This window comes from Nelumbo lutea, chromosome 3 (genome assembly GCF_056320005.1).
Source record: "Nelumbo lutea isolate HS-2025 chromosome 3, American lotus-T2T, whole genome shotgun sequence".
NCBI lineage: Eukaryota > Viridiplantae > Streptophyta > Magnoliopsida > Proteales > Nelumbonaceae > Nelumbo > Nelumbo lutea.
The window spans coordinates 49,917,083-49,989,171 of NC_142686.1; the positions used below are offsets into that span (position 1 = coordinate 49,917,083).

General features: G+C 36.7%; 3 protein-coding genes and 1 pseudogene across 9 annotated transcripts; 1 reads left to right on the forward strand and 3 right to left on the reverse strand.

The window, feature by feature from the left end:
- Positions 1-315: 315 nt before the first annotated feature.
- Positions 316-2,315, reverse strand: LOC148864878 (cytochrome P450 85A-like; annotated as a pseudogene). Its single transcript, XR_016109581.1, has 3 exons — positions 1,990-2,315; positions 1,015-1,334; positions 316-658 (listed from the first exon to the last, which is right to left on the reverse strand). The product of XR_016109581.1 is annotated as a cytochrome P450 85A-like (transcript).
- A 680-nt stretch (positions 2,316-2,995) lies between these two features.
- LOC148864879 (uncharacterized) lies at positions 2,996-20,594 on the forward strand. 4 transcript variants are annotated; one of them, XM_088978940.1, is made up of 8 exons: positions 2,996-3,724; positions 3,887-3,947; positions 4,477-4,736; positions 11,957-12,158; positions 16,336-16,464; positions 16,625-16,725; positions 16,830-16,927; positions 20,237-20,594. In XM_088978940.1, the coding sequence occupies exons 1-8, from the start codon at positions 3,353-3,355 to the stop codon at positions 20,301-20,303; spliced, it is 1,290 nt and encodes a 429-aa protein (XP_088835066.1). In that variant the 5' UTR covers positions 2,996-3,352; the 3' UTR covers positions 20,304-20,594. The 4 variants fall into 4 exon arrangements, with proteins under 4 accessions (XP_088835066.1, XP_088835068.1, XP_088835070.1 ...); XM_088978942.1 differs by having other exon boundaries at positions 16,336-16,425; XM_088978944.1 differs by lacking the exon at positions 20,237-20,594 and adding an exon at positions 17,274-17,428 and having other exon boundaries at positions 16,336-16,425.
- A 2,419-nt stretch (positions 20,595-23,013) lies between these two features.
- Positions 23,014-26,806, reverse strand: LOC148864880 (small ribosomal subunit protein uS19). Of its 2 annotated transcripts, none has more exons than XM_088975565.1 (4): positions 26,673-26,806; positions 26,439-26,584; positions 26,289-26,346; positions 23,014-23,516 (listed from the first exon to the last, which is right to left on the reverse strand). In XM_088975565.1, the coding sequence occupies exons 1-4, from the start codon at positions 26,673-26,675 to the stop codon at positions 23,268-23,270; spliced, it is 456 nt and encodes a 151-aa protein (XP_088831691.1). In that variant the 5' UTR covers positions 26,676-26,806; the 3' UTR covers positions 23,014-23,267. The 2 variants fall into 2 exon arrangements, with proteins under 2 accessions (XP_088831691.1, XP_088831690.1); XM_088975564.1 differs by having other exon boundaries at positions 26,439-26,587; positions 26,673-26,758.
- A 7,971-nt stretch (positions 26,807-34,777) lies between these two features.
- Positions 34,778-44,785, reverse strand: LOC148864881 (calmodulin calcium-dependent NAD kinase-like). Of its 2 annotated transcripts, XM_088980880.1 has the most exons (8): positions 44,646-44,785; positions 44,379-44,564; positions 43,878-44,101; positions 43,661-43,722; positions 41,279-41,482; positions 39,007-39,136; positions 38,128-38,583; positions 34,778-35,307 (listed from the first exon to the last, which is right to left on the reverse strand). In XM_088980880.1, exons 1-8 carry the CDS (start codon positions 44,653-44,655, stop codon positions 35,062-35,064), a joined length of 1,518 nt encoding a protein of 505 aa, XP_088837006.1. In that variant the 5' UTR covers positions 44,656-44,785; the 3' UTR covers positions 34,778-35,061. The 2 variants fall into 2 exon arrangements, with proteins under 2 accessions (XP_088837006.1, XP_088837007.1); XM_088980881.1 differs by lacking the exon at positions 41,279-41,482.
- Positions 44,786-72,089: the final 27,304 nt, after the last annotated feature.

Below are 72,089 nucleotides of genomic sequence, written 5' to 3' on the forward strand. Positions count from 1 at the left end.
TCTGTGACAAAGATCCCTTGTACTTTGTTTTGCGACAAAGACCACCCCTGTACTATGACCATGAGACAAAGACCTCCTTCCCTTAGCCTTATGTCTAAAAAGGCCATTACAATATTTTTTAATTTCCATGCCACCCTTGTAATAACTATTTGGACATTTGAGAGAAAAATACTGTTCATCTTTTCCGACCTCACGATAAACGAATACCAACAATGGTAATCTCTTCTACCTCAAATTCCTCTCTCTCTCTCTCTCGCTCTCTTCTTCCCCTTCTCCTTTCTCTCCTCCCCTTTCTTCTTCCCGGTTTCCTCTGTTCTATCTGTAACCCGAATACAGGATTGTAATTAGCTGGTCAATAATCTCTTCATTATTGAGTTTGTATCTTGAGTCTTCTCCTCTCAATAGGCCATCAAGCATGTCATGGTGGATAGATGAAGAGGCCATCAAGTAAGTGAAAATGTTCACCAAAACAAAAACAAAATCAAGAATCATGTTTTCAATAACATACCTGGAATCTACATCTGTAATTTGTCCCTAGTAGATTGATTGGCAGTGAAAGGGTCCCTAGAACCAGCTTATAGAACTCTGGCTTGAAGGCTTCAGCTATCAAACTGGATTCGGTGCCAGCAATCTGATTGAGTGATGACAACAGAGCCGTCTGCACAAGAGAACAGAATACTGTAAATTAAAACTGGAAATGATCAACTAATGGGATTTTCCTCTTTTTTGTTGTTTTTTCTAATTTTCTTGGAAATATGCAAGTTTTTATTCTACCCGATGACTCCGTGAATGATCTATTGATTCTGCGAAGCTTAAAAAGTAAATTTATATTAAAAAGCTAACATATTTCTCTCTTTTTGCTTCTCTTCTCCTGCTATTTAACCACAAGGCCTTTACGGTTGTTCGCTGGGTCTTACAGTTTATTTAATTGAAGTGCAGACAGAAACAACAAAGAAATTTAGGTACGGTTAGTTGATAATGTGGTTCGTTTCTGGGTCAGAGTTGTCAACTAACCTCTTTCATTTTCTCTTGGATATCGATAGTTTTTCCATCCCAGTTACTGAGGTGGGATCTCATAAACTTATCCATCTTTGGAAGAAGCTGCTCTCTGATCATGACAGGGCTTATGAGGCTAAGCAGGACTCCTCTCATAGACTTGTGTAGTGGACCATGAACAGCAGCAATGTTGCATTTCCCCAGAATATCCAACATGAACTGGGGGTAACTGGGAATAAGACCTTTTCCTTCGTTCAACAGTATATACCTGTTGAGCTCTGGATCCATGGAAATTATCGTAGGGCAGCCCAATATGTGAGTTGAATAAGCTTCCATACCTGTTTTGTGGACGAGGGAAAGGAAAACTTTTACATATTAATGAAAAATGTAGAATTACAGAAGGAAGCTGTAAGAATGATAAGTGACTCCGAGTGGTAATTCAAATCTAAATCAGCAAGAAGACCCAAGATTAAAACTGTTTCATAGAAAGAAAACCCAAGACATAAAAGCTTTTTCATGCTTAAAATCTTCGTAGCCATTTTTTTTAATCAAGAAATAAACCACTTTCTTGGAAGAACCAAGAGGTATTTCTCATTAACGGTATTCTATTCGTGGGAGGTTTGCTAGACTAGAAAGCCAGAAGACCAACTTATATCAGTAAAAAGGAGGTTCCCTTTTTGCATGTAAACTAACTTGGAATGAGAGCTAAAAAATAGATTAAACAGGATATACGTTTTTGTAATGGTAAGCACCAATGCGTCTGAACCAATATAGCCAGAAAAGAGAAAAGAAGAAACCATCCCTCAAACAGGGAAAAACTGGTGATCTTAACCATCAAAAACAAGCCAGATAAGGAGAAAGATCAAAAAAGAGCGGGAAAGACATGGTCGTGAATGAGTCAATATTTCATAAATGGATTAAAATGGGTAATTAGAATCGAGAGAAGAAGAAAAGAAGAAGCACCAGCCATAACAAAAACCAGGGAAAACAGACCTTGCTCTCTGGTTTCTCATGAAGCTTAGTCCTTGCTTCAAAAACACTGTAGTCTCTCCATCCACAGGCCACCCCATTGTCCCCAGAGGCAGCCCCTTCTTCTTGTATCTCACCTCATTCCATCTCAACAGGGTAGTGCGGATACAGAGTCCCAAAACCACCCCAAAAACCATCACCAAAACCGCCATTGGTGCTCCCAAGAAGCTCAAAACACTCACTACACAGTTCTAAGAGACGTAAATGAAATGGGTATGCTCTGATGCTCAGTTGCTCACGTTCAAGTCAGTCAGTTACGTGAAGTTACATATAGAAGGAAAGCGGGAATAATAAGAAAGGGGAAGGGGAAGAAGATAGATCGGGGGAGAGAGAGGGAAAGAGAGGGAGAGAAAGAGAGAGAAAAATGTGAAGGAATCTGAGGTAAAGGGATTACCATCACCGCTGTTCGTGTGTCATGAGGTTAGGGAAGATGAACACTGCTTTTCTCTCAATTGTATGGGATAGGTTAACGGAAGGGGGCTTTTGTCTCACGGTCATTATTATAAGAGGGTCTTTCTCACAAAACTTACAGGGGGTCTTTGTCACTAATCCCATAGTACAGGGGGAGCCTTTGTAAGTTACTCAAATTTTTATTATTACAAATTGTTTTCAAAAAATGTTAAGTATTTTCGTTTTACTTAACAAAAAATAAAAAAATTAGAATGTGGAAAAAACAAAAACAGTCTAACTTAGTTCAGCCCAGATCTAGGCTCGACCAACCCCCAACTTATCTTAAGGGTGGGAAGTATGACCCGACTCAGCCCATTCTTTGTGCGAGCTGTGCCGTGCCAACCCAACATGACCTGAAAAAAGTAAAATAAGCCGGGACCCCCTGGCTATAATATTCGGGCAGGTTGGCACGACCTATCATGTGCCAGCTTCGTGCCATACCGTGCCCGCAAACGGACCTCAAAACTCAAACCTGGCACGACGGTGGATATAGGCAAGGCCTGGCATGCATGGGCAGATTGCTACAGTGACCAGTCTGTGACTGGCCCGGCCTACTTTATAGCCTTACCCAACCAACCCTATTTTTTCGGTTCGGGTTGGGCTTGGAATGGGCTCAGGCTCAGCTCAGTGCAAACCTAAGCTATAACTGTGTAAGCTCTGGCCCAGGTTTGATTAATCGTCCCTCATTTTCTTCTCTTCCTGTTCAAAATTAGAGCACTCCTGAGTCCTGACTCCTCCACCTTCAAATTGTCTCGGTCTCGGCATAGAAGCCAGGCAGCAGAAAGCTGGTAGTAGCGGCAAGAACAGCAACAAAATCGTCAAGACTCAAAAGCTTTGATTTTTAATTAAAGACTCGAAGAACAAAACCCTAGTTTCCATGGCGTCGAAGAAGAAAGCATCCGAAGGTATTGCCCTGTTGTCGATGTACAACGACGAAGACGAAGACATGGAGGATCTGGATGAAGACGCCGAGGAAGACGAGGAGACCAGAGAGGACATGGTCGCTTCTGTTTCTTCTCCTCAAACTTCAGCCACTCCTCCCCTCCCCAATGACGATTTCACCCCGAAAAGCGATAGGGTTGCACCTTTGACGCCGCAGCAACCCCAAACATCACTTCCACCCTCACCGTTGAATCAATTGCCGCCTTTACAGCCTTCCCCTCATTTGGAAGGTCAGAGGACAAGAAAAGGGACTCTAGCCATCGTCGATTATGCTCACGATGAAACAGCAATGTCTCCCGAAGCTGAGGTACTTCCTGCCTTTTTTTTTTCTGTCCTTTCCTATGTCAATATATCTTTTAGCACGACAACTTTCCTAACTCAGAACTTGCTCAAAGTTAATTTTCTTAATTCAGAATTTATTCATTGATAGTTTCTCACTGTATTTCCGACTTCGGTTGTCTGGTTGCAGGAAGGAGAAATAGTAAGTTCTGGTCGTGTCACGTTAACTGCAGAACTTCAAACTGCAAATGGTATAGTTATATTTGGACACGTGAACATGCGTTTTATGGAAAATTGGTTTCAATAATTACGTGTTCTCCATTTGTATAGTTTTTCATCTTCATATGCAATTATGTATATGATAGAGTATATTCTCTTTGCGGAAGAATTGGAAAAGTGCCAAATGTTATAGTAGTTTCTGGTAAATAATGGTTTAAGTTTCAAAACTGTTATCTCCATATCTTCAATACTTTCAACCTTCATTAATGAATCATGAAAGGATACTTGTTTTGTCATGTTTGGAATAATGGCACCATTCAAAGACATAGTAGTGATAATGGATTTCTAGAAGGTGCTTTTGGATGCAAATGCAATTTTTTAATAGGGGTGCATGTCGGGTTGCCTGATATGAAGAATTTCAGCTACATCAGGCTTGGCTTAGGGTTCGGGCCCATTGAAAATTTAACAAATTCCCAACTCAAGTTGCAACCTTGTTTTTTTCCTGATCTATTGGACTTTTAACCTATTTTCCTTCATTTTTGAATTTATTTGCATTTTCAGGTGAATTTCAAGAAAAATCGCCTCCAGGAATGGTTCAAATTTTAACACCAGGCACTCAATCAACTCCTCCTCAAATATCAGAACAGCCAGAGCTTTTACAGCTAAATAATAGTGCCATGATGAATTCTATTAGAATGGAGACCGAAGCTACAGGGGTCAAGGATGTTGTTATGGTTTCTGTAGAAATACAGGAAGATGATGATCCATTGGACAAGTTTCTTCCACCTCCTCCAAAAACCAAGTGCTCTGAGGAGCTGCAAGTAAGTATATCTTGCTAGAAATAGATATTTTGAATTGCAGTGTTTCTTTTTCCTTTTTTTTTTTTTTTGATGAGTCAGATTTCAACAAGGGGAAGACCCTAGCTGAATGTATCTCTACATGGTTACTAAGACAAATAAAACCCCTTGATTATCCATGTAAACAATTATAATCTATGCATCAAAAGAAGAATAGAAAAACCACTCTCCAAAGTTTCTTGTGAAATAGTTGTGGTTTAGTCTTGTAAAATCCTTTAAAGTCAATGACCAACTAACAAAAGTTCTATTGATCTTTTATTTTGAAAGGTAACAAAAAAAGATTCAGTAAAAAGAAAGAAGAATACAAAAGAAAGGTGATAAGAAATCACCCAAAAGAGGAAGGACTACACATCTACACCTAAACCAAAAAACAACAGGACCCGGGCTTGGGCTTGGCTTTTGTCAAAATTCTAATGGGCCAGGCCCCAAGCTTGAGCTAATGCTATGTAAACTCAAGCCTGAAGCCTGGCTAGTGAACAGGTCTACTTGCAACCAAAATACCACCCCAAAAACCCCCACCGCAAAATAATCACAAACCTCAAGCTCCACTGAACTGAAGGACCAAATACTTCAACTGCTCTTAATCCTCCCCCTCAAACAACTCCTATCCATCATCATCTTCACTCCCAATTTCTCCTTCCCCTGTTACATTTTTCTTCATTCGTTTTTCCTTTCTACTCCTCTCAAACTCTTTAAATGCTTTTCTGGCAAAATCATCGCCACCCCAAAAGAACATCCCAAGGCTTTTACCCACCTAAACATCTCTAACTATTTTCTCAAGGTTCATGGGTTGAGCCAGCCCTTTGAGTTCCTGACATAAACTCCTCTTCTGTTGTAAACATTCTTGTGGGACCTGCTCCAATGACCCTAAGTTTTAGTCTCAAGAACACCTTTGTCAAATGAACTAAATGAAGCTTACTTGAGTTACGAGGTTTCTTAGTATCCATCTCCTCACTTGCTGCTTTGTCTTTTTCTTCCACATTCCTCTTGCTCCCTACCTCCACCTAGTCTACCAACCACCACTTCCTTAATTAAAAAGTTTTCAATAGGAGAAAACATGTCTTGGAGATCACCCCTATCTCCAGCAACTTTGACTATTTCCCCTTTGATGACACCACCAATAACTTCGAAATTCTCACACTTCACCACCTCCCCATCTTCCAACACTTCTCTCCTCCGATCTAGGCTCCACTCCATCAACTTTCTCCTTTGAGTCGGAAAAGAGCTTTGTGGCCAGAGAAGGAGCATCGACTCAAATGCCAAGACGTGGAAAGCATTTAAGCGAAGCATCCCTTTAGACCTCCTTGATATCAATAGACTTCTTCTCATCAAACCAAGTAATCTTCTTCTTTCCTGATTTGTCGAACTTGAAAACCACCCAAATCCAGCCCTCCACCTCTTTTCTTCGAAGATTAAGCAACCTAGACCTGTTCGGCACCCCAAACCTTTTGTGCTTAAGACGTTTAAAATTGTAATCAAGTGTTGGTTTTAGTGTTTTCGAGGCGCAAGGACCATTTTGTGCTTGAGGCACAAGGTGCAAGGTGAAGTATTCAGAGGAATACCAGCTTCAAAACTCTTCAAGCGCATGGTATTCAAAGGAATACCATCTTGATAAAACCACCTAGCAATACGTATGCATACTTGCTCTCTCCCTTATTTATTATATGTATCACTAATAGTGGTTTGCTTCATCTTTCTTTGCTCTCTTCTCAGATTCACAATTTCTTTGGACTAGTAGGAAAGAATTTCTCCAAAGGCCCCTTTTGCCTTTTTATGGGGGGCTGTTTAGACTTTGAACCACATCTTGAACCTGAAGTAGAGTTTACATTTCCACCAACACTGGAAATGCGATTACCACCAAGCATTTGCACCTTGTCCCCCATTTCATCTCCATCTTCAATTATATTTTCAGAATCTTCAAATATGGAATTCTGCCCCCTATCTCCAACCATGTCTTTTTTCCATTGACTTTTTTCTCTGCAGATACACTAATATCTCTACCTCCTTCGGGCATTTACTACAGACTTTCCATTTGTCAATTTGCCACAAAATTTGCAAGTGATAGAATTTGTGTTCTTTGGATCTTGTAAATAGCAATATTTCCATCCAGTGTCTTTCTTATTGCTTTCTCGAGTGTTGTCTGACTCGTCTCCCATCTCTTTACTCTACTTTGCAAGAGCTAAGAAGTCTAATGTAACTCTTTGAAGTTTGAAGGTCAAGGTCTATAAGAAAAAAGAAAATAAATTAGTTATCATTCTAAAATTCTAAATTAAAAAAAATAAAAATATGCGATTAATATTGGTTATTATTATTCAATAACCAACTTGCAGCTATAAATAATCAACTTTACATAGAACTGCAAACGAGGTAGCAGATGCATTAGCTAAATAGGGGGTAAATATGCAAAGTATTTTCTAGGCATACTTGTAAACAGTGTTACTGATGGGTATTGGAATTTTCCAAGAGTTGTAATTTAAAAATTTTAATTAGTGAAACCCTTTTGTCGTTAACAAAATCAAATTTAAATAAAAAATTCATAATAGGTTTAGAAATAAAATAAACTATCTATTATGATGTTATCCATATTCCATATCCTATATTAGACTCAAATACCAGCAGCTCTAACACAAGAAGAATGGAAAGAGAAGGTGAAGAAAGGAGCTTTGTTCGTGCAAACAGGTGGAGAGAGAAGATTAGAGCGGAGGCAAAGACATTCGTACTGGAGGAAATCCTCACCAGAAGAGGAGTCGTATTGAAGTTCAATGTGCTCTCAAAGGTGATGATCTTGTTGAGGGGCAAAGCTATCTTGTGGTTCAAAGGTTTTCTGAAAGGAGCTATCCATTCACAGCGGAAGGTGAACTAGCAAGTCTCATACAAAGAAGGTGATACCATTTACTGGGCGGAAGTACTGGAAAACAAAAATGGAGCCTATGTGTCACTGGCTGAATTCTTTAGCCATGGAAAGAAAAAGCTGGTTTGCATCCCAGAAGGCAAGCTAATTAGGGGATGAAACTAGTGGCGGAAGCTCTATAACCTCTTTTAGTATTACCAGAGGACCTGAGCAAAACTAATGGAAAGTTAGGGGAAAGAGAGGAAATCTCAGGTAAGCGCTTAGAAGAGAAGACATCAGAGGAACAAGCATCAGGCTCCAAGATGGGCACAAACAACTGTTAACGACTCCATAGAGTTGATTTGGTTCTCATCTGCAGAACAAAAGTTGTCCCTTGAAGGTGTTAAAGAGATTGGGAACAGAGGTATGTAATCATAGTAAACAAAGAGACACCAAACTGGAATAAAATCGTGGAGGATGTTTCTGTGAAGCTAAACTTATCTGAACCATCTATATTAAGTCCTTTTGGAGTGGGTAAGGCTTTGCTGGATGTGGGAAATAAGGTTTTGGAGACCTTACAGTTGACACCAGTGAGGGTGTAGCATTAATTAATTGGTGGTGCCCCCTTTCAAATGAGTTGGTGTTTTTTGATGGAGCCCTTACTATTAAACTGTGTGGCTTGCTGTTCCTTCTCTGGATGGAAGCTACCTTTCACAGGGTCACAGTGGTGATGGGAGGCTTCTTAGAACTTTCAACTCTAAAGATTTGTCTGCAGCGAAATTTAAGTAATTGGAGTACGGCGGGAAGCGGTTCCAAGGGTGCTGCATCTACTAACAGAGGGTTGTTGGTACAAGGTTTGGGTTGTTTTGGGAGAAGAAGAGGTGCTCTGGGGAGGGAGAAGCAAGGAGGAGGACGAAGTTGACGTGGAAGGGCTGGTGATGTGTGGCGCTAAAGAGAAATTTGGTTGGTGTCAGATGGTGGAAAGTGGGTCAAAGCCTAAGACTTTAAGTTTTTGAAAAAGGAAGTAAGCTGGACATTGAAAAAGCTTATGACCATTTAAATTGGAAGTGTCTGGATTTTGTGCTAGAAAAAATGAATTTTGGTAAAAAATGGAGAAATTGGATTAAAGCGTGCATTTCTTCCCCCAAATTTTCTGTTTTGGTAAATGGGCAATCTGTATGTTTTTTATTTTTGAGAGCACTAGAGGGTTAAGACAGGGTGATCCTCTCTCTCCCCTTTTGTTCATCTACCTTATGGAAGTCCGTATCCAGTTTGCTAGAAGGGCAGCTGAGGCCGGGCTCTGGGAAGGTTTTGCAATTGCTCTGGGAGAGGAAAAAGTTAACATTCTCTAGTTTGCATATGTCACTCTTTATTTTCTTGAGCCGATCTTGATTAGTTAGAGGTGTTACTTGGAGTTCTTTGTTGGTTTGAAGTGGTCTTAGGCCTAAAGGTGAACTTGGGCAAGAGTTTGATCATTCCTGTGGGACAAATTGCCAATTTGGAGGACTGTGCTAAAGTCTTGGCTTGTAGAGTGGATTCCCTCCCTGTAAAGTATTTGGGTCTCCCTCTGGGGGCAAAGTGTACGTCTGCCACTTTGTGGGACCCTGTGATTGAAAGATTGGAGAGGAAACTCTCTTCTTGGAAAGCTAAATATCTCTCAATGGGGGGTAGGGCGACACTTATAAAGCCCACTCTGTCTAACGTTCCCACTTATTTCCTTTCCCTCATCCCAGTCCTAGCTAAATAGGGATGCAAATGGATCGGATTGGATTTGAATCATGGTATATCCGAATCTGAAGTGATACCATGGAGAGTAGATCCGATCTGATCGCATCACACAAACATGGATTTGAATTCGAATCTGATGAGGAAGTCAGATATTTAGATTTGATCTGATCCGATTTAATTTTTAAAAAATTAATAAATTATTAAAAGAAAAGTAAAATATAACAATTTTAAATTTTAAATAAAGAAAAGCAAAAAATGCAAGTATCTTTTCAACTATTCTGATCATATATATACATATTTTTTATAAAAAATAAATAATATAACAAATTTACAAAAACGCAATATAAATAATATATTTATAAATAAATAAATAACATATATATATATATATATATATATATATATATGTATATATATCAGATTGGATAGGAGGGTGATCCGAATTCGATCCAATTTCTGATCGGATCCTATTATCTGATCCAAAATGGGGGATGTCCAAATCCGACAAAATGGGATTGGACTTCAGACTGTATGATCTGATCCATTTGCACCCCTACAGCTAAAATTGCCAAAAAAGCTAGAATGCTTACAAAGAAACTTCCTATGGAAAGGGTGGGAAGAAGAAAAGAAAATCCATCTCATTAAGTGGGAGCAAGTCTGTCTTTCTATTGAAGAAGGAGGTCTGGGAATCAGAAAATTAAAATTGTTTAATACAGCCTTCCTTGGTAAGTGGATTTGGAGGTTTGGTACTGAAAGGAACTCATAGTGGAGAAACCTAATTGCGGCCAAGTTTGGGGTGATTTGGGGTGGTTGGTGCTCTCAAGATCCCCTTCCAAATTGGGGCTGTTCTATTTGGAAAGGAATCATGAAATGTTTTCCCTGTTTTTCTGAAGGGGTGGGGTTTAAGATAGGCAAAGGTGACAGGTTAAAGTTTTGGAAAGATCCTTGGTGTATGGGCAGTACCTTGGCTGAAGCTTTCCCTTTCCTCTTCCAGTGGGCTTCTGATCAAGATGTCTCAGTGGCTGATTCTTATGTCTATTTTGAAAATTAAGTAGTCTGGGTCCCTCAGTTTAGAAGAATTTTGTTTGACTGGGAGTTTGGCGAAGTGTCCTGTTACAGAGGCAAGAAATTGACATCAGCAAGGAGGATGAGTGGTATTGGAAGTGGAATGGTGATGGGTGTTTCTCAGTGAGATTTGGAAAAAGTGAACTTTCCAAATCTGGAGATGGGTGTTTCTCAAAACTGAGCAGATCTGGTCTTTCAGATTTCCCTAGTAAGCAGATTTGGAATCCTACCCTTCCCTCAAAAGTGAACTTTCTGATTTGGGTTATGACTTTAGATAAGTGCCTCACTAGAACAAATCTGGAGAGAAGGGTACTGTATCTCTTGGATCTGTCTTGTGGCCTTTGTGGACTAGTGCCTGAAACAACTGACCACTTGAGTATACACTGTTGTTACTTCCAAGGTGTGGGATCATTTTCTCAATGCAGTTGGGATCAGTTGGGTTATGCCGACTGCCGAGCTCAGTCAAAGACTTAATGTGCTGCTGGAAAGCCCAAGGTCTGAAGAAAAAAGGAAAGATTGTCTGGAAGTCTGTTCCTGCAGCTTTACTCTGGTCTATCTGGACTGAAAGAAACAATAGAACCTTCTGTAACAAAGTGAAGAGTTCAGAAGACTTTAATCCATTATGCTGTTAGCAGACTGATATCTTGGGTATCTGTAAATTCTGAGTTCAAAAACCAGAATGTGTCTGAGTTGTTAAGATCCCATTCCCTTTGGAATTTGTAATCTGATCTGCTTTCCTGGCCAATCTCAGTGTGGCTAGGGAGCTGTTGTACTGTTTGCTTGTTGTTTTCTAATAAAATTTATCTTACCTTTCACAAAAAACAAAAAAAAGTGTACCTGGTGCTTACTATTGGAGAATTTTCTATTCTAAGGCAGGCTGTCAATAACAACTGTGACTTTTGCAACCTTTATTTCAACTCTGTGCCAACTTTTTGTTGGGTGATCAGGAAATTGCCATGAAATCCATGTTCATGCTAGCACTTCTTTTCTTTTTATAGGGAGGAGGGGTGGGGGAAGGTAATGATGTTCAATGCTGGTTTAGTTGCTCAAAGTGGGAAATGGTTCTAGAATTGCATTTTGGAAAAATGGTTGGATTGGCATTGGAAACTTTGTGGTTTATGCCTGTTTCTCTAGTAGATTTGCTGTATATAAGGGGCTGTTGGTTTATTGCATTATAGGTATTTTATGCATGTGCAACAAGGAAAGCATTTTTCCATCCATTTCTTCATAGCAGGTGAATTAGATATGGATGGAGTCTGTTTGTTATGTTCCATATTACAAGTTGGTTGGATTAAGGGAGATTTTGACAGTTTTTATTACTTGTCCACCAGTCTGTCTGGAGTGAGTGCCAGGATCTGTTGGTTTATCCTTTGTTTGCTACCTGTTATCTCCAGTGATCCTAGTAGGTACATATTATGGAAGTAATGCAAAGATACTGTTTATTGCAACCATTACATCCTTGTGTTTTTTTTGGACTTACCTACTCTGTATCTAGATGTCTAAACCTTTTCAGCTTTAGCGGTTGCTTTAAATCTTCCTGCTTTTCTATTAATGGTTGCAGGAAAAAATAAACAGATTTCTTGCATATAAGAGAGCTGGGAAAAGCTTTAATGCAGAAGTTCGCAATAGGAAGGACTATCGTAACCCTGACTTCTTGCTGCATGCAGTGAGATATCAAGATATAGATCAGATAGGGTCTTGCTTCAGTAAAGATGTGTTTGACCCTCATGGATATGAGAAAAGTGACTACTATGATGAAATAGGTTGTTAGCAATTCCTTCTACATTTTTCATTTCTATATCCTGTATGCATTCTGTTATATTGTCCACTTTTTGACTTTATGTTACCTTTGTCAAATAAAGTGCAAATTGTCAAATGTAAATTCATCAACAGCAGCCTCATCTTACCCAGGGTGCCAGTTTTATGCTTTTACCATTTGAAATCAAGAGCTGATAACATGTTACATATGTCAAGCTAGCTAAATTATAAGAGCAGGTATTTTATTGTTCTAGACAATATTGTGGAAACTATATGTTATTGGAAATATACAGTATATGGGTACAAGGTGTATTTCACAAGTTCATACTTTTATTTATCATTTCAGAGATTCATAATTCTTTCTCTTCACTATATTTTGGTCTCAACTTCTGAAAGATTCCCAAATGTTAGAGAGCAATGTCTTTTTTTATTGGACATGCACACCCACAAACATCATTCTCAGCCTTGACACAGATGCAAAGAAGAAATAAAAGCAGAAAAAAAATCCAAATTTTTAGAGATATCTTATCTGGGCCCACCAGAATCAGTGGGGTCCACTAATCTGGATGCCTAAGGGACTTGTGTATGTTTCCTTGCAGCAGTTTCCTTGGATAGAAATCTTTGATTTTTGGAGGTTTGTTTATGTCTTTTTTCTTTGATAGCATTTTGTTGCTAGTAGAGGGAGAGGTTCCCTCAATATTACATGGTAAGTAGAAGAGGAGATAATATAAGCCCCTAGAGAGTAAAAGAAGGATCAAAGATAATACAATCCCATCTATTCTTCAATAGTTTGAAATTGAAACATTCAAGTTGCCTTAAACAACACCTATGGATCATGAGACACTCAACCTTCCCAATGATAGCCTCCACAGAGTAAGAATTTGGACTCAGAAATCCTCTTATTTCACTCTTGCCAAATGGACCAATACAATGTGAAAGGAAGAAGCCTCCAAAGAACCACTCTGTTGAGATCATCACTCCTCCAGACCACAATGGGCTAGGTTTGCTGGAAGAACACATTGCTGGTGGAATGGCTTTAAGAAGTGAGACCACACCTTAAGGGACAGGTTAAAATGGAGCAACATAGGACCAACCAGTTCCCCAAACACATTGCACAAGCAACCAATTCCTTGTACTCGTTTTTGGAGATTTGTAGATATTAAAAAAGAGGATCTAGTGTATAATTCCCTTGCCTTTTTTTTTTTTTTTTTGATCAATAACAACTTCAGCAATTTTATCAAAATATAATAGGAATAGTTACATCAAGGAAGACAAACACTCTTATCTTCCAAAGACAACTTAAGTCCTCAAAGAAAGAAAGGAAAAAAGAAGCAAATTAGTTACAACTTAGCCCAAAACATTACATCCCTTTCTATCCCTTGTTTATCTAGCCCATCAGCTATAGAGTTAGCTGATCTTTTAACCAAACTCAGCCTGATTTTCATTTCCTGCACGAGCCACTTGAACTTTTTTTCTCATCGCTGTACTTCTATAATCCACAGCTGTCTTTCCTCAGCCACCCTATGACCACCTCCAAGTCCCCTTCAATTATGAGTTTTCTGACGTCTCTTTCCTTAGCTTTCTGAACACCTCCCATAACTGCCAAGATCTCAGCTCTAAGAGAGTCCCCCACTCCAATTGGACCTGAGAACATGGCTGAAATGACCCCATTTTCATCCCTAAAAACGCCCCCAATCCCTGACTGTCCAGGATTCCCCCTACAACTCCCATCAAAGTTCAGTTTTAGGAATCCAGCAGGTGGGGGTGTCCAAGACACCTTCACAACTGATTTGGACTTCATACAGCTTGCAATCTCACCCCACTTCCTTAACATGTCATCCACCATGTAGTCCGTGAATAACTCTAGAGATTTCAGCCACTGTACAGCCCTGATATGGATCGCAGCCCTCAATTCTTCATCCTCTCTCTCCTTATCCGAAAAGATTCTAAGATTTCTTTCTTCCCATAAGGATCAACATACTGCAGCCCTCAGTCCTCTCCACATTGTCCTTCCCCTTTTCACGTGCCACCTGAACAAAGGAGAAAATAGGCTTTGCAAATTTGATGGAGTGTTCCACCTACACCCAAAGAGAGAAAAAGCCCATTCCCAAATTGACTTTGCAAATTGGCACAACACCAATGAGTGAAAACTAGTCTCCCCATCCGCTTTGCATGGAACACACCAATGAGGTGATAAGTATGTATTGGGTCTCTTCTTTTGAAGCAAGTCACCAGTATTGAATCTTTCTAGATAGGCTTCCCAACAAAAACTACCAACCCTAGGAGGGATTGGTCTACACCAAACCTCAAACCGGGAAAGGAGAGGTAGCGAGACTGGTGGACTGACATAAGACTTTGAAAAAGGAAGCACAGGAAAAAGAGCCCATGGGAGTCAGGGTCCAAGTTCTAGAGTCCACCTTTGAGGGGTCAATGAAGACATTATCAAGGAGGTCAAGAAGGCTCAAGACACTGTGGAAGTCAGAGTCCCTCACAACCCTCCTCAATCCCAGGTTCCACCCAAACTCAGAACTGGAGGATGGAGGGGTGATGAAAAAAGAAATTGGCTTATTTTTAAACTCAGAGAGGGTATATAGGGGGGGAAACAGGTCCTTAAGAGGAACATTTCCCACCCAAGTTTGTCCCCAGAATTTTATGCAAGTGCCAGAGTTCAAATCATACTTGACCAGTGGGGAAAAGACTGGAAGCAAATCATGAATGGCTTTCCAAGGTGAGTTGCTTGTGGTCCTTGCTCTGATTCCAACATCCCATCCATTTTGCTCCATCCCATGTATGCTTGCCACTCTTCTAGCCCATAGCTTCTCCTGCTCCAAAGGAAACCTCCACAACCACTTTCCCAAGAGGGCCAAGTTCCTTTTCTCAATATTCCCAAGCCCCAAACCTCCACAAGCTTTGCTCCTGGTCACCATTTTCAAGCTAACTCTATGGTTCCTCTTCTCCTCTCCTGGCTCCCGAAGGAAATCTCTCATTAATCTCTCCAACCTATTGGAAACCTTTATTGGAATTTTGAACAATAAAAGGAAATAGATAGGTAAGTTTGCAAGCATGGCCTTGATCAGTGTGGTCCTTCAACCAAGGGAGAGATAATTCTTTTTCCAAGAAGCAAGCCTTTTTTCAAACCTCTCCACCACCGGGCTCCAAAAACTCTCTCTTGGGATTGTCACCTAGGGGCAAACCTAAGTAACTCAATGGCCTACCTGAGACTTCACACCCAATCACTTCTGCATTCTCCCTAACCTCTCCGTCCTCCATATTCACACCCACAACACAACTTTTCCCGAAGTTCACTTTTAAGTTTGACATTTGCTCAAAAAGTTGATTCACTAACTTCAGATTCCTGATGAACCTCACATTACCTCCTTTACATTCCCTTGCCTTTTCTTAGGAGAAAGAAGTGGGAGCTACAGACTTGCTATTATTTCTAATCTTGTTTTTTTAGTGTGTGTGTGTGTGTGTGTGTGAGGATCTAGATCATTCCCTTGCCTTTTCTCAGGAGAAGGAAGTGAGAGCTACTGACTTGCTATTATTTCTAGTCTTGTTTTTTTAGTGTGCGTGTGTGTGTGTGTGTAAGTTAGGATTTAAATTAGGCTTATTTTTGAAGTTATTTTAGCTTGTCTGGGAGTATTTCTGTAAGCAATAGGGATTTCTTCTAAGTCTATAAAAAGTGCAGTCCTATTTAAAAAACAGTATAGTGAAAGGATTGAATAAATAATGTATTTGGGAAGTTGTTTCTTCTCTCAATATATCCACTTTATCCCTTCTCTATTTCTTTGTTCTTGCTGTTGTTTTATTTTTATTATAGCATATTATCCTCTGCTTACTTCTCTCTAGTCTACTCTTTACTCATCTTACTCATTTCTGCACTTAAAGATTTATCCCACCTACAATACATATATCCCAACCCTAAAATTACCTTCTCCAGGATGACAGTCCATTTGTCCCACCTACAGTACATTTATTTATTTTTTTATCAGCTGGGTATGGCATATCCTACTAGTCTTGTATTATTAAAGTGTCTCTTGATTGCATTCCTGGTATCTGACAGGAACAATTGGAGCAAAATCACAATGGTAGCTTCAAATTATTGCATTCGGCATGCATGGCTTTTGCACAAATATGTCAGAAAAATAATTCCACCTGACCATTCTCCTGTTTTGTAAACAGAGGCTGATATGAAACGTGAAATGGAGAGGAAGGAACAAGAGAGGAAGAAGAGTCCAAAGGGTGATTTTATTGCTGGAGGCACACTACCTGGTACAGTTGCTGCAGCACAAAAGATCAGCATTATTCCAGGTTTAGACCCCCCCCCCCCCCAAAGGGAAAAATCTGCAGAGTGGATGCAAATTGGTTTCCTAAGTTTTTTCTTCCTCCCTCAAGCCGATGATGTTTATCTGTTGTATTAATTATTAAATGGGTATGTTTTCCCTTAGAAAATAATAACCATCATTTTCAGGTGTTTCAACTGTTCCGGCTAGTGGATTGCACTCGCTTCCACCAGCTTCAGATGGCATGACAAAAGATGGCAGGCAGAATAAGAAATCAAAGTGGGATAAGGTGTTTACCTATGTGGAAGAAAAGTAACACATGAGTTTTTTCCCCTGTAAGATAAAATGGAAATAAATACCTCATAACATTCTAATATGTTTACCTGGTTCTAGGTTGATGGTGATAGAAGACCAGATTCTGTGTCCACAGTTGGGGCACATGCAGCACTGTTATCTGCTGCTAACGTGGGTGCTGGATATACTGCTTTTGCGTAAGTTTCTTTACTTTTGCAATGTCATTTCTGCACTCTCTTTACTTATATGAATTTCTTCATGTACATGGTTCAAGATCTAGGTCAGTTCTGACTGAATGAGTTGGTTGATCCCTTAAATCCTAAATTATGAAGTTCTTAGGGATATGGTTGGTTTATGGGTTTCTAAATTGTGGAATATAATTGCTGTTGCTTTAATAGCTTTGTGGTTAGGCATCTCTGTTTTGTTAGTATTCAGTTTCACCAACCTTCTTAGTTTAGTATTACTAGTATCTTTTTTATGTGCTGCTAGATGAGCACTATATTGCAGATGCACATCAATCAGCTGATAATTTGGTTTCTGCAGGTGAAACCTCTACTGGGCCCAACTAGCAATACACATAGAACATTTTGTTTGTTCCACTCTTATCTCTGTATATGTACACTACATACTAAGAAATGCTTATTGCAATGAAATGAGTGTTTAAAGAATCTTCCATTGAAATGCAATTTATGACTGATGACCCAAAACTGCAAGTCTGCAACCTCTGATATGTTGGATGATTTGGTAGTGAATTGCCTGAAAAATGGTCCAAAATAGATCTTTTAAGTATCAAAGAAACCCAAGAAATGTCTATCCCAACAGATTTTGCCTTTTGGATGGTTCATGACAAGAAATTTAGAAGTGTTCTTGCAAGCATACCTATGTACAATCTATCCCTAATATATAGGCATCATTACTGAGAAATTGAAAACATTCGACAAGATATTCCTGTGGGATGGAGGTGTGATATGATTTTCATTGGTGAGGTGGGCCAGGTGGCATTGGGAATGCAGACCAAAGAAACCAGGACCTTGGAGGTCAAAGATATGCCTGTAAAAGACCTTTTTATACATGATCTCGAGGGTGTCTTTCCCTCCTTTTCATTGACTGAAATACATTTACACTTGCTTATCAAAAAAAGAAAAGAAAAGATAAAAGGTTGGCTAAAAAGAGGCTATTGACTCGTGGGAACATAGACACATTTAGGGAGATCAATAGGCTTTGGAGCTGAGAACAAGTTACAAATGGACACCTAACAGCATTGTGGGTGGTCTAGTAAAAGAAGGGATAAATACAGATCAGTTCTTTTGGGGTTTAAATCCCCTATGGCTGTGAATGAATTGGGGAGAATCAAACAACTCAATTTTATAGGGTCTGGGTCTACATTATGTGCCCCAATTATAATTGGGTTGGGACTTGGACCTGGTTTTGGTTGTTCCGAACTGACTAAGACCCAAACTGACTACATGCGTAATTATATATGTATATTAGTATATTACAAAGATACCCCCAGTCTAAGCTCTCTTATTGGGGGATTCTGTTCCTAATGAAATACAACCTAGGGATTCAGGACCAGGTAATGATAAGAATGGTTCAGATCAGGAGGAAGTTTGGAGCTGCAGGACAGTGGTGACAATCAAATTGTTGATCAAGAGAGGTTGAGAGAAAATTTGGACGGAAGTGGTTGAGTTGGAAATGTGAGTAAGTAAAATTATGGGGCTTTTCTTCTTGGGTTGGAAGAGTTTGCAAGAAAAGCTTTCACGGAATTGGAGAAGGGAAGGGAAGGGATGATAAGGTCTGTGAATAAGGAGTTTGAGGGAGAGGGGAGGGGAAAGGGGATGCATATTTTAAAAATTTTCTTTTTTTATGATTCTGGTTTGTTTTCTTGTTTTGTTTTCTCTCTTTTGTTTTGGGTGACCTCTCATCACATGGTGATGTATATTGTCCTGTTTTTAATAAAATTTCTTTTTTATTTATCTTAAAAAAATATATCATTATTCAAGCCTCATTGGTTAGACCCGATAGGCCCAATTACAGACCCTATAAGGTCTAGATTGGTACTGGGTCTGCATGTTTCCTTATATTTGGTACTGGATCCACCCTGTCCCAGACCAGACCCAACTCATTGACAACTCTAAATTCCCCAAGTGGGTAACTTGTAAAAGAAATTAGAAGTGGCCGCTTAGCTGACGGTAGCTACCCAGTTGGAGTGCTTTGCACGCAATTTATGTACTGTTCCTTTATCCTGATATTAATAAAACTTTAGTGTTATACTTCAAAATAAAAGATATTGATTGGCTAAGGGAATGATTAGAAAGAGAGAAATAGGAGAATTTTTTAAAACAAGAAGAGAGAAGAGTTTGTTCTGACATTTTCTCTTTTATATTTGATTGGTTAATGGTGCATTCAGACTTTGGAGGCATAGGTAGAGTAGTGTTCAGTTTGGGATTTTGATATGCTCTTCATGCCATGTTTGAGAATGAAAAGAATTTTCATAGTGTTACTAACAAAGTGGAGGAAAGCATATAACCAAGAGTTAACAGTCTAAGCATCCATTTAACAACAGTTGGGGGATGCAATGTGAAGAATAAATTGTTATGACTAACTCAATGCATTAGTAATTAGTCATATTTACATGCAAAGCTGAAGGCTTATTGAAACATCTCAAGCTATAGATTACATTGTTCAGGCAAAGACAACAGGGCCATGACAAATAGGATATCGAGTGTGCATTAGGAGGGCACAAGCAGCCTTGATTTGGATATAACTCAAAATCCTACATTTGTGTAGATGTAAGGACCACATCTTGTTGGTTATCGTCCAGCAGTTGTATGAGATTCTGCAAATTATTATTATTATTCTTTTGATTTCTTTTTGAAGGGCTACACAACGGTGGGGGGGTAGCCCATCCCCCAACCTATACCCAACCCAGGTGCAGGCGGGATTCGATCCCAAGTCTCCACTATGACCAAGTAGGAGACCTTACTAACCCACTGGTTGGCACCTTGCATTTTCTGCCAGTTATCCTTCCTAGTGTTGTCAACATTTTATGTTAGTGAAAACCCAAATCAGCAGGCTATGAATTTTGTCATTTAATTGCACTTAAGAGATCGTGAAACTGGCATTGGTGGAAATAAAAAGTGGATGTCTTACACATTAACTTTTTACATTTGATCCATTCGGATTGCTCAGCTTTTTCAATTGGTTGATGAACTTGTTATTAACTACCTAAAGTCAGGTTGAGCAGAAAACCAAGAAAGCGGGCTATTAGTTTAGCATGAACCACTATGGTATTTTCACCCAAAAAAAAATAGATTCACTATTATCATGCGTATGACAAAATAACTCTATGGTAAAGCATGAAACTAGCCTTTCTAAAGATAAAAAGGGGAAGTCTCACAAGAATTATTTCATTTGATCTTTTCTTGGTTGATGAACTGGTTAACTACCTAGATGATGGTTGTGACTGGATGTGTGTGTAATCCGGTGTCCTATTTCATTGGCAGGCAACAAAGGCGAAAAGAGGCGGAGGAGAAAAGATCTAGTGAACGGAAATTGGAAAGAAGATCATGAATAGAACTTCCTAAACCATTTATAGTTCAAATTTTTGCAGATTCCAGTACATATTCTGAGAAATGCGTGTACAAGCAACACAATTGAGATAGAATAATGACAACTCAGAACTCTGTAACATTGTAGACAAACGGACAAAGCTCTATACATGGGTGTCAATTGGACTGGATTTGGTCTAATCCGATCCAGTCCCAATGAATATCTTGGATCATTTTGGACTGGTCTAATTCAATTTCTGGACCGTTCCAATCTGTTCAAATTTGTTTTGATATAGATTGGTTTCAACCCAAACCCAGTCCATTAGTACATTCTTATCTTGTATCAATGGATCAGATGTTGGCTTAATTCAATCTAAGGTTCAAAGTATTGGCCCATATTGGTCGATATGTATCGTATTGGACCTTTCTGTTACGTATGAGGGTATATTGGGGTTTTGATTGGTTAAGGGGGTCAATGGTCCTTAAATTGGCCCCTTTAAACTAAATTTGAAAAAAAAAACAAAAAAAAAATACCAATAATGCCCGATATGCCTCTACCGGCATATTGGACGTATCAATATTTTGAACCTTGATTCAATTCAATAAATTCAATATAAATTTATTACGAATGGATCGGGTCCAATCCAATATAATAAATATTTTGGACCGGATTGATCTAATCAATATATCTTGTTGGCCCATAAACTGGTCCATCGACACTGTTAGTTATATATGGCCACTTTATAAATGAAAATAAATGAGTTGCATCACTTCTCTATTTCATGCGTTACTAAAATCTGAAGGCTCAAGTTTTTCACCCAAAAAAAGAAAAAGTTAACCCTGAAGTGGCTTAGACTCTACGTCCCGACTTGTAAACCAACAAAAATGTACTTGGATGGGGATGTATGTGTGCTCGTGCGGGAGAGATGAATTTAGGGCTTTTTGAGGTTGGCCCCACACAAACATCCTATAAGCTCTATGTCTGGTGAAAAATTCAGTGCCCGAATTGACCATCCGTCAGTCATTTGAAGGGCTGCTTGCGTCTACCTCTTAAGCAGCTGAATCAGCTTAATTAAATCTTCAGTTCAACTCTCTCAAACGGGGCCGTGCATTTAATTGTATTAAATGGTAGGACATTGTTCTGCTTATAAATGGTCCATTTCCTGGGTTCACTCTTGCATTTAAGGCATAAATGGAGGGGGGGAATTGGTCAATGGCAACATTCCCATATATCAAATGGATATATCAGGCAAGTGATATACCCTATCATTTAGGTGGATAAATAATTGTTAAGGAAAAAGTTAACACTTGCCAATAAACGAAAAAATTGACAATATTATGAAACAGAATTGCTCCTTTTTAATAATTGCATTTTAGGTAAATGGTTAAAAAATTTAACTAATTATCATTTTTCATTAAAAAACAAGTAAATGCATTTTTTATTAGGTAAGCATGGTTTTTGAACCCCTATTGATTTGGATGGTCGGACCATTCGGCCCAAGAACTGTTCAGGCAATCGGTTCTATTTTACACCAAACTCAGTCTCTGATAAAAAACCATTGAATCAATCAATGATCCATTGACTTGGGTGGTCAAACCATTGACCCTAAGAGCAAAAAAAAACCGAAAAATCAAACCAACTGGTTCGATTTGAATAAACCTTGTACAAAAACCGACGATTAACCGAATTGGCATGGGTGAACCTTGTGCAATAATTACATTAAAAAACCAAATTTCGATTTGGTTTCAGTTCAGATTTAAAAAAAAACAATCAAGTCAGTTCGATTAAAAAAAAAAACCCATGGTTCGGTTAGCCAAACTGCGAGCACCCTAATTGACCCGCTCAACAATTTTTTGACCGTTTTTTACTTTTAATTATTTATTTATTTTAATTTTTTTATTATTAGCATCCGTTTGAACTGAACAATCAAACTATCAACCGGAAAACTGGTGGTCAAAACGATTCCGTTTCCAAGTCATTTTTTAAAACCATGCATGTAAGTAAATTAATGGAATTAATTTTGAACTTAAGCCAAATAACTTATTTGTAATTACATACTCATCATTTTGATGTTGAGGTCTCTGAGTGTTCAGAGCAACGCCAGAAATGAATGCTTCGTAACACTCAAATGAATAAAATCCAAGGTCATCTGATGAGAAGTGAATTTTGTTCATGTCTAAAAAATAAGTTAAGGCTCATTTCGTCTTAACTTTTTATTTCATACAACTTTTATTTCGTCTTAAATTGTAATCATATAATTTTTTACTTTCCAATAATGCCTCCAAACAAACAAATAACATTCTCTTAATGTAATATTACATTTTCAAATGCGAGACTTCTGAGCAAACGCACAGACCCTTAAACTAGTTGGATCACTTTTTCGCTTTTGGTTTTTCATTTTTCTCGGCAAGACAGAAACGGCGTAGAAAACGTTCGATCGAAGTTTTTTTTGTATAATGGAAGAAAGGATCTAAAAAAGGCGAGGGGTAGAGCTGGCCCCACATCCAAAAAATTGATCGAATTTTAGTCAAACACCCCAAGCTCACAAATTCACAGTTTCATACACAATTAATTGCAGGATCAGGACCGGATTTCACCACCTAAAATGTGCAGAATTACCAGCAATTTTTTCCTTGTAGAGATGCAATGTAGTTGTTTCTTTTTTCTTTAAATGGCTGTTTTTTTGTCACGTTTGATTTGGGGTAGGCGAGGCTACCTAAAAGCAGAAACATTTCCTCAACAAGAACTTTCCTATTGCTGATAAAAAAAATCATAGTTCAGTTTCATACTTTCATTAAGCAAAGCTTCGAAATATATATCCAAGTGGAGATTGAACCACCAAAAAAACAAACAGTAGTTGAACTAAGAGTAGGAATTCGAAAAAGAAATAACTAAAAAACCAAAATTTAATTGATAAGCAGCAACATTGCACCAGAACCACTCTTGCCATAACAATTCCCCGGGTATCCAGTTTGAACGAAGATCTCACTTGAGAGGAATGAACCTTGACGAATGGGTAGCACCAATACCTGGCCTACCATGTTTAACTGGCTTGTAAGAGATAGAGAACTCGGCCAGGTAATGACCAATCATTTCGGGCTTGATTTCGACCTGGTTGAAGGTTTTTCCATTATAAACCCCAATGATGCTTCCAATCATTTCTGGTACTATGATCATGTTCCGAAGATGAGTTCTAACTGGCTCTGGCTTCTCACCAGGTGGAGCCTCCCGTTTCTGTTTCAAGTCAGCAACGTATAACAAATTATAAGAGTATGACATGTATATCCTTTCTTTTTCCATTAGGAATGGATTACATAATACCAAATTCAGGTCAATCCCAAACAGTATAAAATATACTTGGCAAAATTTGACCTACCATGAAGTTGCTAGATTGGTATCAGTCAGTATCAAAAAAAAGAAAATGTTCCATTGTAACTTTCTAGTGATTCAAGAACTATTTGTTCGAACACATGGTATAACAGGAAGAATGACACAAGACCACATAATTTCGGTATGAATACATCAAATGGTAGACATGAAATAGAAAATTAAAGGCCAGACCATTGAATCACTAACTAGTAAATCAATACTCATGATGAGATCGCCCTGGAGGACTGAGCATTAATAGATCTATCACAATGCCACTTTAAACCTTTATTTGTTTGTTTGCATCTTTAATTGTTTGCAATAACATAGAGCATGATCAGATGATGATATATAAAATAGATGAAATGAATAAAATAAAATTAGGCAGCGGAGTTCATTTTTCTTCCAATTGTTGGTCTGTTGGCAAGGAGTTTCCACAAAGAAGCCGATACTCAAGGTCACTTTTTTAGGTGATTCCCAAACTTAGCCTATCCAGTCTAACTTTAATTTGTTTGCAAAATAAGCTTGTAAACTAATGTTCAATATCATTCCTTTTTCTGCAAAATAACCAGTCAGCACCCAGGCACCAACTAGTAATTACACACAACAAGAAATGCCAAAACGAACAGTCATTGCTGCACTGCATTGACTACACTACGCATTATCTTTTTTTTGGCACACTATTATCTAGATTGAATTTTCTAGTAGGAGATTTCAGGCATTTAGATACCTCAATCCTCTTGGACACAAGTAATTGTGCTGGGTGTGGATCCACTAGAAAACCTCCCAAAATATTTCCAAGCTCATTTCAAAAAAAAGTGGATACCATGCTGAATAAACTCATAGTTTGATTTTGGAGGTGTCTGCAAAGACAGTAACGAACTCCACTAGCGTGAAGGTCAGTAGAAAATGTGGGACAGTCCCATCTCCAGAGTGATCAAGATCTTATTTCAGTGTTTTTTTTCCTTCACAGCTTTTCTGAGTTTAGGCTTATAGAATTTTTTATCTTGATCATTTTATCAAAACTGGAGTCTCGGATGTGAAGTTGGAAGAGTACACCAAATTACTACAAATAAGGTATGATGTTCACAAGTAAAGAGACATAAAGAACATTAGATTTCCTATTTTGATGCCCCAACCTTGTGTAAGTTCTTTGTATGTATTAGATACACTCTAATCTGCCCAACCAAACAGTTGGAATCAGAATGGACCATTCTGATTCCAATTCCAGACCCCTATTCCCGTGAACCAAACCAGCCATTAGTAGATTCTTCCTCAAAGCATCTGGCCCACCAAAGAAAACTTCCAACTTCCATAGGACTAATTACCCCCCTACCCTATATCTTTCCTCAACACAGTAGAAAAAAAATGAGGTAAAACCCTCAAAAGTCATCTAGCAAAACTTTGCAGTTCAAGCTTCCAAGATCCATAAGAACTTCCAGAAATTACAATTCTGAAAGTTCAGACCATACCACCTGCCCCTCCATTGCTCATTAATGAAACATCATCTTGAAATGTATAGTATGTAGAGATTTAGGAAAACCTCACATGCATGAACACTACAAGATTATGACGATAACTCTAATAAAATTTCAAATCTGTCAAGATCTCTACCCAACAAGAAACCAATAATGATCTGGAAATTCCCTCTTCATTCCTTCTAGTGCTATATTTGATGAGTTTGCAAGGCATGAACCAGCCAACCCAAGGCCATCAATTTCTACTAACACATCAAGCTTCATCTTGTACAATTTATTGTAAGAGTTATCTTCAAAACAGTGGTACCCATTCTACATCTTTTAAAAGACCACGAGTAAGTTCAAAAATTTAAAAACCATGACAAGGCAACAGGCAAAAATCTCTCCAATTGACAAACAATAATTGATGCAAATCCAAGCCCAAAAGAATGTCAACCAAAATATACACAATTTTAGAAAGCCAAGAAATTTGATCATTTATACTTCAGTAAGTATTATGATATTTCTGAGTGACATCATCGTTCTTTCAGCCAATAGACTTGGTTCAATAAAAGAGAGGTACTGATATGATATTAAAATCACTCACAGAATAAAAGCATCCCATCTGACCAAGCCACATTTGAAATTTCATAAAGCCCATAAATAAAACAACACTGTAGGAAGGAAGCTAAATTTTATTCAGCCCCGAACTCCCAAGGATTTACGTCTCTGTAGAAGTTTAACTTGTGACAACCAAGCTAGGCACCCCCAATGGTTCTCTAGGGTAGTATGTATTGAATGAACTACAAACTGAGATCTATGAGGGGTGGGGTGAGGAATAAAGGATTTATTCTAACTTAATGCTGGAAATGGCTAATCAGAGGGGCATGTTTGTAAACAAACCTACAACTCTGATCAGCATAAAATTTTCATACAATGGAAATGACTGGAAAGAGCTGTCAAATTCATACGCATTGTTATTTCAAGCAAGTAGGTAATCTAGCTCGTAGTATTCAAGCAAAACAACGTAAATCACATCGCTGGATCATGATATACATTTATACCACCTAAAACACTTCTAACATCGAACAAAATCCAGGAAGGATTGTTTTCAATTAATTGACACTCGGAATTATGCAAAATGAGTGGAGATTAGGAGTGATAATAAATTAAAAAAACTTACCGCCTTACGCAGTTTCTTGATCAAAGCCATCGGCTTCCTCTTCAGACCTCGTTGAAACCTGCCAAGAGAACCAAACGAGGCGCATAAATGAGCCATGGAAAACCAATTCACAAAACAAATGAAGGGCATAATACAGATATGTAGACTTGCCTTCTGCGAGCCCTAGCATGGAAGAGCTTCACAAGTTCATCAGTTGACATGTCGAGCAAAGCATCCAAATCGACCCCTCGGAAGCTGAACTTCTTAAAAGTTCTCTTCTTCGGCTGCCCTGGAGCAACATCTATTTCGGGATCCGCCTGCTAAAACGAATGCAAAATGGCTTAGTGTTAACGTTAGATTGTGTGTGAAAGTGAGAAGTGGAAATAGAATCAACCTTGAACTTACCATGACTGAAGATGAAGAACCAAAAAAAACCCTAAAACCCTAAGCAGCAAATTCTCTCCCTCCGTCACGGCTAGGGTTGGAGTAAGACATGAGCTCGAATATATATAGTGACTCGGACCGGATGGAAGATCGTGATGTTACATTTTTATTTTGCTAAACGGATCCTATTGGTTCCTAATATAACATAAAAGTCCTCCAAACATTTCGTGAATGTTAGAAAAATCCTTGGTTAGGGGTGAGAGCATAAGTCGAGTGAAGTTAGTTTTATGGTAGAACTTGGAACCAACCTCCAAGTTTTTCGGGAATTTGTTGTTTCTTTATTTCTCCCTTTAAAAAAAGAAAAAAAAAGCATGTTCTTTAAAAATTTAATTTTCAATTATTAATTATCATTATATGTTTCAAAAGGTATAATTTAAATTTAAATTTTATAAATATTACTTTTAATATTACTTATTATACACAGGGAAGCCTATACTAACCTTGCATACATTTCCTGTCTTTCCCTTTCTTTCCCCGCCTTTTCCTTCAAATCAAACATAACCTTAGTAATTCAATGGTTAAGAAAAGTTCACATTCTCAAAAGTATTTTGGGTCTATTTCAAGGCAAGTCCGATTCCAAGGCAAGTTCCACCAAGTCTAATCAGGGTTAGTTCAGATAGGATAAATCCCTACCCTATAACAGAATAAGTAGGATTGGATTCAAGGTAAGGGTTGAATATCAACCCATCCATATTAATTATTAACCCACCAACCCACCATGACCAATCATCAATCCTTATTAAAAGGTCATAACCCACCCAAGGTTCTAAGTATTGATACGATACGAATTTTGGTGATACACCCCGTATGGGGCATTATCATATTGATACTTTGAACCATGAACCCATCCTAACCCTGACCCACCCATATTGACCCTTAACCACCCTCACCCGTATTAATCACTTACCCTCACCTATAAATACAAAAATGGGTCGAGATGGCTTGTATACCCAAAATAATAAATTTTGAGAGAAAAATCTCTCTCAAGGATGCCACGTGAAAGAACTGGGCTGGATCAACCCGTATACTCGAAAAAAAAAATATTTTTGAGAAAATCATCTCTTACGACTACCACATGACAGAAACAGGTTGGGTTGACTTGTATATCCGAAAAAAAAAAACATTTTTGAGAGAACCATCTCTCTCAAAACTACCACGTGACAAAAACGAGTCAAGTCAACCCGTATACCTAAAAATGCAAAAATTGTAGATAAATGCAAAAAATACCAAAAAAATGCAGAAAATTAAAAAACAAAAAATACCAGAAAATTTTCAAAAAATGTAAAAAGAATACCTAAAAATTACATAAAATTCAAAAAATTTGCAGAAAAAATAGAAAACATGTAAAAAATTCCAAAAAAATGTAGGAAATGCATGAAAAACACTAGAAAAATGCAAAAAGTATGTAGAAAAGCACAAAAAATTGCAAAACAATGCATAAAAATATCAAAAAAATATAGAGAATGTAGAAAAATATCAAAAAATTGAAAAAGATGCAGAAAGTACCAAAAAATTACAAGAATGTAAAAAATAGAAAATGCAAAAAAAAATGCTTAACTTTTATAAAAGTGTTTTCGTAAAAGTACTTTTACAAAAATACTTTCACAAAAGTGATTTCATAAAAAGTAATTTTGTAAAAGTGTTGTTATAAAAGTGCTTTTATGCTTTCGTAACAGTCCTTTTCATAAAATTACTTTATAAAATTGCTTTTTGTAAAAGTGCTTTTCGTGTAAAATTGCATGTAAACATGAAAGTTAATAAAATCTATTTTATTTCACTTTTAATCACAAAATGAGACGTGGCATAGTGGTTTGGAAATGTAATGAGATGTGAATATGTTTGGAGACTTGAGTTTGAGTCACTTCATTAAATAGATTTTTGGCTCTTGAACTTTGTAAAAAAAAAAGCTACCTTAGACCCTAAAAATTGAAAAAGCCATTTTCGGCCTCGAACTATGATAGAAAGGCGACACTAAGGTAATGTTTGGCATTGATGATGATTCTTCCTTAATGTTTTTTCAAAAAACACTTCAAAAAATAGTGATCTTTGAAATCAATGTTTTTTTTTTCAAAAATCGGTAAAATTTATTATTTGGTATCATTTTTGCCATATAAGCTGTTTTTTGAGAAATCGTCTTTGAGTTAGTTTGGTGCTGATTTTTAAGGGCCGATTAGTTTTGTATTAGAGTTATTATTCAATGCCATGTCTTCATTATATTTTATTCATTGTCTAAAAGAACCCTCCATGACATCTCTGGCATTTCCATCATAGTTTGAGAGTGAAAATGGTCATTTTCAATCTTTAGGGTCTATAGTGTTTTTTTTTTAACAAAATTCAAAGATTGTTAGAACTAAAAAAAAAAAAAAAAATCCCTATTTAAATATACCCTATGAAGCAATGACCATGAGGTTAATGTTTGGACTGTTTGTACACGATATCATGTCACATGACAATTAAATTCTTTTAATTAAAACCCTAATTTGCTCTTTATGGTCAAAAGTACCCATTTGCTAATTTTTTAAAACATGCCATTGATCATCCTTTATTGTGTATCCATTGTGTTTATGCATCGGAAATTGGAAAAAAAAAATAGTATGGGCATGATGTGTGATGCAACAATTGTTTATTGTGCTTTATTTGTCTCTATTAAAATTAAATCTCTTAGGTTTTAATTGTGTCCATTAAAATCCATCATAAATCTATAATAAAGATCATTCTTAAAACTCATTTTCTCTCTTTGTAACATTTTTATTCTTCCCCCACTAAGTCCATCTTTTATTCTTAAATCTCTTTTAACCCCCTTTGGTTCTTTCTAATAAAATAAAGGGCAGACATGTAATAGATGGGTTTCGTCAAGGGCCAAAGTCTCAAGACCAGCCCTATGGACCCTATCTTAAACCTAAACTGATATTAAAACCCAAATATGGCCCCAACTTGGGTTGGGAGTTTGACAACTTTTTCATGAGCCCTGAACCCTGATGCAAGCCTTGTAGTCGAAAATTTTCGAATTGGGTGAGCCTGTCTTGTAGCATTGAAACAAAATCTAACCAAAATTCTATTTAACCCAATACGTTACATAGGTTTATTTGCTAATAACCAAAGATAAAAAAAGTACAAAATGTTTGTACCTGATGAACCTACCAAACAAGAATAAAGTATAATTGCCCATGTAAAATCGATTTGTTAATGAAATAGAATCACAACACACACAACACCACAATATCAAACACCCACCTAACCCATTGAACTCATAACCACTTCCATGTCATAAGTATATATATGTCTGTAATGAAGGTTGTCTCAAACTGTTGAAGGAAGTGGAGAATTGGAGATCATTTCACCAGGATTGTGAAGATGTCGGAGCAGCTGGGATGAGATGAAATGAAAAGATTGCTTCTTAAGGCAAAGTAGCATTTGGAGAGTGGATTGAAGGCGAAGGAATGCGAATTGTTGAGGAGGAACTTCAGTGATACCTAGATGCTACTAATTCAGATTAATCTAGGAACATATCAATGTGGGAATCAAGTCTGATAATGGACTTCTATGTTGTTTTGGAGCACCTAGGATACCGTGTTGGTCGCCACTGTAGGTGAAAATTAAAACTTGTGTTGGGATTGAACATAGGGTCACCAAGGAAGACATGATGAAGTGGAGTTCAGATCTGCACCCCACTAGGGGGCGTCCCACAACTTCCCACGGCATGTATTCGCTGTGTATTGGGAACATCTCCCGTTCACCAATGAAGTGATTCCATGTGAAATATGAAGGTACAACTTCTTAGAGGTCATATTCATGTAAATAAATTTTAGGGCCATTTGTGAGGGCTTCTGCATGATTGAACTGCTTCAAAGAAACTACGTAGGGAGCTTTACGGGAAAGTTGATTTTTTGGGGGCTTATGTAGGCTTATTTTCAGATTTCCCGTTTTTATACTGAATATCAAAGTTTTTAAAACCAACTTAGACAACGAACTCGTCAGAGGTCCGGTTCCTGGGTCGTTCGAATGGATGGCCCGTTTTGACAAAAAAGAAAAAATAAAAAAATAAAAAACAGTCAAAACTGCTGAACGGTTTGATCGGTCAACCGCCTGGGTCAGTAGTTTGTTGACCAAATCAACGTTTTTAGTAAAAAACTGATATTGGGAAAAATTGGAACTGATCATCGAATTGATTCCCGGTTTTTCCAATCTGACTGTCCAGTCCAGTCCAGTTTTGAAAACCATGCTGAATATTACTTAAATTACTTTTTGGGCTTCTGACAAGCTCATGTAGCGTTTAGAAGTCGTTGAGTGAAAGCCCTCCCAAACAGACACTATATTTCAGTCGGCTTTCAGACCATGAAATGCATTCCCTTTCTTTGTATTGATGGTTTGAGGGAGCTAAATTGTAGTTGCACCAAAACTAACCTTAATGAGTACAAAACCTGAACAAACTTGACCTTGGAATCGCATATATAGGACACTAAAGAAAAGCCTTTGAACTTTTGTCCAGAACAAAGAAAAATCTATGCTATCTGAGCAATTGAATGCTGGTGGAATCTAATGTGTTTAAATTCTTATTGAACTAGTTACCTTTCTTTAATCCCTTGAATTAGTGACTTGAAAGTTGAAAGGCCCCAAAATTAGGGGTGTTCATGAAAAATCGAAAAACTGAATCGAACCGGATAATGTGGTTAATCGAACCGATTGATTTAGTATTTTTGAAAAACCGAAGGACTGGTTTGGTTTTCGGTTATCCTACAAAAAAATCGGTGGTTGATCGAATCGACCGGTATATATTTTTATGTATATTTTATATATATTTTTAATATATGTCACATATTTTCTATATATTATATGTAAATATATATTCATTATATATATACATATATTATATTTATAATAATCTATTTATAAATATATTATATATATTATCTATTTTTATAATATTTATAATATATTATATATCATTTATTATTTATAATATAATATTATACTTATATTTATATAATATATATTATAAATATAAAAAACCAAAAAACTGAAGAACCGAACTGGTCAAAAACCGAAACTGGTGGACCGGTTAACTGGTGGTACTGGTTCGATCTTGGTTTGGAGAAATGAAAAAACCGGTGGTATTGGTTTGGTTTACAAAAATTGCCCATGGTTAACCGAACCGTGGACGCCCTTACCTAAAACAACTCAAAACAGAGCTTTTTGTGTCAATGAAACAAGTAAGGAGATGATTAAATGGGTATAGAATCTAATATCTTATTTAAATCAAAGCAGAGATGACCTACTCCGATGATATGTCCTTTAGGCTGTGTTAGGTTGCAATGTAAACACAAATATGTACATTGCATATTTACCCTTTTTTCGGTTCATGAATGCAAACATGGCTCACATTTTAAACTGTTTTTGCACTTATCTTCTTTGTTTGAAATCGGTGCAAAGTGTGGGCCCATCATACTCCGACTATCTTATGCTCCAATGCCTTAACTTTGGTCAAAAAGTTAATTGTCAAAAGAACACAAAATTGTATAAAAAAGTAGGTACAACGATGCTATCTTTTCAGAGTACAAAAAGTGTCAGAAAATACATTTTTGATCTGATAATCATTACATTTTTACATATCAAACAAACGCTCACAGACACGAATTGGGATACATAGTGTTTGTATTACAAACAAATGGAGCCTTAACATATTTGGTCAAGGTATATTTAAGTAATTCCCTTTTTGCACTTGTCATGTTTGTTTGAAATCGGTGCAAAGTGTGGGCCCATCATACTCCAACTATCTTATGCTCCAATGCCTTAACTTTGGTCAAAAAGTTAATTATCAAAAGAATAGAAAATTGTATCCAAAAAATAAGTACAACAATGCTCTCTTTTCAGAGTACAAAAAGTATCAAAAAATACATTTTTATCTGATAATCATTATTTTTTACATATCAAACAAACGCTTGCAAACACGAACCGAGATACATAAATACCCCGGTTCAGTGTCTGTATCACAAACAAACGGAGCCTTAACATATTTGGTCAAGGTATATTTAAGTAATTCCTTTTTTTTTTTTAACTTAAAATGATCAGTGTAGAAGAAATATCTATTAAAATCACTTTTTCAAGATTAAGTTATTTTAAAGGATTTTATTGTGCAGCAAGACTATGGTTACTGGCTATAAACTTGGGTGGGCCCAAGAACTGAGTTTGCATGGTCGTGAGTTTTTGGGCTGTGGGCTGGGCTTAGGCTTGTGTGGGACTTGAGTACGTACCTTGATCCCGACCTGCTAATCCATGCATGAGTGTAATGTTTTAAAGTTGCATTCTTAAAAAAGTATAACTATTTATGAACACTTTCAATTTTGATTGAGGGAATGTGGAGCAAAATCTTTGAAAAATTTTAACTACAATGGGAACTTGCATGCACCCAGTCACCCACTAATTTCTCTTTATATTCAACCTTTGCCTGACTACTTGTAACTTGGGTTTCAGATAAAGTAAGTTTTTTTCTGCTTTATTTTTTACTTTGTTTTTGCACTCTTTAACAAAGAAAGAAACATATTTTCTTTTTCTTTCATTTTCTTTTTTCATATTTATTTTATTTAATTAATCATTTATCTAGTTGGTTTGTAACAACATAATTCTAAAAGCTAATTTTATTTGCAATAACGGAGAAAGTATGTAAAGAAACAATCTTTTCTTTTTTTTTTTTGTTCTTAATTGATAGAATATTTAAATAAAACAAAATTACTAGACTTTAAGACTTAATGAGCATAATTTTAGAATAAGGAAAATTAGTGCAAAGGTTTCCTCATAAATAGAAGCAAGCTGTTGCAAGTTGAAGGGGCTAGTAGGGCTATGGATACAAAGACCAAAATGGGAATGGGTTAAAATAAAATGATATAAGCACTCATAATTTAATAATAGATGTCTTTAAATAGAATGGAATGGTAAAACAGGATTCATGTAGCTGATCCCATATAGTTGGGTCAAGGGTTGGATGATGATGATGATATTAGTTGGCATCGGGAATTAAAATCATACCTTTTTGGTATATACGTGATAAATTAATCCCTATTTTCATATATCATTGAATTATAAATTCTTGTTTTTCTTTTAGGCTTTTGTTTGTTTGCAATGTGAATTTCATTTGCATCGGTGTATATGTATGTGATTACAATATATAAATTGAGTGCAAATTCTGGTTTATTTTAGCTTCAAATTTGACTTTGTCTTATTTGTTTGTAAAGTAAAATGGTATCGTCTGGAGGTAGGAGGAGGATTATTTGTTTAGGAGTGAGGTTGAAAGCAATATGATTTAGGAGGAAGGTGGTGCAATAAGAGAGAGAGAGAGAGAGAGAGAGAGAGAGAGAGAGAGAGAGAGAGAGAGAGAGGTGGTGCAAATTTTATATCAGTTTTTGGGATGCAAAAATTTTGCACTGACAATGAGTGCAAATGAGACAAAAAATAGAAAATTCATATGAGGTAAGAATGCAAATCATAGCTACAAACATATGGATGCAAAGCTGAACCAGGTACAAAATTTGTATTCAGTTCAGATTTGAGCTGAAAACGAAAACGAAAACGAATGGAGCCTTAAACGTGAGCTTGTCTTATGATGTTGGTCCCAAACCCAAGCCCAGATAAAGGAGGAGGGTACGTTAGATTGGAACCTGGTACAAAAACTTTTGTATGGATCTTGATGAATTTATTGCATTATACTATTGGGTGCCCTGCCGTGCAATCGTTGGCACAGCTTGGAGAAACAAGCTAAACTAACACTGAAAAATCTCCAAATTGAAGGTGAAGAGGTACAATCTCACTCTGAAAAACACTGAATTAATTCTTACAGCTTGTTTGGAAACGGTGCAAATATGTAGAGTGTAAAACGGTTCATGTAAATTGTAAAATTGGATTAGTTTTGCACTGACAAGCTTACCTTCTTACCAAACAGACTTTTAGCTGTAATGGATTCAAACGTGAATTCTAATAAAACATATGTTTGTTTGTTTGTTTGTTTGTCTTTTTTTATCAAAAGCCGATTTGAATGCAAATTTACTTCTTTTTTATTGACGTATTTTTACATCTTATTATCAATATAAATATGCATTAATATGTCATTTGTCAATATATAAATGTAATGTTGTCAAAGACAGACAAAAGTGAACTAGAGTACAAATTTACCCTAAATCGGGATTTACATTCCATTTGCATGATTTTCAAACGCAATCTGCAGAAGCATTGGCATGATTTACTGAGCTTTACAAGAACAAAATTCACATTCAAGCTGAAGCAAGTGCTCACTCCCTCACACAACTTTGTCTTGGGACATGGATCATGATGAGTCTGACGATGCCCCATTTATTTCTTCTTAAGCCTGCTCTTCGGCATTCTTGATGGCAATCTTTAGTTCCTCCTGAATGCTTCTTCTTGTGGGTGACAGAACAATGTCTTTCCAAACAGAACCAGCTGCTTCACTACTAGTTGGGTCTTGTTGTTTATTATAAACTTCATATATAGACTCTGCGTTTTCGTTCAGCATGCTTACTGCCTTCAAACAGCGGATATCTTGTGGATCAACCAGCAAACAGTTGTCTCCATCTTTCCATCCTATCAACTGAACCCACCTCAGTTTTATCAGTCTCTCAGTCAATACTGTAAATTCGAATAACTTTCATTTTTGCAACTAATAATAGCATTTACAGAATTCCTTGTTCTTAACAGTAGAAAAGGGGGGGGGGGGGGGAAGGAAAGGGTTCATTGGTCATGGCCCCTAGTGATGTAAGCCTGTAAAGTGGGCCATGCCACGTGCGGTTTCACTTTGGCATGACCCAGTCACTGTAGCAACTGGGCCAAGCCACGGCCCAGCCCATACCCCGGGCTGTCTTGGGCTTGGGTTTTGAGGCCCATGGGTTGACACGATTTGATACAAAAAAGTGGGCCATGCTGGAACGGGCCCATAACCTGATAGGTCGTGGCACACATAGCAGCCTGACATGACTTATATATGTATAAATTTTTATGGGAAAATTACTTAAAACTATCCCCTAGGGTTTAGTTAATTGACTAACTTTATCCCTGATGTTTGACTATCGTCTTAAAGTATTCTTATTGTTTTTGATAATTGACTTACTCTATACTTGTTAACTTGTGTTAGTGTTCGGTCAAAATCTGTACACACTGACTCCACATGATGTATAAATATTTTCAAAACTCAATATTACCCTCCATTCTCTTCAACCCACCAAATGAGAGGCAACTCGTTTCAGTCTGACTTCGATCTCGAAAACAGGGCCCCTCTTAAACTCGATAATGGATAGGCAGGGGTCTACATCCAATTCCACTCTCTCCTCTTCTTCTTAGATGGTGTCACATGTGATCAGGACTTATTTGCATTGTCCGATCTCAGTTTCAGGAATTGCCTGCTTAATTGGCACCGGTGTTCAGGTGCCTAGAAACCCAAAAATACATGTAACTGGCACATGTGACTAAGGGTGTCAATGGATCAGTTTTGGATTGGACCCCGTCTAGTCCAAAATCAATTTGGACAGATTGGACAGACCAACAAGACATATTGAATTGAACCAAATTTATATTGGATTGGGTTGGATTAAGTCAATATCTGGTCCATTGAGGTAAGATAAGAATATATGTATCAATGGACCAGGTTTGGGTTAAAGCCAATCTAAATCAAAATGAATTTGAACAGAATAGTTGGTCCAAACATTAAATTGGATCGGTCCAAATTAGTTCAAAACATTCATTGGATTGGATTAGACCTGGTCCATTCATAATGGACTCACATTAGACTGGATCGGATTGGACCAAATCCAATCCAATTGACACCCTTACATGTGACCACTTTCATTTGCCCTCACCCAAAAAGACTCACTTAAAACAGATAGAGAATACCGCAAGACCGGCAATCATCTGAAAACTTAGTGATATAAGTTTGCAAACCACTAGAGGTCAATGAGATGAATGACTAGAAGAAGAATCGTTTTTTTTGAATTGGGTTCTCTTCCATATTCAACATAGTTTCAGGTAAGAAATTTACAGCATTATGGATGAAGAGACAAGGCAACAAAATCCAAAATCACATTGTTAAAAGACGATGGGATCTTATTCCAAAATCACCATTGGAATAAGATCCCATCGCCTTTGCCTAATTCTACATAGTTATATCTGTACAGCAGAACAAACAAAAGATATTATTCAATATTGGGCTGCCCTTATTCAAATCAAAACTGTGGTATGATGATTTAGAAGAAAGGGATGTTGCATAGTGGATAGGGGAAATTTTTTCAGCAGTTGGGTTTATTTCGAAAATTTGAGAAATAGTGGAGGGCAAATTCAACATTTTATTTTTTCCATTATGATTTAATGATGATGACAATTATCAGAAACAGTAGTAATACTTTAAGACAAAACTAAAATAGTAGGGGTATAGTTAGTCAAATTCCTAAACTTTAGGGATAGTTTAAGAAATTTGCCCAATTTTTATTTTCAATTTATTATATTATTTTATTCCAATTGTATTATATTTTTTAATTTCATTTTATTATTTCATATATAAATAAATGTACACATCAAAATTCATATATAATAAGTAGTAATACTTTAAGACAAAACTAAAATAGTAGGGGTATAGTTAGTCAAATTCCTAAACTTTAGGGATAGTTTAAGAAATTTGCCCAATTTTTATTTTCAATTTATTATATTATTTTATTCCAATTGTATTATATTTTTTAATTTCATTTTATTATTTCATATATAAATAAATGTACACATCAAAATTCATATATAATAAAATTTTAATATTCTTTTTCAGTTTTTTTATCTATTTTTTAAATTTGTTTAACTTTTTCATTTTTTTTTTTTTAATTCATGCCTCTCATCGCCCTGTCCAGCCCGGCCCCTGCATTAACTCACCTGGGTTCGTGTCATGGGCCATATCGGCCTAACCTTTGAAGAGTTTCAGGCTATATATATATTAGCAAGTTTTAAAATCCAAAATTTGAATAGCCAAATCACATAATGGGTTAGGTATCAGGTATCAGATTTTCAGAGTCCTTTAACAGACATAGCCTATGGTATGAGTGAGAAAAGAAGAGAGGAATGAAAAATATACCTCTAATAATAATCTCAACCCTGATCAACCCAAATGGTTTAAGACATTGTTCAAGATTAACCTAAGGGGGCTGATATGGGCACAGCTCATTTGGTAAGCGACCCACATCCCTAGTGAAAAGACAATAAAAACCATTATTTGGTAATAAATAAAGGTAAAATAATGGGAGCATTTTTGTTATTTTTTGCCGAATTAAGATGTGTCCCTCTATAAAAATGGTGGGATGTGCCCAAATCACTACCCTTAAACTTAAACTAATCCATTTGTAGAAGAATGAAATTAAGGATGGAAAGGAAGGTATTTTACCTTGGGTGGGCCTCCTGTAGAATTGGTGCAATATAACCTGGCATTATCAACTAGCATACAGTATCTTTCAAATGCCTCAGCAAACAGCTTGTGGGACTTCAACTGTGACTTCACCCTCACAGCTCTCTTTGTCATAATAGCTCTCCTGATGCCTCTCATAACGGCCAAGTATGCATCACACACCACTCCCACCAGCTCTATTCTGTATGGTTTCCTTGCCTGTTTCTGCTCCTCTTCCTCTTCCTCTTGCCAGTAGTTTTCAGACACAGTCCCGTCCTCGGCAACCTTGTATCCGACCCCCATTCGGTAGCGCCGGAGGTGGACGTTCCTAGCCATGGCGATTGTCTGCTGCACAAAGGGTTCCCAGGAGAGAGTGCCGTCCATGATGACATCCCGCCCTTCGTTCAGGGCTGTTACTAACAGGGATGATGCAGCATCCGTGGATGATTGGTGCACCTGTTACCAAGTAAATGCTTAGAGAGAGAGAGATAGATAGATAAATAAAAGAGGGAGAGAGAGAGAGAGGGATTGGCAACGGGGGCGTCCTATCCTCACCACCAATGGGCACAGGATTTCCCCCATGGGGATCTCCACTCTCCGCCATTTTTTTTGAGATATCAAATTTTTATTTTTTTAAAATAAAATAGTTACTATCATATAAAAATAAGCTTAATTATATTCAAACATATTTTTAAAATTATTTACAATCTCCACGGGTGAGGATCAGGGACCCCATGGGGCAGCCTCCATGCCCTGTTTCCACCAATGGAGATAGAAATTTCTCCATTCCCATTTCTGCCTCTGTAAATAAGAAATCATCCCCATCCCCACAAAGATTGAAGAAATGGAGAAAATTGACATGCTAGAGAGAGTGATCACCAGCTCTGCAGTTTGGAGCATGTCATGGTGGTGGCCTTTAGAGCTGAGGGCTCGGTAGATGACGTCAGACTCCTTGAAAGCATCTGCCTCAACTACCACTACATTCTCCGCTGCCTCTGTCCAGAAAGCTCTGCGTGAACTCATTTGTTTTTTCAGGTTAAGCAAATTCAACTCAATCCAATTCACTCTTGCTCTTGAATCAATTGAGAAATGATTCATTTTTCTACTACAATTACTAATTTATTTCTCACTTTTGGAATTTAATTTTCAGATACAACCAAACATCACAAATCAACAAGAGAAATTATTTTATATGCTAATAACTTCTTTTTCCATCATTTTTAATTTCATGCCCTTGAATGAAGTCTGTGTTACTTTGTATAAAATCTGGACATTTCAAACAAGTGGAATTTAAAAAAGGGAAAAGATAGAGATTCTGTGAGTCCCAAAGTTCCATCATTCACAAGCTGAGAGTCTAACACACTACAAGGTTTTGTTCAGCTCCAAAAGTTTGAGTTGGGATGATCATGGACCGGGCCGGCCTGGGTTTTTATGGGCTAATACAACTTTCAAGGCGAGATTCAATTTTACTCGTGGAGCATAAATTATGGCATTCAATTTTAATGGGGAGATGGGATCTATCGAAAATAAAATAAAAATAAAAATGGTGCATGATTTTCGCTTTCAAGAAATCTCATCTCTACAATGGTCATGTTGAAGAATGTTAGTGCCTTGAGCCATAACATCCATGAGCTAATCCCTTGCAGGTCAGTGGAACAACCAACCATATAAGCTTTCATCATCATCATCATCATTTAATGTTCCTTTTAGTCGGCCACTTGTCTTTTTAAGCCTTTCAACTTAAGACAGATTGCTTCTATAAATGAGAAGCTTCAATGGTGTAAAAACAAAATATAATTAGTTCCTGTTTGATTCACAGGAATAGGGATTTGGAATCGGAATTGGAATAGGTCCCAATTGTTTGGTTGAGTGGAATCAGAATCACATTCCCATTCCTGCTGGAATGGCATTCCCCATTTGAGAGAATGGCCATTACTTGCCTCTCCCTTGGGAATGACATCTCATTCCTGCTGATTTTAGGGTCCGTTTGATTCACAGGCGAAATCAAAATCTTTTGAAATTGGAATCGGAATGGCCTATTCCCATAATCTGTTTGGTTAAGACAGGAATAAGAAAGGGAATTAGAATCAACAGGAATGGGAGGGGCAGGGAATGGCCATTCCCTTAAATGGGGGGAGTGCCATTCCAGTAGGAATGGGAATGAGATTCCAATTCCACCCAACCAAACAGTTGGAATTGGAATTGCCAATTCCAATTTTGATTCCAGACCCCTATTCCTGTGAACCAAATAAGGCCTCAATTCCTATTTCCATTCCAGCCAAACAAACTATGGGAATAGACCATTCTAATTCTGATTTTAAAGGATTTCAATTCCAATTCTGGTTCTGGCTGTAAGCCAAACAGACCCTTAGTGTTTTTTGAGAGAGTAGTGGTGTTCACATTAAATGTCAAACCAGCCAAACCGGCCCGACCCAACCCAACTTGGTTAGTTTTTCAAAATTACTGGTCGGTTTTGATTTGTATTAGAAAATAAACCAACAATTCGGTTCGTTTTTGGTTCTCATGTATGAAAATGAAACCAAACCGAACCAAAACAATCCTATATTTTTAAGTAATTATTAATTAGTCCCTACCCTATATGTTAAATGTTGATATATTTTATTTGTGTTTTGTTTGAACTTTGAAAAAATGGTTATTTATGATAAAAACTAAAATATAAAACCAATACAAATATAATACAATGGTACAGTTTTTAATTCAGTTTTGTATAAATTTAAATATATATTGACAAAAAAAATCAATTTTGTATAAAAAATTAATCAATTTAAATATATATTTTGGTTTTGCATAAAAACTAAAAAGAAATAAACTTAAATATAAATAGATATTTTAATTTAAAATATATATAAAAACCGACTAAACCGATAAACCAACCCAAACTGATCCTTCGATTTTGCTTCAGGGTCAGTCGGTCTGGATTTAATCAATAAGTAAATCGACTAGGTCGGGTCGGTTGAAAAAGACCCAACCCGACCCGTGAACACCCTTATGAGAGAGGAATAACCTATTTTAGGCTTTCTGGAGTTTTACTTGTATAAAAATCCTCCCAAACAGACACTTAATTGTTAAATTATGAGCTTAATTGATTGGTGTTTTTCTTTGTTTAAATAATAATGAATCGAGTTTTTACTGTTTGAGTATGTCCTTGAGGACGGTGCTCTTGCCAGCGCCCATGCCACCACCCATCAGAAGAAGTACCGGACTCCTCTCACCGTGGGCCGCCGGAACCATCACGTCTGGATGCGAGTTTCCGATTGCTTTCATCTCGTCCACCAGCGTAGCGAACACTCTCGTTACCTTCAAGTCCTTAGTCACTCTATCAAATCTCTGTTTTCTATTCAACACCCAACACCAACATCATTTTTGTTAATCTTTTCAAATAAACCATGACATGAGTAAATGGCAAAAACAATGTCTGACTACGAGGGGATGTTTGGTACTCTGCTTATTTCCATTTGAAATTTATCTTAAACCAACTAGTATTTTAATCTCCATACCCCCATCAAGGGTTTAAAAATTGGATTGGAAATAGAACTGTTTTGAGGACCGATTCTTGGGTCAAATGGCCTAATCATTCGGTTCAAATAGATGATCAGTTCTGATTTAAAAATAAAAAATTAAAACAATCATTAAAATAAGAAAATAGTAAAAAAATCATTGTTTGGGTCAACAGTTTAACCACCCAAATCAACAGACAGCTGACCAAATCAACAATTTTTGGCCCAAATCCAATTTTAAGGTGAAATGGAACTGACTGTCTGACTGATTCCTAGGTCAACCAGTCTGACTGTCTGATTTTCAAAACCATACCCCTCACTGGTTCACTAATGCGATATTGACATGATAGATGAAAAACACATATTTCTCACCAAATAATGGTGTTTGTATTTTAAGATTGTAGGTTAAAAGGTCAAACCTTATTAGATATGAATAATTAACGCCTTTGTTTTTTGCAATACAATTTCAATTTATACTGGTTTAAAAGTATGGGAGAGCAAATTAACTTTGGGTTTTATTAAACAAGAATGAACCAAAATTTACACTATTCTCATTTGCACTCTCTACTTTGCAAATGAAATTGCATCACAAACAAACTGAGCCAGAAGCCTCATCATTATGAAACAAATGTTAATCTAACTTAATTGGTTGATAAAAGATAATAAAAAATATCCATGTTGAAGTTAAAAAATTGAGGGGAACCTTTTACAAGCACCATTTTCCTTGTTTTTTTTATTTACGGAAAATAATATAATCATATAACACAAGCAATCTTTTACACGTGTTAATTAATATTTAGAATATAATAGACTTATATGAACCCAAAAGTCAACTTTCTGGTTAAACTATCAGAACTAACTTCTCAAAAGCAGCTTAATCATGATGGAAGCCCTCTCAAATGACATCAGATTTAAATACTTCACACCAACCTTACAGCGCATCTTAACCGTGCATTAAGAATATTTTCTGTACTTGATGTTATCATTTATGAGAAGATATTTTCAATACACAACTGCAATACACTATGAGGTTAGTATGAACCGCACTCTGTAATCCCAAATGGGCTCTTAGATTTGGGTTCGGGCTCAGCCCATGCAAGCCGGCTTATCAACGAGATAATTGATCTTGGCTCATTTACAGCTAATTAGGTGCTACTTGCTGGGTATGGGCCTTTACTTCCTTCACAAATGGATATTTAATATTCCTCTCCTACCAAAAAATATTTAATATTCTTGATTTCCTCACGAGTCAGATGGAGGGATTATTTATTGACAAATGGAGAAAAGATGGCAGTATAAGAAATTTGTGTTAGTACATAACTAAAGCAAATTTTGTGGTCCAGTTTGGAGTAAATTTGTCTTTTCTGACGTTTTCATTCTCAAAAAAATGAGAAATTTAAGGGTTTTTTAGGTATGAAAGCGGTCCCATTTATTGATAAGAAATATATGTTGCAAATACATGTAGTATAAGAGAATGTTTTAGACAGATCTAGCAATTTGTATTCATCGATTCAGAACAATGCGAATTTATTTCATTGATACAAAGTCATCGTAACGTAAATTATGATTTATCTTTATATCAAAATTTATCTTATTTTGTTTGATTGCAGCATAAATGAAGCAAAACAAAATTAAACCAAAATTTATATTCTTTCATTTGCACTTTCATGCCTTTGTGTTAGTGCAAATAAAATTGCACTGCAACCAAACACAGCTAGACTCAGTTTGGAATGAGTACAAATACAAAGTGTGTAAAATGCAAAATCTTTTAATCTTTCTCACGCAAATTTTTATTTATCAACTCAAAATATAAATGGCAACACAGTACCAAACACCCCCTTAACCATCCTCACCATAATCAATTTGTTTGGAAAAAGCAAAAGAAAAGAAGTATTCAGCTCATTTGGATTCAAATAGTTTGACACCATAGTGATTGTTTTTTTCTAAGGAAAGCTTCAGAAATAAAAAGGTAATTCTGTTATAAAAATTAACAGAAGAAAGAGAATAAAACCCACCTTGTGGCTGCCATGACCATGTTCTTTAACTTTCTTTTTGATTCTGTATCAGCACTTAGTACCTGAAACCAACCCACAGAGAGTCCAACAAAAAAAAAAAAAAAAAAAAAAAAGAAAGACCACAGAAAGAAAAATAAAAGAGTTGCAAATGTTTTTAGGTACACATATAATAAAAGCTTGATTAATTAATGCATTAACAATGGATAATGAAGCTTGCCTGACTGATCATAAGAGAAGCATGGTTCCAATGGAAGGCAAAGTAACTGAGGATGCATCTCTCAAACTCCTCTACCAGCTTTACAAACAGGGAATCAGCATTTGGGTCATTAACAAAGAAGGCATAAATGTTGTCTTCACATCCTTTTGATTTCCTCAGGTAATCGTTTGCCAACTTGGCCAGCTGTGGACACTCGTTTATCTCTGCAAATCCTATCTGTCTAGCTGCAAACCCAAAACAGAAAACCAAAATTTAAGAGAAGAAAGAGATCTGTCTTTGGCTTATAGGACCTTTCTCCTTTCACTTTTTTTTTTCTCTTTTTCAATAAAATATGAATATGCTCTCAATTAATTATAATTGAACAAGAACAAGTATTAAAACACCATTAATGAATTAAGCATATACATCTTTATCAGAAACAGTGCAGAATGATTAAAGCACAGAGAATCTGAACATGGGTTAGTTAACAAGTTTCCCAGAGCATTATTCATCTTCCATTACCTACATACTGGGAGAAACTTTCAAGTTCATCGACTTTGCCGGATTCCGTCAGGCGTAACTGCGGAATAATCTTTCGGTCCCTCGCCGCCGGGCGATTCCAACAGTGATAATAGAAGGAAGCAGCGGCAGCAGTGACGGAAGATGCGGCAAGGATCCGTAGAAGTTTGGATGTTGCAGCTCCACCATCTAGAGAGATTGAGAGGGAGGAAGTGAATTATTCATCAGTTGATAGAATGAAAATTAGAGTACTGGAATAGTTGGGCTTACCTTTCTCCATGACTCTGAAGAGACAGAATAGAGGAGAAGACGACTTTTTGGGAGGGTTGATTTGAGAATGGAGAAATATCAACTCATCATTGCTCGTGTATGAATGAGCTTGTTTTTATATAGAAGCATGGATTATCGTGTCCTTTTATTTGGGGTGATTAAGTTAATATAGAAAGCATGGAAATGGACTTTGGGACATATTTAAATACATAGCCAGTTTTTATTATTATTATTATTTTTTGTTCTAAGGGGCTATACAACTGGGGTAGGCTGTCCCCCGAACCCATACGCTCGCCAACCCAACACTCCAGATATGCTATCCACAAATTGTTACCACATTCATACCCACGGAACACCATCCTAAGAACATCCCCCATGAATGATAAGGGAGATATTCTCAATGCTTAAATGTAATCAATCCTAGGTAAGGATATGGGAACAATTCATGGGTAGTAAATCCGAACCCCTAATCCAAGTGTAGACCGGATTCAATTTTAATTCTTGGCTATAACTAATAAGACACTTTACCAATTTCAATTCTCAATTACAACTAGTAAAAAACCTTGACAACCAACTGATTGAGAGAGAAATGAATGGGCCTGATCCATTGACTCTAAATCTAATAATTGATTTTTGCTATTTGATAAACTGTCTCTTATCCAAATTACTGTCCTTTGCTGGTCAAATAGAAACTCTCTAGTGTGTGGTCTGTTTTCTTTCATTGGAGAAAAGATAGGAAAAATCAGTCAAAGCCACTCATGAATTTCGATAAATACCAAGTGAAACACATTTATTTATGATACCGGTGAATCCACGCAATGCACGGACTGGTGTCAGAAACATGTCCATTCAGTGTCTTAATTGAATTGGTTGCGTGTGAACTTAAATAACCTCACATTTAATTTTTTATTTAAAAATTCAAAAAAAAACTACAAATTTATAAAAGGCTTGAAAAACAATATGAGAAATTTGATGTATACAAAGCATATGGTTTGTGATGACCGGCAGCGCTAATGCAAACTTCAACTTTTCTCTCTTGGGGTATTCTTTCTCAATTGATGCCTGAAAATGGTGTATTTTATTTTTTTTTCTAGAATTTAATTTTCTTCTAGGTTGAGTTTGGAAACGATACAAATGGAGTATAATTTCTAGTTCGGATAAATTTACACTCTGGTTCACTTTTACTTGTCTTTGGTGATATTACATTTTTGCATTGATAGATGACAGATCAATTCATATTTACATTGATAATAAGATGTAAAAGTACATCAATATTGCATTCAAGTAGGCTTTTGATAAAAAAAAAGCATATGCTTTATTGGAATTTGTAGTTGTATCTATAAAGTCTGTTTTGTAAGAAGGTAAATTTGTCAATGCAAAACTAATCCAACTTTACATTTATATGAACCATTTTACACTTTACATATTTACATCATTTTCAAATGTAAACTGGCTCAATTTAGAAAGAATACAAATACAAATATGTACAGTGCAAATACATACAAAATAATGCAAAATATAAGGTTTTGCACTCTACAAATTTATATTTGTACTCTTTCCAAATTAAGCCTTATTAGTATGAATGCTCATCTTTTTGTTACTTAGTTTGTGCTTGAGAAGACACATCTCTTGATGCTATTGCGAGGGAGATTCTAATATTTTGAAAATTTGAGAAATTAGTAAGGGTAAAAGAGACCTTTGATTATTAGACAAACAATCACAAGGGACATCTTTGGTCTTAATAGTTCAATTTGAAAAGAGGGGGAAGGTCAAGTTTTTTACCCTACATTGTAAATAATTCCTGCTACTACCCCATACAATCTTGCCTGTACGGTCAATCCCATCTTCTATAACTAAAATGGGTGGAATCGGTACGGATGTTGGATCCATAATCGGATCCTACCCAATTTATATGGATTGAGCCGTTTCCAGATTTGAATCATAGTGCTTCTATCCTAATCACATGCAAACGGATTAGATCGGAATTCCATCAAGATATCAGATATCTGAATATTATCCCATCCAAATTAATTTATTTAGGAATATTTCTTAGCAGAATTTGGATTCATTTCTGCACATTTATATTGGGGAGTCAAACTGGATTCAGCTGCATCATTTACCATTGGACATTGTATCTTAAATATGTAAATATTAATAAATAAAATTTCATTTTTATTGGTTTATTAAAATAAATAATTAAATAATTTAATTCTGTAGAAGGGCAATCCGGCAGGATTTTGATCAATCCATAGCTGGGCCGGCAGAATTTTGATAAATCGAATTTATCTTTTAGTCTTCTCGAGTCTCATAGCTGGACAAAGTTACTGGTCCAAGCAATGCAACCCCTTGATCAATCCATGATTCTAAGTCCAAGGGGTTGAATTAGAATATATAGGGCAATGCGGTTCAAGAATCGGTTCAGATTCTTTTAAGAACTCAGATGGGATATTTGCATTGCTATAATGCCATTTGCATACTCGGTTATGTATTGAATTAGAATAATTGACAAGATCTTGCTGAAATAGGAATATCAAATAACATGAGAGAAAAGGTAATTCCGTTTGTATAGTACTGTCAATATGAGTTTCAAGAGGAAAGAAATTAAAAAAGAAAGAAAAGGTAATTCGTTTTAATTTTATCCTCATGACAATCATTCATTTAAACAAGGAAAAAAAGATCTCATACTGTAGTTGGTTGTTATGCCACATCAAAAGTTAGGAAGAAAAGGCCCAAGGAAAGAAAAAAAGCAAAAGTGCCAAAAAATACTAGCTAGAAAGAAGGCCATTATGTAAGATGGAGCGAATAGATGAAAGGCCCAAGGAAAAAAAAAAAAAACAAACACACACATAGTGGACCAATAGACTACAACCCAATAGGAATAGTAGCAAGATTGGCTTTGCCTTCAAGATTTGCAACCTTTTGCCTCAGATGCCTAACTTCGGCAAGCAACTTGTGGATATGACCGTCAAGGCACTCACATTTGTATGGGAAATACATATAGTTCAGATAGTTCACATCCTCCATATGTATTGCATAATATTGTTTGAGCCTCCTTATAGCATTCTGGCAGGCATATTGCTGGGCCTCTGAAATAGTAGGGTTGGGCCCCCAGTGAAGGTCCATTTCTCATCGTGAACAATAAGTACAAGGCTCCACGTTCTTCATTTTCCACCAAGTACACGGGCTCAGAAATTTCGAGGAATCGAAGCAAACCTCTCAGGACACTTTTAAAACAAATAGGGAAAACAATATCATCCTGGCAATCCATATCTGCAAAAAATGTGTAGTAAGATTACATCATAGAAGGAGGCTTATAGCATTGAAGACACACATTTGTTCTATGATGCTTCATTGTCTCCTATAGCATTGAAGGCACACATTTGTCATAATCCTACCCGTTGACTCATGGTCTAGATTCACATCTCCTATCCTGACCCTAGATATTCATATCTTGCACCATGTTGCAAATACAAACAGAATTATTCACTGAAGTCAAGAAAGGCTCATTGGGGTAGATGAATAGGTCCAATAGATAACATGAAAGCGGTTCAAGAAAGAGACCTAAGTATCTCATCAAAAGCATGTATACAGAAAATTAGTAGATTAATCTTGCTTCAAGGAAAACATGAAAGTGGTTCAAGAACTCTAGAAGGGATGAATAAAGCATAAAGGGTTTTAAAGTATGAGCATGAAGGGATAAATAAAGAACTCCAAAAGGTTTATAACCACTAGAATACAACCATTTGTACCACAGTCAATTTCTCTTTTGGAAAGCCCTAATAATATAATTGCTTTATGTTTTCTTCTGAAGTAGCTTAACCAGATCTTCAGAATTATGCTTAGGCCTACCAAGTCTCCAAAGAAGTTGCACCAAATGATAGGGATCAATCACAAGATTTCAATGATAGGTGATGTAACCGTTTCTGGTCACATACCAATTTTTTTTTCGTGATGTATCAATTTTTGGCTAAGTACTTTGTCATTTGACCTACTTCCAGGTGGCCTGTGACTCAGAGGATGATGGAGCTCCCTGGTGGCGAATTGCCTGGTGGTGAGCTACTTGGTGATGAGCTCCCTGGTGGTGAGCTACTTGGTGATGAGCACCTTGGTGGTGAGCTACCTGGTGACGAGCTCCCTGGTGGTGAGCTACTTGGCGATGAGCTCCCTGGTGGTGGGCTACTTGGTGGTGAGCTACCTGGTGGTGAGCTACTTGGTGACGAGCTCCCTGGTGGTGAGCTACTTGGTGACGAGCTCCCTGGTGGTGAGCTACTTGGTGACGAGCTCCCTAGTGGTGAGCTACCTGGATGAGCTGCCTTGTTGGCGAGCCTCCTAGTGTAGTGCAACCCGACTGCCCTCTACATGAGATGATTTGCTCCTCCTTGTAGTCGGTGAGAGCCGATGAACATGCGAGAACTAAATCAGAGGACCCGAGGGTGTTTACCCGGCGGGGCCACTTCGATGGCTAAGTTAGCACTCTGATAGTAGAGAGCTTGAAGATGATATTAGAGAAATGAGAGAGCTAGAGAGCAGTGATTACCTCCATTTTTCATCCCCCTTCCCCTCTGGGGGGTCGGGGCTCTTATATAGTAGTGTCCTGACAGATCTGGTGTAACCACCTCTGACTCTCTACCGCAACTGTTACTTGCCAGGGCTGAGTTGGTGGGCGTAGGTAACCGTTGCAAGTTACGACCCTGTTAGACATGAGGCGTTGTCAGAGTTGGCAGGCACGACGCCGCCTGGCTAGAGACGTGGGTGCAATCTCTAGATCTGGCAGGTATGGTTGTCAAGTAGGAAATCTTCTTGCGATACGCCGAGCTGCCCCTAAGTGGCACCTATGCTGAGCTGCTTGTAAGTGCCGAGCTGCCCCTAAGTGGCGAGCTGCCTATAGGTGCCAAGCTGCCCCTAAGTGGCCAGCTACCTATGCCGAGCTGCCTGTAAGTGCCGAGCTGCCCCTAAGTGGCGAGCTCTTCGTAAGATGCCAGACTGCCTGTGGAGTGGCCAGCTACCTATGCCGAGTTGCCTGTAAGTGCCGAGCTGCTTGTAGGTGCCGAGCTGCCCCTAATTGGCGAGCTACCTAGTTGTCAAGAGGCTGCACTTAGTTGGCATGATTGCCAGGTGTCATAATTTCACTGGAGGGCCAAATCCGCCCTCATCATTTGCCCCCCACTCCCGAGCTGAGAGAAACTCGGCGAAGGGAGTGGATTTCTCCTTTTGGCTAGTAAGTCGACGAGCTAGTAAGCGTTGACCCAATTTCTTAGGCTCTAGGAGCTGCCTGTGAGCTTCTTGTAAGGTGAGGAGGTCTCCGCCAGTTCAATACTGTAGCCCTTAGGCTCTGGGGGCAACTTATAGTCCACTTTTGTTGATTTTTCCCATGCTGAAGAAACGACTGGGTCTTAAGCAGTAATGTGGCCCGTAGGCTTTGGGAGCGACTCGTAGTCCACTCTTCTTGACTTTGCCCATGCCAAAGAGGCGACTGGGTCTTAAGCAGTTGTGTTGCCCATGCCGTAGAGGCTACTGGGTTTTTCAACAGTAATGTTGCCCGTAGGCTTTGGGAGCGACTTGTAGTCCACTCTTCTTGACGTTGCCCATGCTGAAGAGGCGACTGGGACTTATGTGGTGTCGGGCTAACCAGGTGCCGAGCTTTCTATGAGGTGCTGAGTTGATCGGGTGCCGAGCTACCTGTGAGGTGCTGAACTAACAAGGTGCCGAGCTGCCTGTAAGGCGCCGAGCTGACCAGGTGCCGAACTACCTGTGAGGTGCCGAGCTACCTAGGTGGGTGCCTTAGAGCTATGATTGCATTGCGTCAGCCTCGTAATGTCGATCACCTAGTCCTACAAGAAGCTACTAGGAGCTCGGCCTTTGGGGGCAACACTACTAACTTTAGGTCGCCGACTTACACGGGAGCCTTGGAAGGCTCGACCAGCAAGGGCGCCCATGTAGTCTATTGGCCGCCAACTCCTGTGGAATTCACGAAGAGCTCATCTTTGTAGGGGGGACCTCACGAAGAGGACTGATGAGGTTTTATCTAAATTGAAAGTAAGTTGGTAGAGCTACTTAGCCTGTTAGCTCCCTGCATAGTCTTTGAGTTCATACAAAATGGAAACTATAAAGCGAGAGCTTCAGTTTCTAAAAAGTGAGGACTTAACTTTTTGGGAGGAGACGACTTAGCTTTTTGTAGGATGAGAACTTAGCCTTTGTAGGATGAGAACTTATCTTTTGTCTTTTTGTCACGTGTTCCCACTGACGGCGCCAATTGATGTAACTGTTTCTGGTCACTTAATATTTTTTTTCGTGATGTATCAATTTTTGGCTAAGTACTTTCTCATTTGACCTGCTACCAGGTGGCCTGTGACTCAGAGGATGATGGAGCTCCTTGGTGGCGAACTGCCTGGTGGTGAGCTACTTGGTGGCGAACTCCCTAGTGGTGAGTTACTTGGTGACGAGCTCCTTAGTGGTGAGCTACTTGGTGACGAGCTCAATGGTGATGAGCTACCTGATGAGCTACTTGGTGGCGAACTCCCTGGTGGTGAGCTACCTGGTGACGAGCTCCCTGGTGGTGAGCTACCTAGATGAGCTGTTGGATGGGCTGCCTTGTTGGCGAGCCTCCTAGTGTAGTGCAACCCAACTGCCCTCTACATGAGATGATCTACTCCTCCTTGTAGTGGGCAGGAGCCGATGAACCTGCGAGAATTGAATCAATGGACTCGGGGGGTGTTTACCCAACGGGGCCACTCTGATGGCTAAGTTAGAACTTTGATAGTAGAGAGCTTGAATATGATATTAGAGAAATGAGAGAGCTAGAGAGCAGGGGTTACCTCCATTTTTCATCCCCCTTCCCCTCTAGGGGGTCGGGTCTCTTATATAGTGGTGTCCTAACAGATCTGGCATAACCACCTCCGACTCTCTGTCGCAGTTGTTACTTGCCAGGGCTGAGTTGGTGGGCACAAGTAACCGTTGCAAGGTATGACCCAGTCAGACATGAGGCATTGTCAGAGTTGGCAGGCACGACGCCGCCTGGCCAAAGACGTGGGTGCAGTCTCCAGATCTGGAAGGTACGATTGTCAGGTAGGGAATATTCTTGCGATATGCCGAGCTGCCCCTAAGTTGCGAGCTACCTATGCTGAGCTGCTTGTAAGTGCCAAGCTTGCTCCTAAGTGGTGAGCTACCTGTGGGTGCCGAGCTGCCCTTAAGTGGCGAGCTCTTCATAAGACGCCAGGCTGCCTGTGGCCAGCTGCCTATGCCGAGCTACCCTTAAATGGCGAGCTACCTAGTTGTCAAGAGGCTGCACTTAGTTGGCATGAGGTGCCAGGTGTCATAATTTCACTGGAGGGCCAAATCCGCCCTCATCAATAGGGATCAAGCATAAGAAGTAAAATAGCAATTCAGAATCCCTAACTTGGCAATGTGATGATGAAGATCAATATCAATAATATAAAAGTAATTAGTGATAAAAAAAACTCGCCAAAATACTAAAGAGAAATAAGACTAAAGAAATATGAAAACTCTGATTACAAAAATGGCACATTAAGAAAGAAAACAAGAGAAACAATAGTAAAGAATAATCTAATCTCTTTGGGGATGGAAAGAAGAAGTTAAGGGTTTGAAGCTAAAAATAAGAACAAAAACAGTGAGAAGAAGATAAAGAATAAAGCTAATAAACAAAGAAGATAATCAATCGATTACCTAGTGGATGCAACGAATCAAAGTAGAAGGAGGATACAAAGCAGGAAATGCTAGGCAAAGACACCCAAAGATTTATAGCATGAGGTGGAGTGGGGCCTCCATGTCATGAGTGTAAAACGTAGCCGCTCAAGAAATCTGAAGTTCTGTCACTCTTGCAGTTGGGAGTTGGCGGGTTGGGTGAGGATTTGATGCATCCGCCTCTAGCTGCAAATGAAAAGCTTCATGCCTCCACCTTTAGATTCCACTAGGAAGAAGTCGATGAAGAGAATTTTGATTTGATAAGGAAAAGTACGACTAGATCAAAATCTTGAGTCTGAGAGGTCGATGATGTGTAGTGCTGGTGCAGAAATAGAACAATGATGGTGCAAAGTAAGGCAGAGTTGCCTTATTCTCATTTGGAAGATCAGAATCCTGAGTCAGAGGGATCGATGATGTGTAGTGCTGGTGCAAAAACAAAACGATGATGGTACAAAGTAAGACAGAGTTACCTTTTTACCGTTTGGAAGACCGGAATCCTAAGTTTGTGAGCTTGATGATGTGCAGAATGATGATGTTATTTGTAGAAACATGATGGAATTGGTACGGATGTTGGATTCATATGTCTATATATATATTTGTTTTATATATGTCTATATATGTTTTGAAAATAGGGGGAAGGTCAAGTCTTTTACGCTACCCTATGTAATCTTGTTTGTACGGTTAATCCCATCTTCTATGACTAAAATGGGTGGAATTGGTACGGATGTTGGATCCATAACCGGATCCAACCCAATTTATATGGATTGACCTGTTTCCAGGTTTGGGTCATAGTGCCTCTATCCTAATCATTCTAACATTAGAGATGCAAACGGATTAGATCGAATTTAAATTTTGAATCCGATATGAAGATTCGATTAGATATTATATTATAAATATCGATTTGAATCTGAATTCCATCAGATATCTGAATGTAATCTGATCCGAATTATTTTTTTAAAAAATAAATTATTAAAAGGAAAAGAAAATATAACTGTTTAAATAAAGAAAAGTAAAAAAATATAAGTATTTTTTTCAATTATTTTCATTAATATATATGTTTTTATAAAAAAGATTACAAAAAGTTTAATATAAATAACATATTTATGAATAAATAAATAAATAACATATATCCGATTATCTAATTCGATTTGAAAATCTAAAAGAGGATTGTCGGAATTCAACAATATAAGATCGGACTTCGGATCGGATCGACCCCTACCTAACATGTCTTGTTCATGAATAGAATCCATCAACCATGAATTTTGGATCCTTGCTAAACTTTAATCTCGGTTACATCCATAGGTTCCAATCCCATATCAAATTTGGCTTTTATACTATTTTTTTTTTTCGTTTTTGTTAGCAACTTTTATACTTGATTTAAGGCAAAATTTATGATGCATAAATTGCACCTTAGAGCGGAGATGCAGAGCCCCACTACCATGTGTTTGGAAGAAAAAATAGTTATACGTAAATACTGGTTAATAATGTGATATTATATTGTTCATGAATCATGAAAAAGGCAACAGCCCCCATGGGGGATTTAGGCGTTGATTAATATAAAAAAAATGCACCTTAGAGTTAAAAATGTGAAATGATGATAAAAACATGTCACAAGACTCACAATTGACATTTTTAATGTTATTACGTCACGTCTTAATTACAAAATATGAATCAATGAAAAATAAATATATCATATAATATCTTGTAATTGAAAATATCCTACAACAAACATTAGTGAAATTCTTAATTCAATTGCACTTTAGTTAGGCTCAGTTTGGAAGGAGTATAAATTCAAATATGTACAGTGCAAAATCATATAAAATAATGTAAAATACAAGGTTTTCATATTTGTATTTGTACTTCTTCTAAACTAAGCCTTATGTCTTTATTAAAATCCAAAGGTATGAGTTGAAAAGTACTTGTCCAGTTGAGATGTCACGAGTTGTTACAACCATGGTTTTGAAAATCTGACCCGACCGAACAGTCGGACCAATTGACCGGAAATCAATTATGAGTCTGAATCCAGTATTGGACCTAAAAAATAACTGTCCAGCCAAGCTTTTGAACCAGCAGTCAAACCGTTTGACTCAAAAATCAGTGGTCAAAGCAATTCTGTAAGATGTTACTTGTGAATACAGTTATGACTGTGATATATGGCTCTTGCTATATATAGCAGTCCGGAGGATGAATGGGAGACAAAATCATACACACTCGGCTCGGCTGAATCATCTATCACAATTGAACATGTCAGTGTTCACTGTGGACCCCATTTGGGACCACACTCAACTGAACACTAGCATGTTAAACCTTAAAGCATGGATGAGCGATCAAAGTTGGTACAATGCCGGAAGCTCTCCAATGTGCAGTTGGGTGACCATATTTGTTTGTTTTTCAAACTTTATAACTTATTCATTGAATCAAAGCTGTCCAATAATAATGGTATAAATAAGTGCAATAATTAAACAAGGTTCAATCCCTCTATTCATGTCACACGTTTTAAATGGGCGATACTTCATCAGTTTATTTTTTATTTCTTTTTTAGGTTGACATCTCTACACTCTAGCTAGCTGGAAGGATATTACCCTTCAAAAGTGGCCATATGTCCTAATTATTTGCTTCTAGCTAATCATTGGGTTGAAAATTTGGATCGGACATGATACCGTTTTGGTCACCGGTTTTTGGATTAAGCGATATCCAGTTTTGATGGATGATTCATTTTGATTTAAAAAATTAAAAATTAAAAAACGATTAAAAATCATTATTCAGATCGACAGTTTAACTGCTCGGATCAATAAGTTGTTAATTAAGTCAACGATTTTTGACCAAAAAACGGTTTTAAGGTGAAATAGAACTGATTACCTGACCGTTCCCCAATCAACCGTGGTCCGGTATTCAAAGCCATATAGTGCACCATAACTATCAACAGGACAGTCAAAAAACGCTCCAATCATGAAATCAGGATACAACTAATTGCCTCCTTTTTTTTTTTTTAATGCAAAACATGTAGAACCAGATATGCTATTGTCACTTTTTTTGTTTGTTTGAAAGGACTCCTCTTTTCTGTTTTAGACATCCTTTTTGAGCTTTTAAATATCCATAAGTTATAACAATTCTTTTATATTTGCTTTTTTAGCAGACTTTTAATTGAATATTTTAGTACTTGGGTAAAGCGACGCCGGTGATTCCTGGGAAAAAGTTGCCTGGATTACTTTTAAAGTTGATTTTCATATACGCCAATCACTTAATCAGGTATCATTCAAGACGGTAGCAAATTATGTTTTTGAGGTTCCGGATCTTCTGCCCACAAGAATTCTACCAACGTCTACCTACAATACATTATTTTCATATATTGGGAACATCTCTCATATATAATACTATGTAGGAGGGTGAGATGTTCTCCATGTGTAAATGCAATGTTGTGGGTATTACTGGTTGAGGTTGACCACCTTAAAATATGGGCACACAAATGGGCCTAAGAGAAACTAGAGAAACTGATTAAGCAATATGATCTTTGTGGGTATTTTAGTTCAAAGACATTGAAAGTAGGGGTGTCAACGGTATTCAAAAATCCATTTTCTAATTCAAAATTTGACATAATTAAATCAAATTCAGATAATTTGAATATCTAAGCGATTGAATTTGGATATCCTGTTCATATCAAATAGTTAATCGGATTCGAATTCGGATATGACCTGATTTGAATCAATAAACATCCGAATTTGACTGATTATTTAATTCTTATATATAATATACAAAATAGTTAAATGTTTTATATAATTTATATATAAAATAATTAAGTTATATAAATAATCTATATATTTATATACTTTATATAAATAAAATGTTTAGTTTATATATTTGTTAATTACCTAAAATAATTAATTGGTCAAATTCAAATCAAATTGAATATTTGAATATTTAATCAAATTCAATTTCGAATATTAATTTTCAATATCCTTTAGATATCGAGTCGAATTAGAATATTGAATTTTCTAATCAAATTCAAATTTAGATATTGCTTGATTCAATTCGAATTTAATTTGTTTACACCCTTAATTGAAATCTATAAGAAAAATGACCTGAGCAAAAAGGAGTGGCAAGTTCTCCTTTCCCATTATATATCCTTTTAGTTGGTACATTGATGAAGCTGAGCCAGCAGCATTGACCCAAATGTGAGGACGACAATTTGTGTAGGAAAGAAATAAACAAAATCAGAAATGGGTTAGCCTAATGAAAGTATAAACTTTTTTTTTTTTATTCTTTGAAAAGACAAACGTTTCCTTGTGGAAAAATTACTCTTTGACAACAAAAGATTTCCTTATATAAAGCAACAAAGTGAAGAATTTTTTTACAAATAAGTACATTGTAACCCACTGTAGAATTTTGAAATTACAACATCCCATAGTTTACTAATATCCCCTCTATAAATCACATCCTGTTCATAGATTTGACATCAATCCATGGTCAGGATTCATCTCGCACCTGTATTGAGGGGTTAAGAATTCTAAGGTGGGCTGAACAGTCACTCTCCCATTTTTTTATGGTCATATGTGTAACCAATGAATAAATGAAAATATCACGGAAAATTCATTTCCTGAGACCATTGTTCCAGCTTGATGTGATATTTTGTATTTTTTACATCATTTTGTTTGGTTGCACTGCAAATTTATTTGCATTAGTACAAATGTATAAGAGTGCAAATGCAAAATATGCAAATTCTTATTTAATTTTATTTTATTCTATTTCATATTTTAATTTACTTCATTTATATTGCAATAAAACAAAATAAATTAAAATTTGAAACTAAAATAAGTCAGAATTTATACTGAAATCATTTGTACTGCTATGGTTTTACACCAGTGCAAATTTATTTACATTGCAACCAAACACAGCCTGGAGTAAATAGGATTAGGATATTTATTTGATGTGTGCACGACTAACAACTATCGAAACATTACTGAAATGTACTTGAAATTACCTTGATTTTGCGTTCATTAACTCTCCTGTGAAATTTTAACCAATCAATTTTTGATAAAGATATCAGTAAAGTTGGTTTTCCCTGGAGGATGGAGAAAAAAATGGAAGAGAGAGAGAGAGGATGCGGCTTTTTTCCCTTTTTTTTTTCTTAATGGGTTTAATCAGTGTTAATGGATCTTCATATGAGTATTAGGCTTATTCATACTGTTTTGGGCTAGAATATTTTCATATTTTCTTCCTTGCTTATTTTGCCCTTATACTTAATTAATATACATGCCCTGAATTGTTATTCTGAAAAGTTCTGGATCAGCCGGGCCTATGTAATTATATAAATCCATTGTCTATATATATATATATATATATTGCAGCATTTTTTATTGCATCTTAATAAATTGGATTAGGGTCAATCTTTGTATCCCCAAAGTCCAATTTTAATGGGTCCAAATTCAGATGATCAACTTAATCTAATAAGATCTCAGGTTTGAAGTTGGATACCGATGATCAACTTAATCTACGTCTATAATCTCATTACAAGAAACAAAAAAAAAAAAAAAAGAAAAATTTCAAATAATGATTGAGAATTTAGGTTGTGTGTAGGGTTTGAAACGTCTTGGATCGATTAAAATGTTTCAGATAAAAACAACAATTATATTGACCAATCCAAAATGTTTCATATCAAAACACCAATGGTAATAAAACAATCATAATAGGCTATTATGCTGCTGTACCTATATTTTTTATGCCCATCCCCCAAACTCATAACCCTCAATGCTGGTGCAGGTGAGATTCTATACTAACTCTCCATTACAACCAGCCTGAGACCTTATTAACCAGCCGATTGGCACCCTCTGGTTGTGTTATTGTATTTAGCTGATGGTGAAGGGAGACCGAATCAGCCTCTCACAGCACTGCCCCCAACAACATTCCACAGCACATCCCCGCCATGTATTAGGAACATCTCCATGATAATGACATCATCACTCCTAATATTGTCATTGGGAGATGTTCCCAATACACGGTGGGAATGTGCTGTGGGACGTTGTGGGGGGCTGATCTGAACTCTGGTGAAGGTTGCCCTTCCAAGAAGGAAGAAAATATTGGATTAGGAAATTTCAACCAAGGTTTGGACTGTTTGGTACAATGGAGCACCTCATCTATTCATATAAAATTTCAATCCGTGGTTGTTAAGGCACCAATGCGAGGTTAGACAACAAGGGGGGCCCTTGTCATTTAGGTGATTACCTAACGTTTAGGTAATGATTTTTTTATATAAAAGAACTGGTTAGTTTCATTTTTTCTTTTGTCTATTTATGGGTTGGAATCAGTACGGATGCTGGATCCATAACCAGATCCAACCCAATTTATATGGGTTGACCCATTTTCAGGTTTGGATCAAAGTGCCTCTATCCTAACCAATCTAATATTAGAGATGCAAACAGATCAGATCAGATCTCATAACCAACCTAATATCTGATATTAAAATTTGATCATATCTCATAAATATCAATTTGAATCTGAATTCGATCAAGATGTCATATATCTGAATTTCTTCCGGTTCAAATTAATTTAAAAAAATAATAAATTAAAAAGAAAAAAATATAACTGTTTAAATAAAAAAAAACAAAAAAAATACAAATATTTTTTTTAACTATGTTCATTAATATATATACACGTTTTTATAAAAGATAAATAATATAAAAAATTTACAAAAAACGTGTTTATCATTAGTGATAAAAGTCGTTAGTATGTCACTAACGTTATTATGTCACATCTTATAAAAATGAATAAATGAAAAATAAGTCCAATTGCATTTTATGCTCAGTTTGGAACGAGTATAAATATAAATTTATAGAATACAAAACCTTGTATTTTGTATGTATTTACACAATACATATCTGTATTTGTACTCCTACCAAACTGAGCCTTATGTGTCTATTAAGATCCAAATGTATGAGTTGAAAAGGATTTGCCAAGTTGAGGAGTCATGAGTTGTTACAACCATGGTTTTGAAAATCTGATCTCTGACCGAACGGTCAGACCAATTGACCAAAAACTAATTGAGTCTGAATCCAGTTTTAGACTTCAAAATAACGGTCCAACCAAGCTTTGAACAAGCAATCAAACCGTTTGACCCAAAAAAACTAGTGGTCAAAACAATTCTGTTTCGGTTCGATTTTCAAAACCATAGTTACAACTTCCAAGAGGTTACTTGTGAATAGTGTTATAACTTTCTGATATTTTATGGAGGGTTACAATAATTAATTGAAACAATTTATCATAGCCAAAGTTGGTACATTGCCGGAAGCTCTCCGTGTGCAGTTGGGTGACCGTGCTTGTTTGTTTTAAAAACTTTATAACTTATTCATTAAATCAAAGCTGTCCAATATTAATGGTATAAATAAATGCAACAAACAAGGTTCAATCCCTCTATGCATGTCACACGCTTTAAATGGGTGACGAAGAAGCTAATCATTGGGTTGAAAAACTAAAGTTTTAAAATTTGGATCGGACATGATACTGTTTTGGTCACAGGTTTTTGGGTTAAATAGGTTGATCGACATTCAAATTCTTATAGATGATTCGTTCTAATTTAAAAAAATAAAAAAAATTAAAAAATGATCAAAAATCATTATTCAGATCGACAGTTCAACTGCCCAGATCAATAGATTACCGACTAAATCAACGTTTTTTTCTTTTTTCTTTTTTTTTTATCAAAAATGATTTTAAGGTAAAATAGAACTGATTACCTGACCTTTCTCGAATCAACCGGTCCGACCATCCAATCTTCAAAACCATATGAAAAACTGATATGAATCAACATTTTGAACCTTGGTTGCAAATTCTATGGCATTGGTACTAATACTTGTACCAAAAAAAAGCTATCATATACTGTAAATGTTGCATCTCATGTTCAAGAGATTTAAAGCTTTATGTTTAGTATGTAGAATTTCTCTGAATTGAAATGCAGAAGTTGGTAGAATATATAGTGGACCATAACTATCAACAGGACAGTCAAAAAGCTCTCCTGATCATGAAATCAGGATACAACTAATTGCCTCCTCTTTTTTATGCAAAACATGTAGAACGAGATATGCTATTGTCACTCCTATTTTTGTTTGAGACATCCTTTTTGAGCTTTTAAATATCCTTAAGTTAAAACAATTCTTTTACTTTTGCTTTTTTAGCAGATTTTAAACTGAATATTTTAGTTATTAATGCCTTGTTTGTTTTTTGGTACTTGGGTAAAGTGACGCCAGTGTGGGAAAAGGTTGCCTGGATGTTAATGGGTACTCATATGAGTATTAGGGCTTATTCATACTGTTTTGGGCTTTTATTTTCTAAAATCTTTTCATATTTTCTTCCTTGCTTATTTTGTCCTTATGCTTAACTAGTAAAAATGTACATGCGTTGCACGTGGCAATATCAAATGATGATGATAATAATAGTTAGCAACCAAATGACCTTACTGGTTGAACCATTAACATATTTAATTAGGAAAATGGACTATGATTAAGACATTCATTAATTTTTTTCTTTGTATTTAAGTTATTTCTATATTCACTAACAATAATTATTATTTTTCAAACATATTTTTATTTAATATGAAGAATATATAATATTAATGCATGTTCAAAATTTTCTATAAAATTTATAACAATTTATATTTTTATTTATTATTATTTAATTTATGAGATAATGAAAATTACTTATTTACCAAGAGGAAATGCAATTCCAATATATTGTTTGAATATTGGATTTTAATATTGTGGTCAAATCAATTATATATATATATATATATGTCATATATATATAATATATATGTTATTTATTATTTGTTTATAAATATGTTATTTATATTGCATTTTTGTAAACTTCTTATATGTTGAAAATAGTTGAAAAAATACTTATATTTTTTTTATTTTTATTTCAACTATTATATTTTATTTTCCTTTTAATAATTTATTATTATTTTTTAAATTAAATCAGATCGTATTAGATTTGGATATCCAACATCTTGATCAGATTCAGATTTGAATCAATATTTATGAGATCCAATCAGATCTTTAGGTCGAATCAAATTTAAATATACCTTGATTCAAATCCAATCCGATCTATTTGCATCCCTACTAAACCACTTTCCTACAATGACCTAGCTAATTAAATCATTGAACCATTTTGACATGGTTAGTGGGGTCATGTGTTAGACATTAATGCTCTTTATTTTTTACTTTATTTCAAATATGATCTCATCTATTTTCATCCCTGCCCAACCAATTGCCTACAATGACCTAACTAATTAAATTATTGAACCATTTGATGACATGGTTAGTCGGGTCATGTGTTAGACATTTATGCTATTTATTTTTTATCCCATTTCTATCATTAATGAAAATAATTTACATTAATTACACTTTTTTATATGATGAATATATAATATTATAGAATGTACCCAAAATTATTGACAAATTTCTATATTTTCTAGAATTTTATGTATTTCTTATTTATTAATAACATCCATTTGACATGGTTAGCTTAATCACTAACCCACCACTTGGATTTAAAAACCATTTTGCTTTTTCAGTTGATTTTAAATCATGGATTCCATTTTCATCATAGATAAAAGTAATTCTTATTTTCACATTTATTTTTGCTTAATATGGTGAATATATAACATAGAATTGTATCAAAATGCTTTATACAAATCTTATATTTTTCTTTGACTTTATATATATATATATACACGTATGTATGTATGTATGTATGTATGTATGTATGTACGTATGTATATTTAATATTTTTTTCTTAGTTATGACATCATAGGTTGACCCATTTGACCCGGAATATTAGATCATTGACCTACCTATCATTTAGATATGGAAATGTTTCACTTTCAAAGTGATTTTAAGTTTTGCATTTCATTTATATCATTGATGAAATAATTATTATTTATCATACTTTTTTTTATTTATATTATTAGTATATAATATTACAAATCTGCCCAAAATTGTTTCATATTTTTTGTACTACTCTATTTAAAAAAATATATTTTTAATTATGCATCATGGGTTAATCTATTTGACCTGAAAGATTGAACCACTAACCCATCCCCTAGATAGGAAGATGATTTAATTTCTCATTGGTTTTATGTTGTATGGTTGATGTCCATCATTAATAAAATTATATCTATTTTATCATAGTTATTTTTTAATATGACAAATATAATAATAGAAACATGTCCATTTTTTTTTCAAAATTTCTTTTTTTATATTTTTTGTATTTTTTATATTTCTAAATTTGTATTGTTTATTTATGATATCATGAAATTATCCATTTGACTCAAATGGTTGAAATACTTACCCACGACCTAGATGCAAAATATGATTTCATTTCTAGGTTTATTTTAAAAATATAAAATTTCATTCCATTAATAATTATTGTGTATGGATTTATTAATGGAATTTAATGATGATAAATAAAAGTATTTTTTATATTTCTAAATTTGTATTATTTATTTATGACATCATGGAATTATCCATTTGACTCAAATGGTTGAATTACTTACCCACCACCTAGATGAAAAATATGATTTCATTTCTATGTTTATTTTAAGAATATAAAATTCCACTCTATTAATTAACTATTGTGTATGGAATTATAGATTTATTAGTGGAATTTAATGATGATAAACAAAAGTATAAATATTGGATTCAATGAGAGAGAATGTGAATTATTTAATGACTTAAATGTGAAGGTTAATGAGAGGTAATTGAATGTAATTAATGGTATTCTTTTAATTACATTTTCTGTCCTTTCAATGGAGATGAACTAAATTCAAGAAGAGGGGTATTTCAGTAAAGAAAAATTTCAGAAGCCAATACCTCCCCATTCACACTTTTATAAATAGTATAGATATAGATTGATATACATGCCCTTAATTGTTATTCTGAAAAATTCTGGATTAGCCGGGCCTATGTACTTATATAAATCCATTGCTTCACATAGAGATATGCATGTATATTGCAGCATTGTTGATTGGATCTTATCGAATTGGATTAGGGTCAATCTATGTTTCCACAAAGTCCAAATTCAGATGATCAACTTAATCTAATAAGATCTCAGGTTTGAAGTTGGATAATGATGATGTCTACATCTATAATCTCATTACAAGAAACAAAAAAGTTCCAAATAATGATTGAGAATTTAAGTTGTGTTGGGTATCATTGATATTTCAATTTGAAACGTATTGGATCGACTAAAATGCTTCAGATAAAAACGACAATTATATTGATCAATCCAAAATGTTTCAGATCAAAACAGAAAAACAACCATAATAGGTTATGCTGCTGTACTTATACCTATTTTTTTATGCTCATCCCCCAAACTCATAACCCTCAATGCTGGTGCAGGTGGAATTTGATCCTAAATCACCGTTATAACCAACCTGAGACCCTATTAACCAGCCAGTTGGCATCCTCTGGTTGTGCTACTGTATTTTGCCTATGGTGAAGGTTGAGTTCAAATCAGCCCCTCATAAGATTGTCCCCCACAACGTCTTACAGCACATCTCCACCGTTTAATGAGAGCATTTCCCGATAATAATACCATCATTTTAAGGATTATTATCGAAAGATGTTTCCAATACACGGCGACCGGCAGAAATGTGCTGTGGAATATTGTTTGGGATAATCTTGTCGAGGGCTGATTTGGTGTTGCCTTTCCAAGAAGGAATAAAATATTGGATTATTAAAAAATTTCAACTAATGTTTGGTACAACCGACAACGGAGCTTGTCTATTTATATAATTTCAAAGGAGTGGCAAGTGCTCCTTTCCCATTATATATCCTTTTAGTTGGTACATTGATGAAGCTGAGCCAGCATCATTGGCCTAAATGTGAGGACGACAATTTGTGTACGAAAGAAATAAACAAAATCAGAAGTGGGTTAGCCTACTGAAAGTATAAACTATTTTTTTTTTTATTCTTTGAAAAGACAAACGATTCCTCGTGGAAAAATTACTCTGACAACAAAAGATTTCCTTATATAGAAGGTTACATCATTCATCTCTTTTTGACAGATTACTAGCTGTCCCTTGCAAGCCGTGTAGGCTAGGATGTGAGCTGCGCTGCTAGGTTTGAGCTTTTATTTACATGATTGATAGAGAAGTTTTGAAAAGTAGACAGAATATTTCTAATACAGATTACAGAAGCAGTGCTGTGTTTCTAGCCAGTATGAGGTCTTCATATTACTATTCAAAGCAGTTACTAGCTGTAGAGAGTCTGAAGAGATAATTAGCTTTTGGATTCCTTCTCTTTGGGCTGCTTCCAGGCCATCTATAAGAGCTTGAATTTCTGTATCGTAACCACATACTGCCCAACAAGGTCTCCCTGCATGACCTGTGTTAACATCATAAGAGCCATCAAAATGCAAGTGAGGCGTTGAGGTTGGAGGTAGATTCTGGTTGTTCCCTGTACTGACATTAATTTGCCTGGCATTGTGGTTGGTTTTGTGGACTAATGTAAGACTGAGCTTTCTTGATAATGTCCATTAATGGTGAATATTTTTTGCTTTGAAAGGTCGCCTTGTTCCTAGCGGCCCAGATCATGTACAAGAGGATACAAAACTTTGCCACGTAGTTGGATATTGTTGTTTTATCCAAGTGAATTTTCAAGTATTTCACCCATTGCGAAATGAAGACATGTGGAGGTTTGTTTTCAGCTAACTCGGGGTTGGTACCCAGTTGACTCGCACACCATATTGCTCTTGCGAAAGGACAAGAAAAAAAACAAACGAGTGCTCGTTCTATGGTTTGTTTACAGAAAATGCAGAGAAGATCATCCTCCTTGAGCCATTGTTTACACTTGTCTTCTTTGTTAGCAGTCCCTCCCATAGGAGTTTCCATGTCAACAAAATACAATGGTATGGTAGTTGGGGAAGATGGGGTCAGTGTAACTTAGGAGGAGAAGCTCTGAGGCGCGTCTGAAGACACTGTCTTTAGAACGTTATTTGCCCCCACTCAGTTTTACTGAGTTTGTTGTTGGGTTACAGGCAAATTCGTTCCCAGGATACAACAGAGCCTTGGTCGAAAATCTACAACCAGCAAAGTTGAAGAGTCTCCAAAGAAACATTCTGTGAGACTGTAGCAGACCGGACTGAGAGAGAGAGATAGTGAATTTCGAAATTGTGTTTTTGGAGTCTGATTCATGCTCCTTAAATAACTTGTGAAGAGGTATGAGGAAAAGGTAGGTGCTGGTTTAGAGAAGGCACCTTGAACAGTCACAATTTCAACCACTGTGACTGTTTAAAAAGTTGTTAACAGTTGGTGACTGTTAACTTTGAATTGTGCCTCTTGATCACACCCGATCGAATCATGACCGTTGATCTCATCAATGGTGATCAACGGTCATCAACGTACCAAAACCAGAGCCGCCCATCGCAAGACACGCGGGTGCGCGCGAAGTGCGAGCAAAGTGCACCTCTAAAGCGCCTCATTGCGCCACACACACGCACACGCACGTTGCGCGGTATCGAATCCCCATACTCTCCTCTACTAATTCTAAGGAGTGTAAATCAGCTCCTATTGAAATATTGAAAACAAAACTTATAATTTTCCTATGTGGGACAAGTTCAAAACTGAGTTTTTGTAAGAGAAAAACTGATTTTTTCAAACAAGTGTACAGGTGCAATTTCTCATGTAATTGACCAATCAAATCCATTGGATTTAATCTCTTATGAGATTAAAATCCAACAATCCCCCACATTGATTGATCAATTACATAGTTCTCTCTCAATCCAAACTACTATGACACAGTTATGCATACAAAAGGTGTTTATCAACTTAAACCTCTTGTTAGTATAGTTATATCAGAGCCTTGTCAAAGTTATTGGTGGTAAGACCTTAAATCAACTACTCTCAAGACAGACCGGAGACACTTATACACATAAAAATGTTCAGTCTCTGCAAGAGTTTCAAATTTTGCTCAGCACTGTTATGGCCATGTGCTTCTTTCCTGGTTTCATGAACAATCCCGAGAGCAAACCCAAGCCCTCATGAGAAGCGGCACCACTTCTATGTTCACATAGGTGAAGTTCCACTATGTGCTCCGTTATTTGACACATTTCAGAACTTCATTAAGAGTTTATCTCAACCTCTCATCATAACGGACAACACTGTTTATGTTGTGATGGGAAATTTCTCAATGTCAGTGCTAACAATCACATTGCTGTAACTTGATGTTACCCATTAAACCCAATACTGATGGCTTTTCAGTTCAGGTTGGGTTACCATTACAGGTGACTAAGTAAAGGGTTTTAATCCCATCTCTTTGGTTGTCATTCTTACCAATTCTCTGGCTAAACCCTTGGTAAGAGGATCAACCAAGTTTTTACTTGACCTCACATAGGTTATAGTGATGACTCCATCTTGAATCAATTGCCTAACAAATTCATGTCTCTGACTTATATGTCTGGACTTACCATTGTAGGTACCACTATAGGCCCTTGACAGAGTTGCCTCACTATCACAGTAAATGGAAATTGGAGGCATAGGACTAAGCCAAAGTTTTATATCCAATAATAAATTCCTAATCCATTCAGCCTCTTTTCCAGCAGCCACTAAGGCTATGAATTCGGATTCCATGGTCGAGTGAAATATACAAGTTTGTCTCTTGGATGCCCAAGAGATCGCACCCCCACCAAGGACAAAAATCCATCCAGATGTGGACTTGTTATCTCCATTACCGGTAATCCAACTTACATCAGTGTACCCTTCCAGTACAGCTGGATAATCACAATAAAACAGCCAAGTTCCAGGGTTCTCTTGAGATACCCAAGAACTCTCCCAATTGCCTTCTAGTGCTCTACATCGGGATTACTTGTAAACCGACTGAGTTTACTTACTGCAAATGCAATATCAGGTCTGGTACAAAGCATAGCATACATCAAGCTCCCTACTACACTAGCATACTCAGGTTGTGCAATTGCTCTACCCGTATTTTTTACTAGTTTTATACTAGAATCATATGGGGTGCTATATTCTTTAAAACCTAAATGCTTAAATTTCTCAAGTACTTTCTCAATATAATGTGATTGGCTTAGTGCATAGCCCCTACTATGCTTTTTAACTTTTATTCCCAAGATGATATCTACTTCTCCTAAATCTTTCATCTTGAAAACAGAGGATAAATAGTTTTTAGTTTCATTTACGCCAACCATATTTGTACCCCCAATAAGCATATCATCCACATAAAGACACACAATTACTCCATAATTTTTAGTGAATTTTGAGTAGATGCATCTATCAACACTATTATGTTTAAAACCAAAAGTTAGAATGCAAGTAATCAAATTTCTTAGCCATTTTAGATTTTACACATATTTCACGTTTTCTAGTTGATTCATTACTGTAAGCAATTATACCTAGTTTGCTCATGTTCTTTATGGATTTAAAATTCAAGTGTGCTAATCTATCATGCCATAAAGAGAAAGAATCAACAATATAGGCAGAAACTTTTCCTTCATTAATACTTAATTTGAACATACCATTACAACCATATCCCTTTCCAACAAACATCCCATTCTTGGATATGATTAGTTTGTCGGATTCAAAGACAACTTTGAACCCCCTCTTAAAAACAAGATTTACTGAGACCAAGTTCTTTTTAATGTTAGGAACATGGAGAACATTCAGGAGAGTTAGTGTCTTTCTGGAGGTGAAGTTCAACTCTACGTTGCCTCTTCCAGCAACCTTGGCACATGTTTGGTTTCCCATCTGTACCTCCTGGCCATCAGTCACTTCTTCATACGTCTTGAATAAGGACTTGTCCTTACAAACATGGACTGTGGCGCCTGAATCAAACCACCATCCAGAAGACGATTCTGCCATGTTGACTTCAGTAATCATGGCCACGAGATTGTCTTCTACCATGTTTGCAGACTTGGTTCTACCTTTCCGATATCGGCAGACTCGAGCATAATGCCCATTCTTTCCACAAACATAATAGGATCCTTTCTTATTGTTGCTCTTTTTGAAGTTCCCATCATTCTTCTTTACTTGTAATGCAAGGTTAGTCTTCTTCGATCCGTTTTCCACAAAATTTACCTTAGATTTCAGCATACCGGTCAGGGTCTTATCCCTACTGTCTCTAATTCGAGACTCTTCTTCAATACGAAGGTGTTGCTGAATTTGCTCCAAGGTAAGTTCTTCAGCCTTGTGCAGAAGCTTCTTCCTGTAATCCTTCCAAGAGGGTGGAAGTTTGACAATGATTGCTCCCACTTGGAAAGATTCAGGAAGGATGATGTTAAGGGATCAAATTTTATTGACTATCACCTGTAGTTCATGAACCTGCTCCAGTATAGGTTTATGGTCGTTCGTGGTGATGTCAAAGTATTCTGCAATAAGATACTTATTCGTACCTGCTTCTTGCACCTTGTATTTGAATTCCAGTGCCTTCCAGATTTCTTTTGGAGATGCAAGTTCCGTGTAGAAGTTGTAGAGTCGGTCTGATAAGGCATTCAGAATGTGTCCTTGGCACAGAAGTGAGTCCTCTTCCCGTTTTGCTCTTTCCTTCTTTAGTTTCCCAGAGTCTTTGTCAGTGGATTCAGGAAGTGATTGCAGATTCGGGTCTAACAGATAGTATAACTTTAGTGTGGTCAGAAAGAAGATCATCTTGTCTTGCCATCGGCTGAAATTTGCTCCATCGAACTGGTCTAGTCGAACAAGATCTTGGTTCATCATTTTGATCGAAGTCATGCTTGCTTCCGCCTCCATTGCAGTATAACGTTCTAAAATTGTTGGGGAAGATGGGGTCACTATAACTTAGGAGGAGAAGCTCTGAGGCGCGTCTGAAGACACTGTCTTTAGAATGTTATTTGCCCCCACTCAGTTTTACTGAGTTTGCTGTTGGGTTACAGGCAAATTCATTCCCAGGATACAACAGAGCCTTGGGCGAAAATCTGCAACCAGCAAAGTTGAAGAGTCTCCAAAGAAACCTTCTGTGAGACTGTAGCAGACCGGACAGAGAGAGAGAGAGAGATAGTGAATTTCGAAATTGTGTTTTTGGAGTCTATTTCATGCTCCTTAAATAACTTGTGAAGAGGTATGAGGAAAAGGTAGGTGTTGGTTTAGAGAAGGCACCTTGAACAGTCACAATTTCAACCATTGTGACTGTTTAAAAAGTTGTTAACAATTGGTGACTGTTAACTTTGAATTGTGCCTCTTAATCACACCCGATCAAATCGTGACCGTTGATCTCATCAATGGTCATCAACGTACCAAAACCAGAGCCGCCCATCGCAAGCCACGCGGGTGCGCGTGAAGTGCGAGCAAAGTGCACCTCTAAAGCGCCTCATTGCGCCAGACACGCGCGCACACACGTGCACGCACATTGCGCGGTATCGAATCCCCATACTCTCCTCTACTAATTCTAAGGTGTGTAAATCAGCTCCTATTGAAATATTGAAAACAAAACTTATAATTTTCCAATGTGTGACAAGTTCAAAACTGGGTTTTTGTAAGAGAAAAACTGATTTTTTCAAACAAGTGTACAGGTGACCAATCAAACCCATTAGATTTAATCTCTTATGAGATTAAAATCCAATGGTATTTTGAGGGTCTAGAGTATTGACCATCTCAAGTGGGGAGTGGATGATGAAGAATTCGTGGAGAGGAAAGCTTGATATTGCTGATTTAACTGTGTAAACTCCACTGCTGTTTGTTCTCTAGATTAGAGTGTCTCGAATTGAGTTGAGGACACTAGAAGAAGTGAAGATGGCATTGTTTTCTATAGGCCCTCTGAAAGCTCCGGGCCATGATGGAGTAGATGCTCTTTTTGACCATAGGAGCTGGTCAGTGGTGGGGATAGAGATGATGAATTTTGTTCAAAGTGTCTTTGAATTGAAAATCCAGGTATTATTGAAACTGTGAATGATACCACATTGTTTTAATTCCAAAAAAAAGGCAATGTTGAAAGTGTTAATGATCCAGGCCAAGATTATAGCACTTGGATTAATAGAGTCAGTCCTATCTTTCCAGAATGCATTTGTACCTGGAAGGCAGGCAGATACGTGACGATAGAGTAGTCCTATCTTCAGAAGCTGTTCACACCATGAGAAGAATGAAAGGTAGGCAAGGTAGGATTTATCAAAAGCATATACGACAGGGTAGAGTGGAGTGAGCTTAGAGAAACGAGCTAGGTTTCAATTCTCGCTTTTGTTCTCTGATCCACGCATGCTTGTATCTCTACTGCGAACTATTCAATATTAATGAGTGGAAATTTCAAACCAGAAAGATGGAGGTCTACGTCAAGGACTCAAGGATGCCCTCTCTCCCCTTACTATGGACCTTCTTTCTCGACTCCTACAGAGTGAATCATCTTAATTATATATGTTCGCAGATGACATCTTACTATTTGGAAAAAGCTTTTGTCTCTGAAATTGCCACTATGATGCTTATTATTTAATTCTGAGTTTGGTAGTCGGTCAGGACAACAAATTAACATCTCCAAGTCGTCTATTTGAAGGAAACGATTGGACATTGCAAATTCTGCCGGGATCTCTCTCATGAGAAACACCGACACATACTTAGTCGATCCTGTGCTCTTGCAAGTTGGACGGCTTCACACGTCGCAATTTGTGTTGGATAAATGTAAGGCAAATTAAGCTGGCCTCATGGAAAGCCTCATGCCTATCTCATTCTGGTCGTGAAGTGCTTATCAAATCTATTCTCTCCACCATTCCAGCCTATTACGTACATGGCTACTCACACTCTCCCCCACAATATTTGCTTGAAGCTGAATGCAATTTCTAGGGATTTTTGGTGGGCAGAATTTCATGAAAAAGAAAGATCAAAGGTAAAGCTGCAGCTTTAAATTTGTTTTTAGTTTTCATAAAGTTTGTATTGTTTTTTTTATATAGAAATTAATCTCAATAGTAACTGCATGGGTATGTATTTTGGACATTTTATGCTTTTCTTTAGAGGATTCTAACAAAAGGTCTACTTGCAATTGTATTAAAAAGTTCAGGGGAGGTGATTGCAATTACCCAACTTTAGGGATGTTTTTACAATGGTCCAAAACTTCAAGGGAGGTTTTAGCAATTTGCCCTAAAAAAGAGTGTTCTTCTTTGTGTTAATAGTAGGTATAAAATTTAAGGGGTTGCCCTAGTTGTAAAGATTGGAAGGAGTAATTAGATTCAAAAGCAAAAAAAAAAAAAAAAAAAAAAAAAAAATCAAGATTTAGAGCCATTGCTTCCAAATACTTGAAACCGACCCCCACCTAGGCTGGTTCTAGGGTTTAGGGGTTTACCCTACCCAAATTGACCGATGAACTGGCCTTGGTGGAACCAACCTTGGAAATAGACTTACCTTTAAATTAACCCCAAAATAATTTTAAGGATTTGAATATTTGAGCCCAAGCACACATGGTTACAAGAGCCATGGCCTCACTTGACCATCGAGTTACTTAAGCGATTTGATAATTTATTTTTATTTTAATATTTATATGTGTATAATAAATAATATAAAAGGTAGTATTTACAAAATTTAAATCATAATGACAAATTTTCAACCATATATTAATATATTATGATAATTTACATTAATTGTTATGCAAAAATGTTTAGAGACCAAGATTTGCATCGAAAATAAGAGGGAATTTTATTTTCAACAAACTAAAGTAAAATTTGCTTTCCTTATTGGTCGAAGTAAACAGGTATACCTATTGCATTGATTTCGAATATTTTTTCTGATCCCTCTTCAGTAGTTCGAGAGAG

Bases quoted from the DNA above. Each gene is read 5' to 3' on its own strand.
- LOC148864879 (XM_088978940.1), top strand. From the start codon at position 3,353: ATGGCGTCGAAGAAGAAAGCATCCGAAGGTATTGCCCTGTTGTCGATG. The intron at 12,159-16,335 runs GTTGTTAGCAAT...TTTTGTAAACAG, and splicing joins TGACTACTATGATGAAATAG to AGGCTGATATGAAACGTGAA. The intron at 16,726-16,829 runs GTGTTTACCTAT...ACCTGGTTCTAG, and splicing joins AGAAATCAAAGTGGGATAAG to GTTGATGGTGATAGAAGACC.
- LOC148864880 (XM_088975564.1), bottom strand. The intron at 26,347-26,438 runs GCAAGTCTACAT...TTCTCTTGGCAG, and splicing joins CATGCTAGGGCTCGCAGAAG to GTTTCAACGAGGTCTGAAGA. The intron at 23,517-26,288 runs GTAAGTTTTTTT...GACTTGAAACAG, and splicing joins TCAAGAAACTGCGTAAGGCG to AAACGGGAGGCTCCACCTGG.
- LOC148864881 (XM_088980880.1), bottom strand. The intron at 43,723-43,877 runs GCAAGCTTCATT...GGTTGGTTTCAG, and splicing joins CTTCTCTTATGATCAGTCAG to GTACTAAGTGCTGATACAGA. The intron at 38,584-39,006 runs GTGATCACTCTC...ACTTGGTAACAG, and splicing joins TGCTCCAAACTGCAGAGCTG to GTGCACCAATCATCCACGGA.